This window comes from Schistocerca nitens, unplaced genomic scaffold (assembly GCF_023898315.1).
Source record: "Schistocerca nitens isolate TAMUIC-IGC-003100 unplaced genomic scaffold, iqSchNite1.1 HiC_scaffold_519, whole genome shotgun sequence".
NCBI classification, from domain to species: Eukaryota; Metazoa; Arthropoda; class Insecta; order Orthoptera; family Acrididae; genus Schistocerca; species Schistocerca nitens.
Genome location: NW_026046052.1, coordinates 716,178 through 787,656, shown reverse-complemented (window position 1 = coordinate 787,656; position 71,479 = coordinate 716,178). Strand labels below are relative to the sequence as shown.

Below are 71,479 nucleotides of genomic sequence, written 5' to 3'. Positions count from 1 at the left end.
CTCTCCACCTAAGACTATAACATGCCTTCGACATTCGCAGTGTACAACACCTTAGGTTAGGGTTGGCGTCGCTTGGGTTAGGTTAGGTTACGTTAGGTGGACGTGGGTTAGGTTAAGGGTTAAAGTTAGGTTAGGCGTCAAAGTTAGGTTAAGCGTTCGGACGTGAGGCGTCAGGTGGCCGCACCTACCTTACGGCCGGACATCTTAGGTTAGGCTAAGGGCGCCGAGGTCACGTTACGTTCACCTTCGGGCGCCACACGTAGCTGTCACAGGTAGGTAGTAGTTCGGTCGGTCGGTCGTCGGCAAGCCGCAAAAAACTACAGACGACGTCGACAACAAGACCGAGCAGGAGGCAGATATATACCGAGCGCCAAAGAGACCGACCACACACACACACACACACACACACACACAAAACAACAAACACCACCCACCGGCCAAAGGGGCACCAAAAAAACCCACAAAGCCGAGCACCACACGTCGCGACCAGAGGCAACCCGCAACCGCAACGGCGCTTTCCGCACCGGGCCGGATGCACGTACGACAACACCGCTACCCGTACACAAGGCCTCCCATTGCACACAGCCGCTCTGTGTTCAACATCATCAATGGCGCGCCCGCGGCTCGTCGCGGTCGCAGCCATGACGCCGCCGCCACTTTTGCACCAACACATTCACGCACCGCAAAACAGCTCGCCGACCCACCGACACAGCACAGCCGACAAACAAAAACAACCGCGGCGGCGGCAACAAAACAAAACAAACACCTCGCACCAAGCGTCCGACAGAAAACAAACGGACAGGCACACAGGCCTCTGCTAACGACCACGACACAGCGGCACGCTGCCCCTTTCCCGCCACTCTCGATTCACAGCGCACGCGACCCCGTCGTCGACGACGACACGCGACGGGCTCGCTTCCCGCAACCTACACCTTTCCGCCACTACGCACGGCTCCACCCGACGCCCGTCGCAACGGCACTACTGCACGCACTATCACCCCCGCCGCCGCCGCCGCCGCCGCCGCCTCCTCCTCTCTCCCCCTTCCCGTACACAACAACACAGCCAAAAACACACTCACGACCCAAACATAACAACATGGCACGTGCATCGGCGCACACCCCCAACCAGTCACCGTCGACACAACCACACGCAAGGCACGGAAAAACCGGCGTCCTTCCACGTTGCCATCAAAGCAGCACAAACAACCACACAGGAGGAACCACCAACAACTGCCGGCCGGCCGGCAACCACCAAACGCACATTCCCGCTCGCCACCACACACCTCTCGGCAGCCGTTTCGCAAAGACATGACATGACATGACGCGACATCATCGCATCACGGGCGACGCACGCACACCGACCCACTTTCCCGCCCGTCTCTCTCTCTCTTTTTCTTCCGACGCCTTCGGCCGAGCACACACGTACGTGGCACAACGCCCAACACAGTCACACACAGTCGACAGGCGCACGCCCAGGCACGCAACGACGCAGCGCAGCAAAGGCGCCCGCGACACATACCTCCTCTCCCGTCTCGCCGCCGACCGCCAGCCAGCCACTCGCAATGTGCACTGGCCAACCGGACACACGTCCACCGCGCCGCCTCCGACCACCCGCCAGGGGGCGCTCACGTCCGCGACAACAGCGCGGCCCGCCGCCGGGCGGGCCCAGCCCGGCCCAGGCGGCGCGCGCTGCTCTGCACTCGGCGCGCCGCGCCACACATCCTGCTGCAGACCGGGCTCGTCTCTCTGTACGCGTCTGCGTCTGCCCGCATCTCATCTTCCTGCGCATCAACACAAACGAGGCCACGTGAGCAAACCCCCGTCACAACGCCACATCACGCACTGCCTTGTCGACCGCCTAAATAAATGCACTCACCCACCAGCCATCCGCTTCGTCCTCTTCTTGCTTACTCGTTGTTCGTCGTTGTTGCTGCTGCACCAGCACCAGCACCAGCACCGGCGGCGGCGGCGGCGGCGGCGGCGGCGGCGGCGGCGGCGGCGGCGGCGGCGGCGGCGGCGGCGGCAGCGGCAGCGGCAGCGCACACAGCCCCCAGCCGGCCGCATCCGAGGGGGCCCCGCCGCCAGCGTCGCCTCCTTGGGCACAGGTGCGGTGCTGTGGCCGCCCATCCAACCGCATTTGCTGGCCGTCCCAGCCGCCAGGCAGGCGTTCCCACTGCCGCGCACCGCCTCTGCTGCAGAAGACGAACAAACGAAACGTACAAACATACACGCACCCGAAGCGTGGCCACACACGGACGGGACCGACAGGCTCCAAGGCGACCAAACGATGGAAAAACAAACACAAAAACAAAAGACACGCGAGCGAGCGAGCAAGCACGCAGTCGCCTCGCCTCTGTCCTCCCGCCCCCGCCCTTCTCCCCACCACATGCCCACAAACACCACCGCCTGCCCGCATCTCCACATTCGCCCCCTCCATTTGTTCCCTTGCGTTCGTTCCTTCCTTCCTTCCATGTGTCTGCGTGCGCGGCGCCTCTCCAACATCCGCCGTCCGTCCGTCCCGTTTTCGCCGTACCACACGCCACCGTCGGCGCCGCCTCGCCTCCTCCCAGTCCACCACCGCCGCCGCCCCTGTCCGCCCCGCACACCACCATACACCGCTGCTTGTCCCGGCCGTTGCCACCAAAGGCGCCAGCCGCAAACCGCGCCAAACGCCGCAGCGCGCGTGCGTCCTTCCTTCTTGCTTGCTTCTCCGTGCCGACGCTGCCTCTATTCCCGCACCCATTCGGCCGACAAGCACTGGCGTCGACGACACAGCCGTTGGGCTCCGGCACTGCGCGTACCGGAGTTACACGCGCACCCCCCCTCGCGAACGCACGACTCATTCTCTTTGTTGTTTCTCCTCTTTCTTACGTCTTCGTTTCTTGTTTGTTTGTTTGTTTGTTTTTTTTTTTTTCCTCCCACCGCCGCATGTGACACAATGGCCTCCCTCCCCCTTTCGTTCGTTGTCGCCGCTTTGTTTCTCTTTCTCATTGGTGCACGTCCGACGCGCTCCATTTCCACCACACCACGGCCATCGGCCTCCTCAACGGGCAGGCGCAGTGTGCCATTCTCCGGCGCACAAGCACACCGCGCGGCTCGCTCTCCTCGCCCCCACGCCACGCCACGCCACGCAGCACAAATGATGCTGTCTCGCAACACGACACACGGTGCGCACACCCCCGACCACGCGGCTCTTAAAAGGCATGGCACCGGCGACATGCGCCGCCCCGGCCCGCATCCGTCGTCTCACGTTCACTGCCGGCCGCGTCTGAGGCTACAACCGCACCACAACAACGGTCCCCTCCCGGCAACACATTTGTTGCACAAACACAACCGCCGAGCGCAGCGCGAGCCACCCACACGCGCCCTCCCCGTCTTTAAAAGCCTCCGCGTCTCCTTTCTCCTTTCGCGCCCCTCCCATCTCCCGAATATGCCAGCAGCGGTGCCACTACCGCGAAACGGACACGCCTTCCGGGCCACATGCAAGGGCACGCCCACCACCAACTACTGCCATATTCGCGGACGCAGTTAGGCAACACGCAACGCACTCTCCACCTACTTTCTCTCTCTCGTCCATTCTCTTTAAAACACACGAACCAACCAACCACGGCTAACACACTTTTTCGCGACACCTTTGACTGCGTTATCTTGACCGTGACGGCAGCTATCGACCTTCCAATTCCCCACTAAACACACACACACCCCTACATACACACCCTTCGCTACACCGGACAACAACAGCGTACACAACAGGAGGGCACACGAAACGGCAGGCAAGGGCAACGCATTCTCATAGATTCCTCCTCCGAGCCATGTCGGCGAACGTTTCATCCGGGAAGGCAATGCAATTCAGCCGTCACCACGGCCGACACCTGCAGCCGCGCCGTAAACGCCTTTCAGTGCGGCTGCAATGCACGGGAACGTTCCGTTGCTATAGACAGCGCCTCTCCGTTTTTCCCTGCTTCGTTTTCCGGTGATTGCTTCTCCATTTTGTTTGTTTTATTACTTTCCGTTCCCCTCCTCCACCATTGTTTCCGTCCCCAACAGTTTTGCTCATTCCACACGTTCTGCCCAGACACGACACTCGACCGATCAAAGGTCAGCCTTTCGTCACCGTTCGCGGCGCCGACGGTGCCACAGTGCGACTGGTGTGAACACCGACACGTTGCCATGACGCCGGTGTACCGCGCCGATATTGACAGTTACTCAGAGCCGCCGGATCGGATCACATCACCGACACACCTGCCATTTCACACCGGGGGACACAGACCAACGAAACGCGTGTACGCCCATAACAACAAACAACGACCGTCGTCGTCTAGCCTCACGCTTACTGTACTCAACCGAACACACGTGCACCGTGAATGACGTGCGTGCGCACAACAGTCCAATCAATCATCAGTCAAACTGCAGAAACGGCTATCATCAAATCAAGGGCCAAATAGGTACACCACCGTGCGTGTCGCCTACCCCACCCGCCCGTACATTTCTTGGCGACTTCGTAATGGATGATAGTACGACACGTCCATTTAAAACGTCACCAACACACACACACCAACGCGCCGTACAGCAAAGGGAATAGTCGACGGCAACACAACATTTCACCCTCGCCATCATGTATGATGTGACAACAGACGGCCGTAACGGTGACATCCAACAATCAATCAATCGCGAGGACTTTCAATTGCAGTCACGTGACTAACCGGGCAGACGGAGACAAAGACATGAATCAGCGCCACAGACAGCACCAACACCTCCTATCGATCTATCTGTGTGTCGACAAACAACCACGCCAAGACTCGTGCACGCATTCCACGTCACACCGGCGGCAACCAAACCCTCGCGGCCGTACCCCAGTAACCACAACCACAACCACATTCGAGACCACACCACCACGGCACAGCAGCACCACCAGCTGCCTCGCAACCAACCAAACCGGGTAGCTATGCCGCCCCTCTCACTCACTCACTCACTCACACACACACAAACAATTCCGCTCTTCCCGCAAAGGCAATTTGGTGGCCCTGAAAAGGGCCGTTTTGCCGCTCTCGCAACGGAGGGAGCTTCCTTCCTTCCTTCCTTCCTTCCTTCCTTCCTTCCTTCCTTCCAAGAGCCGAAGTAACAACCTCCTCCTTACTTGGAGCTCGTGTACTTGGTCACCGCCTTCGTGCCCTCGCTCACGGCGTGCTTGGCCAGCTCGCCAGGCAGCAAGAGCCGCACAGCCGTCTGGATCTCGCGGGACGTGATGGTCGAGCGCTTGTTGTAGTGCGCCAGGCGAGACGCCTCGGCCGCAATGCGCTCGAAAATGTCGTTCACGAAGCTGTTCATGATGCTCATCGCCTTCGACGAGATGCCCGTGTCGGGGTGCACCTGCTTCAGCACCTTGTAGATGTAGATGGCATAGCTCTCCTTCCTCTTGCGCTTCTTCTTCTTGTCGCCCTTCGAAATGTTCTTCTGCGCCTTGCCGGCCTTCTTGGCGGCCTTCCCGCTAGTCTTGGGCGGCATCTCGAACGTACAACAACAGGCAGCAAGCGCTCCGCTCTAGTCAGCGTCTCCCCACACAGTGGCACCCGCCGCTACCACCACCACCACCACCACCGCAAACTTGACTGGACTTTCGTCCTTAAGTATTGAAGGATCGCTTTGGGCCTGCCTTCAGAATGAATATTAGGTACGAGATGGCGTTTTTATGTGATATGACGTTAGAAGTAGAAAGATGGAGTGATCAAAATTATCAGCAGAGACCCAACTGAGTTGATACCGTCAGTTGGGACGATACCGGCGCTGAAGTATCAGCGTCGGATGAGGGTAAGGGATGTCTCCAACAGCACGACAAAGAACTGTAAGGTGATCGTGAGGTGAGTTTTCGAGAAAGGTAAGGGTGTTCATGGCACGAAGTCGAATTTGTTGTATGAGCGGCGGAATGTGGAGAAGGCGGCGGATGTCGTGGTTGGAGACATAACGTGGAGCGTTTAGAATGATCCTGAGTGATTTACTTTGTACCACCTGGGCCTGGAGAACGTGGGTGTCAGCTGCTAGGCCCCACAGTTCACAGCCATATAGCAGGAGTGACAGGACGCAGGACGTCCAGATGAGCAGCTTGGATTGTGTCGAAAGGCCGGGGCCCTTCAATAACGGGAAGAGTCTGTGTATCATCCCGTATGCCTTATGACACACTCCTTCAACATGGGGTTTCCATGTGAGGCGGGTGTCAAAGGTCAGGCCAAGATATGTAACAGTGTTGGACCATGGAATGTGTCGTCCCTCCAGTTCCACTAGGCGGGCTGGCGGAGTCCGTTTGTGTGTGAAAAGAATGGCCTGTGTCTTGTCTGCATTGATTTTTATCTTCCATTTGTTGCTCCATTGTGTGATCTGTTCAAGGTGGCGTGTGAGGTTGAGAGCTATAAACTGTAGGTTTCGGTGTGAGGTGAAGACAGCAGTGTCATCCGCATACAGGGCCAGATGGTTGGAGACACGGGATGGGATGTCATTAGTGTATATGGCGTACAAAAGCGGTGAGAGGAGAGACCCCTGGGGCACACCAGCTTCCACAGCCCGGATTGAACTTTGGCTTCGGCCTTGTATAACATAAAATGAACGCCCTGTTAAGAAGCGTCGGAGCATTTGTATGATGTGGAGAGGGCAGCCATAATCGGCAAGCTTATATAGTAAACCCTCGTGCCATACCCGGTCAAAGGCCTTTTCAATGTCCAGTAAAATCATGCCAGTACTTTGACGCTCCAGCTGCGCCCTGCGGATAGTGTCGTGGAGGCGGATCAGCTGGTGGACCGTGCCATGACCAGCCCGAAACCCAAACTGTTGGGGAATGATGATGGAATGGGCGTCGAGGAAGGATTGAAGGTGGGAAAGGATAATACGTTCTAGAATCTTGCCGAGGAAGTTGAGGAGGGAAATGGGACGGTAGTTCTGTGGGAAGAGTGGATCCTTCCGGGGTTTCGGGAGGGCGATGACACGGGCCAGCTTCCAAACCGGAGGGAAGTAATTGTAGGAAAGGCAGCTGTTGTAGAGGTTGACCAGGTAGGTAAGGGCAGCTGGAGAGAGGTGGTGAAGAAGGGCCGGCCGGATACCGTCAGGACCTGGGGCCTTACGGGATGGGATGCTGCTGATGTACTTCGCCACCACTGGCAGAGTGACCGGTGGAAAGGTAGTGTCGGTACGACGGCGAAGGAGCTGACGGACCCGACGGTGGACACGGGTCTCGTGGGCGTCAGCCTCGTCGTCGTCAACTTCATTGAGGCAAAATTGCCGCTCAAGGCTGTGTGCGAGGGCCTCTGCCTTGTCCTGAGGCGAGTATACCAGGCCTTGGGGACCATGGAGTGGCTGAGAAGGAGGGGGAGTGGTTGTGGTCTCCTTGACTATACGCCACAGACGTTCAGGACGGTCAGCGGCCTCGCGAAGGCGTTGGTTCCATGTCTGATCATGGACCTCTTGTAGACGTACACGTAGCTCTTGAGCTAAGGACTGCCAGATTCGCTTGTCGATTGGATCTCGGAAGCGTTGCCACCGGCGACGAAATCGACGTTTGGTGCGAATTAGTTCCTGGACGTCTGGTGGAAGATCCAGGCGACGAGGTGGCTGGAGGACTCGTCGGGAAGAGGTGCGGTAGCATTCGGTGAGGATTTTTGCAAATCGGTCTGCCGACGGATCGATGTGGCTGCGGCGAGTAATGGGTGGCAGTTCAAGGACGTGTATGTCTACAAGTTGTTGGTAGCGCTCCCAGTCTGTGTTGGTCACATAAGCTGGACGGAGCTGGTCCTGAGGGCGGGCGTCTAGGAATTCCAGGATCACCGGGTTGTGGTCGGAATCAAGTTCCGAGACCACAGAAATCCGGTGGACCCATGGGATATTCCGAGCCAAGAATATATCTAGGATGTCTGGACGGTAAAGACCTGTTTTGTGAAAGTGCGTGGGAGCGTCTGGAGGAACGACACGGATGTTAGCATTGAGTTCCAGATAATGGAACAGCCGACGTCCATTTGCGTTGGTGGAACGGCATCCCCACGTCCCATGCTTGGAGTTGAAATCCCCTCCCACCAGGACCTTAGGGCCCAGGTGGAGGAGGATATCCAAGTCAGCCGGGAGTATTGTGCGAGCGGGGGAGTTGTAAGCTGCGGCAAGAGTCAAAGGTTGTCCGTAAATCTGTATATCTATGGCTGTGGCCTCCAGGTGGTCTAGGCGCGGTAATTGTCGAAGTCGGTGCGTAAGGCACTGTTTGACTAGGACAAGAGTACCGCCATGCGGTCGATCCGCACGGTCGGATCGGTGTACATAATAGTTGGGAATGGTAAATTGTTGGTGTGGCTTTAAGTGTGTTTCGGAAATAAGGGCTATGTCGATCCCCCTATCATCGAGAAAGCCCTCGAGAGAATGTCGTTGGCGAAGAACACCATCGGCGTTCCAACTTACTATACGGAAAGGGCGACTTTGATTAGGGTCCATCGGAGAAGTAAGAAATGAAGCCTGACAGAATTATCATTAATTTACTGAATGGATCAGAAGCTGAATTGAGTTGTTGGATTGTGGAACGGAATGTGGAAATGATTTTCTGGATGTTGAACTGCTGCAACAAGGCAGCAAGATCAGCAAGATGGTTTGAAAAGGGAAAGGATGAGGTAGGGGGCGGGGGTGTAGAAGGCTCTGTGGATGGGTTTGTTGTTCCCCATGCAGAGCGGGAAGCTGTATCCGGGCGTGCAGCTGGACGACGCGGAGGCAAGGGCCCCGGGCCGGCAGCAGAGGAAGTAGGTGAAGGAGGAGCACGACGTGCTCGCAGGCGTGGAAAATTGGTAGTGTCAGATGGTGGAGCAGCTGGCGTGGAAGGCGCCGAGGCTGCCGGAGTGGAAGAACTACGAGAGTTCGCCAGTGCTTTTTGATAGGCAGAGCATTTACGATAATTGGCTGGGTGAGCCTGACCGCAATTACAGCATTTTGGCGGTTCATTAGGCTTTTTTTGGCATAGTCGGGTGAGATGGTCACCGGCACACTTGACGCAACGCGGCAGACGGCCGCAGTTGCGGGAGCCGTGACCAAAACGCTGGCAATTAAAGCATTGTGTCAAGCCTGATTCATTTCGGTAGGATTCTACATCTACTTTCATGTGGAGTAGGAATTTCACTTTGTAGACGTCATAAACGTTCGGTGTACACTGAAGTACAGCGACGAATAGAGGCCACTTAATGTCTGTTAGTTTGCCCTGTGCGTCTGGTATTTGCTGGTGCATAACAGTGACAGACTGCACAGTGAAGCCCAGCTCCTCCAGCGCCTCCTTAACGTCGGCGGGAGGGGTGGTGGGCTCAAGGTGCCTGACGACGACCTTCAAAATTTTGAGAGGGTCGAGATCATAAGTGTGATATTGAATGGCACGAGTCTTGAGGTAATCGATCATGTATCGGTAGTCTGTTGGATTTTCAAATTCATACCGGATGCTTCCTTTTTTATATTGGCATGAAAAGGAACCCTTCAGGTGCCCCTTCAGTTCCCTGACTCGATCAAGGTAGTTGATGGTGTCGTGAACTATGATGGGTGGCACCTTGGGGGCCTTGACAGGAGTAGGAGCCGGCAGATTATCTGGAGAGTCTTGGTAATCTGGTGTGACATCAGATAAACCTTCATATCTGTTCGATGTCGGAACCGTCACCTCGTATGCGTTCGCCATGTCGACCAGACTGGAGTCGGTCGCCGCATTGGAAGCGGAGGCGTCCTGAGGCGGAGCAGGGTCCCGACGGTCAGTTGATTGTTTTTTCCTGTCAGGTGCTCTGGATTCTGTTGATTCAGAATCGGTATGCGAAGGGGGATGTGCATGCTTACGGGAAGCATGCGAGTATGGAGCATCCCGCGCCTTCGTTGTTGACTTCGTCGATTTTCGACGGGTAACAGGCGGCGCAGCGTCAGCGGAGCCGGGTGTAGGGGCGGCCAGGACGGCGTCGTTGTCACCGTTAGGTATCCCGCCGGAGCCTGGCCCCACGCTACTCGGCCCTGGGCCGGAGGAACCCAGCTCAACGCTGTCAAGCTGCGTCTGATCGGTCGCCTGATTGACATGATCTTGAGAACACTGAATCGTTGGATCTGACATCCGACGGTGTACTGATCGAGAGGATGGAAGACATGACTCTGACGAGTATGTCAGCAATTTAGCGCACGACATGATATTCTTGCCGGACGAGGGATACAAATCTCGAGAACCGGCCGAAGAAGTGGCCATCGTGGCCTTTGACTCCGCCGCGAACGACGAAATCAACGCGCGCGACGACCGACAGCAACGCTGAAAATAACCGCCCCGACTAAAAGACGACGCGGAACAACGCAGAAAAAGAACGTTCGACTAGCGCCGAAAGAAAAGAAATGCGCGGAAAACACACTACACTATCACGTAACACAGCAAGCGCTCCGCTCTAGTCAGCGTCTCCCCACACAGTGGCACCCGCCGCTACCGCAACACCGCACCTTTACCAGCTCGCCCTGTTGCGGCCGCCGACCAATGGGGCGCGCGCGCAACCGGCCGCCGCACCCGAGCCCATAAAGGGACCCCCACCCCGCCGCCGCCGGCACACGCACGCACTCCGCTGCTCGACTCGCTGCGGCTCGCACCGTTACGGTTACGTGTTTAGCGCTTACGCCACTAGCCAAACGCCATGTCCGGACGCGGAAAGGGAGGCAAAGTCAAGGGCAAGTCAAAGTCCCGCTCAAGCAGGGCTGGGCTCCAGTTCCCGGTCGGCAGAATCCACCGCCTCCTGCGCAAGGGAAACTACGCCGAGCGCGTCGGCGCCGGGGCGCCCGTCTACCTCGCCGCCGTCATGGAGTACCTCGCGGCTGAGGTGCTCGAGCTGGCCGGAAACGCGGCCCGCGACAACAAGAAGACGCGCATCATCCCGCGCCACCTGCAGCTCGCCATCCGCAACGACGAGGAGCTCAACAAGCTCTTGTCGGGCGTCACCATCGCACAGGGTGGTGTCCTGCCCAACATCCAGGCCGTCCTGCTGCCAAAGAAGACCGAGAAGAAGGCCTAAACAGGGACCGCGGCGCTGCGCTTGCGTGCTCCCTGCACGCAAACGCAAACGCGCCTTTGCCTTGCCGGCTCGCCTCACAACAATCGGCCCTTTTCAGGGCCACCACACAAACCTACGTCCAAAGCAAAGTTTCCGTCGTCCTCGCCGCACTTTACAACAACGTCCACAGCGCCGGCGCACGTCCGCCATCTTGTCCACAGCCCGTGTGGCCGAACACACACACATTTTTTCTGCACCCCTCCACGCACGCACAGTCGCGTTCCAAACAACGACAACGACATCAATACACCAATAATGTGATGTGATCATTGTTAATATGTTCATAATTAAAAGAGCGCGTAACGGCCCGACGACGGACGACACGCGGGCCGCCGCGCGCGCTCTCCAAACACACAGGCACAGGACAAACCAAACCAAACCAAACAGCTGATCCGATCGATGATCCGGCCCGCGCCACAAACAAACCACGCACACACCGGACTCAGCCGCGCCCTCCCGCATCCATCATCACACACGTCACGTCGAAACTCCAAACGGAACGCACGCACGCAAAGCAACAGAGGCGCACAACAACAACAACAACAACAACAAACACACACACACAGAGGCAGGCAGGCAACACAGACCCTTTCGCACTTTTCAATTTCCGAACAGTGTGGTGGCCCTGAAAAGGGCCGTTTTTCGTCTCTCCCACCAAGCACGGGCAACGGCACGGCCGCGGGAAGGCCACAGCACAGCACACCGGCTGCCTGCCTAACCGCCGAAACCGTACAGGGTGCGCCCCTGCCTCTTCAGGGCGTACACCACGTCCATGGCCGTCACAGTCTTGCGCTTGGCGTGCTCAGTGTACGTCACCGCGTCGCGGATCACGTTCTCCAGGAACACCTTCAGCACTCCGCGGGTCTCCTCGTAGATCAGACCAGAGATGCGCTTCACGCCGCCCCTGCGAGCCAGGCGGCGGATGGCGGGCTTCGTGATGCCCTGGATGTTGTCGCGCAACACCTTGCGGTGCCGCTTGGCGCCACCCTTGCCCAGCCCCTTTCCTCCCTTGCCGCGGCCTGTCATTCTTCCTCCTCCTCAAGCAACAAAAAAAGCACAAGCGGCAGCTCCTCACCCGGCGCTAGCGAGTCGGCTACGGTGCGCCGTGACGCTAGAGCATCTTCTTCAGGGTGTGCGGTCTTCACCCTGGTTGGTCGGAGTATTTGCAGGCTTTCCCTGCATTGCCTCCAGAGCATCTCTTTGACGAGTAGTTTTCTTGGTTCTTCTGTTTTTTTGTTGGTGTCTTCTCTTTGGCCCTATTCAGGTTTGGTTGTCTTCAGTGTGCCCGCATGTGCGGACAACGGTGCTGGCCCGTGGCGGGCCGACTGCAGTCCTCCCGGCGCGGACGGCGCAGGGAGCGCCTCACTGCGGCTGCTGCTTGGCGGCCGCTAGTGTGGCCGTCATCAATGTCTCTGCAACTCGCTGCAGTGTCTCGGCAAGGTTTGCAACCTTGTCGATTGCCGCAGACAGTGCAGAGACAGCTGCGACCAGGATGTCTTCGTTCGCTGCAGTTGCAGCGTCTCGCCTTGGCGCAGCAATCGGACGGGCGGAGGCAGTCATGTTTCCACTCTTGCCTCCGCACGATGTTGTGGCGTCTTCTTCTTTCCGCATTTTCCCCTTGGGGGGGAGAACACGCTCGGCCTCGGGTGTGCCCTCTCGGGCACGTTTACTGGCGCGGATGCGCCTTCTTCTGCTCCCCACATTGGTGGGGTGGTTGTCAGCGCCTGCGGCTGTCCTTTGGGTAGTCGCTGTTGCCTGCCGCCTCGCCGGTTTTGCGCCTGGGCGCGGACGGCCGTGGGAGCGGCCGGCAGACTTCTGTGCTGGCTTCCCGCGCTGGCGAGCAACCGCGGCTATGAACACTTCACAGCCGCGATAACTCGCCACGTGCGGGCCGCCGCAGTTTGCACACTTTGGTGTGTGCGTCCTAGGTAGCGGGCAGAGCCCACTTGCGTGGGGGCCTGCGCACTTCACGCATGCCTCGGGAAAGGCACAGTGGCGAGCCACGTGTCCCATTCCCTGGCAGCGGAAGCACTGCACGAGCCCCCTCTTCTGCTTGAGGCCTTCTGCGGTGACCGACGTGTTGGCCACCTTCTTCAGCTCGAAGAGCCGCCTGTTCTCCGGTGTGTCTGTGGCAATCACCAGCAGGGAAGGCGACTCTTTATGGCTGACGTGGGACTTGACCCGCGTCACATTCCTGACGTGGAAATCGAGGTCCGCCAGCTCTTCTTTTAGCAGGTCTGGTTCAGCCGCCAAGGGAAAGCCCTTGACGACTACCTTAAGTAGCCTCTCGGGGACGGCGGCGTGCGTGTACCAGTGCAGGCCCTGGTTCGACGCCTCCGACGTCACCTTCACGTAGTCCTGCGTGTTGCTGACTTGCAGCCGCACAAGGTTTCCATGGGCAGCCCGCAGTGTGAAGTCTGCAGTCGTCCACTGCCTTACGAGCTGCAGGAAACGCTTGTAGTCTTTGGCCACCTCAAAGACTATCGGCGGCGGCCGTCGATGAGATAGCCCGGTGGTGGGGGCCATCTCTACATCGTCATCAGAGCAGCCATCCTGTGCAGCGGTCGTGGGTGCCGTCTGCGAGGTCATTGGCTGCTCCGGCCTCTCGTCGTCTGCAAGCGCGCCGAAGCGGTTTGCAGTCGATGTGGGCGGCGGGGAAGGCGTCGCCCTGGGTCTGGCCGCCCGTCGGGACGAAACGGTCGTCCAGGTGGCGCCTGCCTCGCTGTCGTCTCGGATGGCACGTCTTCTGCCTCCCGTGGTAGAGACAGTAGGCTGCCTCTTCTTCTTAGCTGCTTTTCTGGCGCCTGGTTGAGCAGCGGACATCGGCCGTTTGCGCCGCCCGCCATCTGGTAGATGCGGTGCGCTGGCAGCCGTCCATTGCCCGTCCTTCGTGGGCAGGAAATCTGCCAGGTTGACGATGACATCATCATCTTCTCCTGACTCGAGGTCCGGGTTCGGAGGCCGAGTCGTCGTAGACGGCGGGTCAGACGGGGCCGCCGGGGGAGCACGCTCCTCCGGACGGCGGTCTGCCACGCCAACATCTCCAGTCGTCGTATGTGGGGGGCCGGATGGGGCCGTCGACCGAGCGGGCTCGGCCGAACGGCGATCCGCCACACCCATAGCTCTACTCAGCGATCCTCGGAACTCCGGGCGTGCCCACGACATCTCTGCACGCTGCCGGAGCGACGACTGGTGCGCCGTGAGCGCGCGCCGCCCCCCTATATAGACTCTGGCCCGCCCTCCCCCCACCACGCGCACCGAGGGCATATAAGCGCAGCACGGGCCCGCGCGGGCCCGTTGTCAAGGCAGCACCGGACGCTTCGCTACCGCACGCACCGCTAACCGCTATGGCCCGCACAAAGCAAACGGCCCGCAAGTCCACCGGCGGAAAGGCGCCGCGCAAACAGCTCGCCACCAAGGCGGCGAGGAAGAGCGCGCCCGCCACCGGCGGCGTCAAGAAGCCCCACCGCTACAGGCCGGGCACCGTCGCCCTGCGAGAAATCAGGCGCTACCAGAAGAGCACAGAGCTGCTCATCCGCAAGCTGCCGTTCCAGCGCCTAGTGCGCGAGATCGCCCAGGACTTCAAGACCGACCTGCGCTTCCAGAGCTCCGCAGTCATGGCCCTGCAGGAGGCCAGCGAGGCCTACCTCGTCGGCCTCTTCGAAGACACCAACCTGTGCGCAATCCACGCCAAGCGCGTCACCATCATGCCCAAGGACATCCAGCTCGCGCGCCGCATCCGCGGCGAGCGCGCCTAAACCGCTTAGCCGCGGCACGGCACCGCACGCGCGCAACACAAAAAAAACGGCCCTTTTCAGGGCCACTAACATCTCTCCGTCGCGAGCAAAACTTTTGTCGGTCTTGCCGCCCAGCCTCTCTCTCTAGCCCCGTTAAAACAACCACCACAATTCCCCACCCTCCCTCCCGTACACAGCCGCTCTCGCCAACAATCACAATCGACGTCATCCCACCCCACCCCTTCAAATACACACAAACAAACAGCCGGACGACGTCACCACGGGTGGCTGGCCGCCGCCGTCTCCGAGGCGCCACCGCGCCTTCCCAATTCCCGCCGGCCACTTCCACGTCTCAACGTCCCCGTCCCCCTTTCACACAGAGAGGACACACACATAACAAACAAGACGCGCCATCCGCAAAGCAAGCAAACAAACAGAGTCTCCAGAAACATGAGAAACCAACCGTCGGCCGCCGCACAAAATACAAAACACAAAACAAAACGGCCACAACCGCTCCGCTACCGCGCGCCGCCGCCTACCGCCACCGGCCCCACAATCCAACCACCACGGCACGCACACAGTACCCACAAGGGTCATACAGAAACGCCACACAAACACCAACCAACCCCACACACACACACACACACACACACACACACCCCGGCGCATGCACGCACGGCCACCCAAACAAGACAACACAACGCGCCAAGCACGACAATCAACGCCTTCCCGACGTCCTCTGATGGCCCTGAGAAGGGCCGTTTTGGGCCGCGCGCAGCCGTGCCATCGCGCGCCACTAGACGACGCGGGGGAGGGGGGTGGGGGACGACGGGGTCAAGCGCCAGCCCTTCCCTTCCTTCCCCTTTCCTTTCTTTACTTTAACTTCACTTCTTCTTCTTGGGCGAAGCCTTCGCCTTAGACGGCGTCGTCGCCTTCTTCGGGCGCGGCGCCTTCGGCTTCTTCGTCGGAACCTTCGCGGCCTTCTTCGCCTTCGACGGCGACTTGGCCTTGGCCGGCTTGGCCGCAGCCGCCTTCTTCGCACCCGCGGGAGCCGCCGACGCCGCAGACGCCTTCTTGGCGGCGCCCGCCTTCCGACCGGTCGCCGCCTTCACGCCACCAGCCTTCTTTGCGCCGGCCGCACGGGCGCCCTTCTTCTCCTTGCTGGCCGGAGCGGCGCGCTTCTTCTTCGCACCGCCGGCACGGGCCTTGCCGCCCTCGGCCGCCCCGCCGCCGGCGCCGGCAAGCTTGAAAGAGCCGGACGCGCCCTTCCCCTTCGTCTGCACCAGCTCGCCAGCCACGACGGCCGACTTGAGGTACTTCTTGATAAAGGGCGCCAGCTTCTCCGCGTCCAGCTTGTAGTGCGCGGCAATGTACTTCTTGATCGCCTGCAGCGACGAGCCGCCGCGCTCCTTCAGACTCTTGATGGCGGCCGTCACCATCTCAGAGGTGCGCGGGTGCGCAGGCTTGGCGCGCGGCTTCTTCGCAGACGCCGCAGACTTGGCCTTCTTCGTCGTGCCGGTGGCGGCGGGTGCCGCAGCAGTCTCGTTCGTAGCCGCCTGATCTGCCATTATTTCGACGACGCGCGTACACACACGAGAGCGAGAGCGAGAGCGGCAGGCGGCAAGCACGGCGGCAGAGAATAGCCGCCGCGCCGCCAGGCCCAGCCAGTGTCGCGGGCGGGCGCGGACGGCCGAGAGAGCGGCCGCCACTCTGCGCGCCGCCGCGCCGCGCCTCCCGCGCTTGCTACCGCCCAACGTCCGACAGCCTGTGCGGACCAGCCCCAAACCTGCGCCGCAACCACCCGCGCCGTTCAAACCACCGAGGATGGGGCTACACACGGCCACACCACAGTCGCCAACCAGTCGCCACGGCAGCGCCGCAAACCACGGCCAAACTGCAGCTACCGCGCGCTACAGCCTGGCTCGGCCCGCCGAGAATCGCCGCCCCCGCCCACATGCCGCCCCCACAGCCCCAGCCGACGACCCGCCACAATGGCCAAACCTTCGGCAAAAGTGCCACACCGTCGCCGCGCCAGCCCGGCCAGCGCGGCCGCCGCCACAGCCACACAAGCGGAGGCGTGCGGCGATGCCGGCCGTGCAAACGCACCTCCGCCGCCCCATCGCCCTCCCACCGTTTCCCGATCGGCCCGCAGCCGTCGGGCCACCTCGCCCGCCAACATTCGCGCCCCTTTCTCACAAAATTGCCCGCCGCAAACAAAACGGGCGCCGCCTGCGCAACATCGGCACCGGCCAACCGAGCGCCGCCGCCCCTCGCCGCTTACGCGAGGGGGGCTGACCGCCGTCCGCAACTACAGACACACCGAATCTGCCTCCAAGCACACACGACAGCCGACCTCCTACATTTATACGCCGCAAGCCACCCAACGGTGTGTGGCGGAGGGCACTTTTTACGTTACGTGCCACTGTCGTCATTGCCTCCCTTTGCCGTTCCAGTCGCGTATGGTTCGCGGGAACAACGACTGTCTGAAAGCCTCCGTGCGCGCTCGAATCTCTCTACTTTTACTACATTCGGGATCTCCTCGGGAGGTATATACGTACGGGGAAGCAATATATTCGATACCTCATCCGGAAACGCACCCTCTCGAAAACCTGGCGAGCAAGCTACACCGCGATGCAGAGAGCGCCTCCCTTGCAGAGTCTGCCACTTAACTATCACGGTTACCACATAACCCTGTGACGAAACGTTGGACCTTTCTCTATCTCCTCCGTCAACCCGACCTGCTACGCATCCCACACTGGTGGGCAACACTCACGTATGGGTCGGTCGAACGCGTGTTTTTGTAAGCCACCTCCTTTGTTGATGGACTACATTTTTGCTAAGCATTCTCCCAGTGCATCTCAACCTGGTACCCGCCTTACCAACAATTACTTTTATCTGATCATCATTCCACTTCCAAATCATTCCGCACGCATACTCCCAGATACATATTTTACAGACGTCACAGCTACCAGTGTTTGTCCCGCTATCATATAATCAATCATACAATAAACGATCCTTCTTTCTGTATATTCGCAATACATCACATTTGTCTATGTTAAGGGGACAGTTGCCACTCCCTGCACCGGGTGCCTATCCGCTGCCGATCGTCCTGCAACCTCTCTGTATACTACATACAGCACATCATCCGCGAAACGACGCATGGAACGTCCGGCACTATCTACTAGCTCATTTATATGATATGAATTGTGAAAAGCAATGGTCCCATAACACTCCCCCGTGGCACGCCAGGGGTTACTTTAACGTCTGTAGACGTCTGTCTCTCCATTGATAACAACATGCTGTGTTCCGTCTGCTAACATCTCGTCAATCCAGCCACACAGTTGGTCTGATATTCTGTAGACTCTTACGTCGTTTATCAGGCGACGGTGCGGAGCTGTATCGAACGCCTTCCGGACGTCAACGACAATGGCATCCACCTGGGAGCCTGTATCTCATATTTTCTGGGTCTCATGCGCAAATAAAGCGAGCTGGGGGTCTCACACACGATCGCTGTTTCCGGAATCCAACATGGATTCCTACATAGTAGACTCTGGAGTTTCCACAAACGACATGATACTCGAGCAAACAACATGTTCTACAACACATCGACGTCAGAGATATGGGTCTATGGTTTTTGCGCATCTGCTCGACGACTGGGACTACCTGTGCTCTTTTCCAATCATTTGGAACCCTCCCTTCCTCTCCAGAGACTTGCGGTACACGGCTGTTAGAAGGGGGGCAGGTTGTTTCGCGTACCCTGTGTAGGAATCGCGAATTGGTAATCCCGTCGGGTCCGGCGGACTTTCCCATTCCTCCTTGGACACTTATTTCGATGTCAGCCGGTTTCTCGTTCGTGCGAGCATTTAGAGACGGAACTGCAGTGCGGTCCGTCCTCTGTGAAACAGCTTTGGAAACAGGTGTTTAGGTATTTCACAGCTTTACGCGTGTCATCCTCTGTTTCAATGCCATCACCATGCCGGAGTGTCTGGATATGCTGTTTCGAGCCACTTACTGATTCAACGCAAGACCGGAACGTCCTAGCATTTTCTGTCAACGTCGGTACATAGGGTTTGTTCTACTTTCGAATTCACTGAACGCTTCACGCATAGCCCTCCTTACGCTCACACTTTGGACATCGTTTAGCTTCTGTTTGTCTCGGAGGTTTTGGCTGCGTTTAAACTTTGGGTGAAGCTCTCTTTGCTTTCGCAACAGTTTCCTAACGTTGTTGTTGTAGTATACCACGGTGGGTTTTTTTTCCCATCCCTCACAGTTCGACACTCGGCACGTACCTGTCTAAAAACGCATTTTTACCATTGCCTTGCACTTTCTCCATGAACACTCAACATTGTCAGTGTCGGAACAGGCATTTGCCTTTTCATCTGTCGGGTCGTCTGCAAATCTGCCTTCTATTACTCTTGCTAGCCAAAACAGATAGATACACCGTCCTCCCTGCAACGGCCTTATGATCACTGCGTCCCTGTTCTGCACATACAGAGTCGAAACACGTTCGGGTCTGTTTGTCATCCGTAGGTCCACGATGTTATCTCCACGAGTCGGTTCTCTGTTCATTTTGCTCGAGGTGATTTTCGGACAGTGCACTCAGTATAATGTCACTCGATGCTCTCTGTCCCCCTACCACCCGTCCTGAACATCATCTGAGTGTCCCAGTCTATATCGGGTAAATTGAAATCTCCACCTAAGACCCTAACATGCTGAGGAAAATGTATGTGAAATGTGTTTCCAAAATCCGTCTCTCCGTTGTTCTGCCACTAATGCTGCTGCGTCGGGAGGTCGGTCAAAGGAGCCAATTATTATTAAACCTAGCTCGGTTGTTGGGTGTAACCTCCACCCACAATATTTCACAGGAACCATCCACCTCTACTTCACTACAGGATCAAAACTACTACTCAAACAGCGACGAACACACCACCACCGGTTGCATGCAATCGAGCCTTTCTAAAACACCGTCTGTACCTTTGTGACAATTTCGGCAGAATTTATCCCTGGCGTCAGCCAGCTTTCTGTACCTTATCACGATTGCAGAGCTTCGGTGCTTTCTCTGTCAGCGCTTGCGGTTCCGGTACTGTACCAACGCAGCTTCGACAGTTGACAATTAACAAACGATACCGATTGCTGCTTGGTCCCCGCACCCGTTGAGGCTGCTGTTGCCCCCTTTCTGTACTTGCCCAAGGCCATCTAACCTAACAAAACCGCCCAGCCCACGCCACACAACCCCTGCTACCCGTGTAGCCGCTTGTTGCGTGTAGTGCTCTCCACCTAAGACTATAACATGCCTTCGACATTCGCAGTGTACAACACCTTAGGTTAGGGTTGGCGTCGCTTGGGTTAGGTTAGGTTACGTTAGGTGGACGTGGGTTAGGTTAAGGGTTAAAGTTAGGTTAGGCGTCAAAGTTAGGTTAAGCGTTCGGACGTGAGGCGTCAGGTGGCCGCACCTACCTTACGGCCGGACATCTTAGGTTAGGCTAAGGGCGCCGAGGTCACGTTACGTTCACCTTCGGGCGCCACACGTAGCTGTCACAGGTAGGTAGTAGTTCGGTCGGTCGGTCGTCGGCAAGCCGCAAAAAACTACAGACGACGTCGACAACAAGACCGAGCAGGAGGCAGATATATACCGAGCGCCAAAGAGACCGACCACACACACACACACACACACACACACACAAAACAACAAACACCACCCACCGGCCAAAGGGGCACCAAAAAAACCCACAAAGCCGAGCACCACACGTCGCGACCAGAGGCAACCCGCAACCGCAACGGCGCTTTCCGCACCGGGCCGGATGCACGTACGACAACACCGCTACCCGTACACAAGGCCTCCCATTGCACACAGCCGCTCTGTGTTCAACATCATCAATGGCGCGCCCGCGGCTCGTCGCGGTCGCAGCCATGACGCCGCCGCCACTTTTGCACCAACACATTCACGCACCGCAAAACAGCTCGCCGACCCACCGACACAGCACAGCCGACAAACAAAAACAACCGCGGCGGCGGCAACAAAACAAAACAAACACCTCGCACCAAGCGTCCGACAGAAAACAAACGGACAGGCACACAGGCCTCTGCTAACGACCACGACACAGCGGCACGCTGCCCCTTTCCCGCCACTCTCGATTCACAGCGCACGCGACCCCGTCGTCGACGACGACACGCGACGGGCTCGCTTCCCGCAACCTACACCTTTCCGCCACTACGCACGGCTCCACCCGACGCCCGTCGCAACGGCACTACTGCACGCACTATCACCCCCGCCGCCGCCGCCGCCGCCGCCGCCTCCTCCTCTCTCCCCCTTCCCGTACACAACAACACAGCCAAAAACACACTCACGACCCAAACATAACAACATGGCACGTGCATCGGCGCACACCCCCAACCAGTCACCGTCGACACAACCACACGCAAGGCACGGAAAAACCGGCGTCCTTCCACGTTGCCATCAAAGCAGCACAAACAACCACACAGGAGGAACCACCAACAACTGCCGGCCGGCCGGCAACCACCAAACGCACATTCCCGCTCGCCACCACACACCTCTCGGCAGCCGTTTCGCAAAGACATGACATGACATGACGCGACATCATCGCATCACGGGCGACGCACGCACACCGACCCACTTTCCCGCCCGTCTCTCTCTCTCTTTTTCTTCCGACGCCTTCGGCCGAGCACACACGTACGTGGCACAACGCCCAACACAGTCACACACAGTCGACAGGCGCACGCCCAGGCACGCAACGACGCAGCGCAGCAAAGGCGCCCGCGACACATACCTCCTCTCCCGTCTCGCCGCCGACCGCCAGCCAGCCACTCGCAATGTGCACTGGCCAACCGGACACACGTCCACCGCGCCGCCTCCGACCACCCGCCAGGGGGCGCTCACGTCCGCGACAACAGCGCGGCCCGCCGCCGGGCGGGCCCAGCCCGGCCCAGGCGGCGCGCGCTGCTCTGCACTCGGCGCGCCGCGCCACACATCCTGCTGCAGACCGGGCTCGTCTCTCTGTACGCGTCTGCGTCTGCCCGCATCTCATCTTCCTGCGCATCAACACAAACGAGGCCACGTGAGCAAACCCCCGTCACAACGCCACATCACGCACTGCCTTGTCGACCGCCTAAATAAATGCACTCACCCACCAGCCATCCGCTTCGTCCTCTTCTTGCTTACTCGTTGTTCGTCGTTGTTGCTGCTGCACCAGCACCAGCACCAGCACCGGCGGCGGCGGCGGCGGCGGCGGCGGCGGCGGCGGCGGCGGCGGCGGCGGCGGCGGCGGCGGCGGCAGCGGCAGCGGCAGCGCACACAGCCCCCAGCCGGCCGCATCCGAGGGGGCCCCGCCGCCAGCGTCGCCTCCTTGGGCACAGGTGCGGTGCTGTGGCCGCCCATCCAACCGCATTTGCTGGCCGTCCCAGCCGCCAGGCAGGCGTTCCCACTGCCGCGCACCGCCTCTGCTGCAGAAGACGAACAAACGAAACGTACAAACATACACGCACCCGAAGCGTGGCCACACACGGACGGGACCGACAGGCTCCAAGGCGACCAAACGATGGAAAAACAAACACAAAAACAAAAGACACGCGAGCGAGCGAGCAAGCACGCAGTCGCCTCGCCTCTGTCCTCCCGCCCCCGCCCTTCTCCCCACCACATGCCCACAAACACCACCGCCTGCCCGCATCTCCACATTCGCCCCCTCCATTTGTTCCCTTGCGTTCGTTCCTTCCTTCCTTCCATGTGTCTGCGTGCGCGGCGCCTCTCCAACATCCGCCGTCCGTCCGTCCCGTTTTCGCCGTACCACACGCCACCGTCGGCGCCGCCTCGCCTCCTCCCAGTCCACCACCGCCGCCGCCCCTGTCCGCCCCGCACACCACCATACACCGCTGCTTGTCCCGGCCGTTGCCACCAAAGGCGCCAGCCGCAAACCGCGCCAAACGCCGCAGCGCGCGTGCGTCCTTCCTTCTTGCTTGCTTCTCCGTGCCGACGCTGCCTCTATTCCCGCACCCATTCGGCCGACAAGCACTGGCGTCGACGACACAGCCGTTGGGCTCCGGCACTGCGCGTACCGGAGTTACACGCGCACCCCCCCTCGCGAACGCACGACTCATTCTCTTTGTTGTTTCTCCTCTTTCTTACGTCTTCGTTTCTTGTTTGTTTGTTTGTTTGTTTTTTTTTTTTTCCTCCCACCGCCGCATGTGACACAATGGCCTCCCTCCCCCTTTCGTTCGTTGTCGCCGCTTTGTTTCTCTTTCTCATTGGTGCACGTCCGACGCGCTCCATTTCCACCACACCACGGCCATCGGCCTCCTCAACGGGCAGGCGCAGTGTGCCATTCTCCGGCGCACAAGCACACCGCGCGGCTCGCTCTCCTCGCCCCCACGCCACGCCACGCCACGCAGCACAAATGATGCTGTCTCGCAACACGACACACGGTGCGCACACCCCCGACCACGCGGCTCTTAAAAGGCATGGCACCGGCGACATGCGCCGCCCCGGCCCGCATCCGTCGTCTCACGTTCACTGCCGGCCGCGTCTGAGGCTACAACCGCACCACAACAACGGTCCCCTCCCGGCAACACATTTGTTGCACAAACACAACCGCCGAGCGCAGCGCGAGCCACCCACACGCGCCCTCCCCGTCTTTAAAAGCCTCCGCGTCTCCTTTCTCCTTTCGCGCCCCTCCCATCTCCCGAATATGCCAGCAGCGGTGCCACTACCGCGAAACGGACACGCCTTCCGGGCCACATGCAAGGGCACGCCCACCACCAACTACTGCCATATTCGCGGACGCAGTTAGGCAACACGCAACGCACTCTCCACCTACTTTCTCTCTCTCGTCCATTCTCTTTAAAACACACGAACCAACCAACCACGGCTAACACACTTTTTCGCGACACCTTTGACTGCGTTATCTTGACCGTGACGGCAGCTATCGACCTTCCAATTCCCCACTAAACACACACACACCCCTACATACACACCCTTCGCTACACCGGACAACAACAGCGTACACAACAGGAGGGCACACGAAACGGCAGGCAAGGGCAACGCATTCTCATAGATTCCTCCTCCGAGCCATGTCGGCGAACGTTTCATCCGGGAAGGCAATGCAATTCAGCCGTCACCACGGCCGACACCTGCAGCCGCGCCGTAAACGCCTTTCAGTGCGGCTGCAATGCACGGGAACGTTCCGTTGCTATAGACAGCGCCTCTCCGTTTTTCCCTGCTTCGTTTTCCGGTGATTGCTTCTCCATTTTGTTTGTTTTATTACTTTCCGTTCCCCTCCTCCACCATTGTTTCCGTCCCCAACAGTTTTGCTCATTCCACACGTTCTGCCCAGACACGACACTCGACCGATCAAAGGTCAGCCTTTCGTCACCGTTCGCGGCGCCGACGGTGCCACAGTGCGACTGGTGTGAACACCGACACGTTGCCATGACGCCGGTGTACCGCGCCGATATTGACAGTTACTCAGAGCCGCCGGATCGGATCACATCACCGACACACCTGCCATTTCACACCGGGGGACACAGACCAACGAAACGCGTGTACGCCCATAACAACAAACAACGACCGTCGTCGTCTAGCCTCACGCTTACTGTACTCAACCGAACACACGTGCACCGTGAATGACGTGCGTGCGCACAACAGTCCAATCAATCATCAGTCAAACTGCAGAAACGGCTATCATCAAATCAAGGGCCAAATAGGTACACCACCGTGCGTGTCGCCTACCCCACCCGCCCGTACATTTCTTGGCGACTTCGTAATGGATGATAGTACGACACGTCCATTTAAAACGTCACCAACACACACACACCAACGCGCCGTACAGCAAAGGGAATAGTCGACGGCAACACAACATTTCACCCTCGCCATCATGTATGATGTGACAACAGACGGCCGTAACGGTGACATCCAACAATCAATCAATCGCGAGGACTTTCAATTGCAGTCACGTGACTAACCGGGCAGACGGAGACAAAGACATGAATCAGCGCCACAGACAGCACCAACACCTCCTATCGATCTATCTGTGTGTCGACAAACAACCACGCCAAGACTCGTGCACGCATTCCACGTCACACCGGCGGCAACCAAACCCTCGCGGCCGTACCCCAGTAACCACAACCACAACCACATTCGAGACCACACCACCACGGCACAGCAGCACCACCAGCTGCCTCGCAACCAACCAAACCGGGTAGCTATGCCGCCCCTCTCACTCACTCACTCACTCACACACACACAAACAATTCCGCTCTTCCCGCAAAGGCAATTTGGTGGCCCTGAAAAGGGCCGTTTTGCCGCTCTCGCAACGGAGGGAGCTTCCTTCCTTCCTTCCTTCCTTCCTTCCTTCCTTCCTTCCTTCCAAGAGCCGAAGTAACAACCTCCTCCTTACTTGGAGCTCGTGTACTTGGTCACCGCCTTCGTGCCCTCGCTCACGGCGTGCTTGGCCAGCTCGCCAGGCAGCAAGAGCCGCACAGCCGTCTGGATCTCGCGGGACGTGATGGTCGAGCGCTTGTTGTAGTGCGCCAGGCGAGACGCCTCGGCCGCAATGCGCTCGAAAATGTCGTTCACGAAGCTGTTCATGATGCTCATCGCCTTCGACGAGATGCCCGTGTCGGGGTGCACCTGCTTCAGCACCTTGTAGATGTAGATGGCATAGCTCTCCTTCCTCTTGCGCTTCTTCTTCTTGTCGCCCTTCGAAATGTTCTTCTGCGCCTTGCCGGCCTTCTTGGCGGCCTTCCCGCTAGTCTTGGGCGGCATCTCGAACGTACAACAACAGGCAGCAAGCGCTCCGCTCTAGTCAGCGTCTCCCCACACAGTGGCACCCGCCGCTACCGCAACACCGCACCTTTACCAGCTCGCCCTGTTGCGGCCGCCGACCAATGGGGCGCGCGCGCAACCGGCCGCCGCACCCGAGCCCATAAAGGGACCCCCACCCCGCCGCCGCCGGCACACGCACGCACTCCGCTGCTCGACTCGCTGCGGCTCGCACCGTTACGGTTACGTGTTTAGCGCTTACGCCACTAGCCAAACGCCATGTCCGGACGCGGAAAGGGAGGCAAAGTCAAGGGCAAGTCAAAGTCCCGCTCAAGCAGGGCTGGGCTCCAGTTCCCGGTCGGCAGAATCCACCGCCTCCTGCGCAAGGGAAACTACGCCGAGCGCGTCGGCGCCGGGGCGCCCGTCTACCTCGCCGCCGTCATGGAGTACCTCGCGGCTGAGGTGCTCGAGCTGGCCGGAAACGCGGCCCGCGACAACAAGAAGACGCGCATCATCCCGCGCCACCTGCAGCTCGCCATCCGCAACGACGAGGAGCTCAACAAGCTCTTGTCGGGCGTCACCATCGCACAGGGTGGTGTCCTGCCCAACATCCAGGCCGTCCTGCTGCCAAAGAAGACCGAGAAGAAGGCCTAAACAGGGACCGCGGCGCTGCGCTTGCGTGCTCCCTGCACGCAAACGCAAACGCGCCTTTGCCTTGCCGGCTCGCCTCACAACAATCGGCCCTTTTCAGGGCCACCACACAAACCTACGTCCAAAGCAAAGTTTCCGTCGTCCTCGCCGCACTTTACAACAACGTCCACAGCGCCGGCGCACGTCCGCCATCTTGTCCACAGCCCGTGTGGCCGAACACACACACATTTTTTCTGCACCCCTCCACGCACGCACAGTCGCGTTCCAAACAACGACAACGACATCAATACACCAATAATGTGATGTGATCATTGTTAATATGTTCATAATTAAAAGAGCGCGTAACGGCCCGACGACGGACGACACGCGGGCCGCCGCGCGCGCTCTCCAAACACACAGGCACAGGACAAACCAAACCAAACCAAACAGCTGATCCGATCGATGATCCGGCCCGCGCCACAAACAAACCACGCACACACCGGACTCAGCCGCGCCCTCCCGCATCCATCATCACACACGTCACGTCGAAACTCCAAACGGAACGCACGCACGCAAAGCAACAGAGGCGCACAACAACAACAACAACAACAACAAACACACACACACAGAGGCAGGCAGGCAACACAGACCCTTTCGCACTTTTCAATTTCCGAACAGTGTGGTGGCCCTGAAAAGGGCCGTTTTTCGTCTCTCCCACCAAGCACGGGCAACGGCACGGCCGCGGGAAGGCCACAGCACAGCACACCGGCTGCCTGCCTAACCGCCGAAACCGTACAGGGTGCGCCCCTGCCTCTTCAGGGCGTACACCACGTCCATGGCCGTCACAGTCTTGCGCTTGGCGTGCTCAGTGTACGTCACCGCGTCGCGGATCACGTTCTCCAGGAACACCTTCAGCACTCCGCGGGTCTCCTCGTAGATCAGACCAGAGATGCGCTTCACGCCGCCCCTGCGAGCCAGGCGGCGGATGGCGGGCTTCGTGATGCCCTGGATGTTGTCGCGCAACACCTTGCGGTGCCGCTTGGCGCCACCCTTGCCCAGCCCCTTTCCTCCCTTGCCGCGGCCTGTCATTCTTCCTCCTCCTCAAGCAACAAAAAAAAGCACAAGCGGCAGCTCCTCACCCGGCGCTAGCGAGTCGGCTACGGTGCGCCGTGAGCGCGCGCCGCCCCCCCTATATAGACTCTGGCCCGCCCTCCCCCCACCACGCGCACCGAGGGCATATAAGCGCAGCACGGGCCCGCGCGGGCCCGTGTTGTGTTCGAAACGAGAAGACACGAAAAAGAAGAGAAGAATTACCAACATATCGTCAAAGAGATGAATGGAGGCAGTGCAGGGACATCCTGCAGGGACTCTACCAACCAGGGTGAAGACCGCACACCCTGAAGAAGATGGTTCTAGTCGAGCGCGGGCCCGTTGTCAAGGCAGCACCGGACGCTTCGCTACCGCACGCACCGCTAACCGCTATGGCCCGCACAAAGCAAACGGCCCGCAAGTCCACCGGCGGAAAGGCGCCGCGCAAACAGCTCGCCACCAAGGCGGCGAGGAAGAGCGCGCCCGCCACCGGCGGCGTCAAGAAGCCCCACCGCTACAGGCCGGGCACCGTCGCCCTGCGAGAAATCAGGCGCTACCAGAAGAGCACAGAGCTGCTCATCCGCAAGCTGCCGTTCCAGCGCCTAGTGCGCGAGATCGCCCAGGACTTCAAGACCGACCTGCGCTTCCAGAGCTCCGCAGTCATGGCCCTGCAGGAGGCCAGCGAGGCCTACCTCGTCGGCCTCTTCGAAGACACCAACCTGTGCGCAATCCACGCCAAGCGCGTCACCATCATGCCCAAGGACATCCAGCTCGCGCGCCGCATCCGCGGCGAGCGCGCCTAAACCGCTTAGCCGCGGCACGGCACCGCACGCGCGCAACACAAAAAAAACGGCCCTTTTCAGGGCCACTAACATCTCTCCGTCGCGAGCAAAACTTTTGTCGGTCTTGCCGCCCAGCCTCTCTCTCTAGCCCCGTTAAAACAACCACCACAATTCCCCACCCTCCCTCCCGTACACAGCCGCTCTCGCCAACAATCACAATCGACGTCATCCCACCCCACCCCTTCAAATACACACAAACAAACAGCCGGACGACGTCACCACGGGTGGCTGGCCGCCGCCGTCTCCGAGGCGCCACCGCGCCTTCCCAATTCCCGCCGGCCACTTCCACGTCTCAACGTCCCCGTCCCCCTTTCACACAGAGAGGACACACACATAACAAACAAGACGCGCCATCCGCAAAGCAAGCAAACAAACAGAGTCTCCAGAAACATGAGAAACCAACCGTCGGCCGCCGCACAAAATACAAAACACAAAACAAAACGGCCACAACCGCTCCGCTACCGCGCGCCGCCGCCTACCGCCACCGGCCCCACAATCCAACCACCACGGCACGCACACAGTACCCACAAGGGTCATACAGAAACGCCACACAAACACCAACCAACCACACACACACACACACACACACACACACACCCCGGCGCATGCACGCACGGCCACCCAAACAAGACAACACAACGCGCCAAGCACGACAATCAACGCCTTCCCGACGTCCTCTGATGGCCCTGAGAAGGGCCGTTTTGGGCCGCGCGCAGCCGTGCCATCGCGCGCCACTAGACGACGCGGGGGAGGGGGGTGGGGGACGACGGGGTCAAGCGCCAGCCCTTCCCTTCCTTCCCCTTTCCTTTCTTTACTTTAACTTCACTTCTTCTTCTTGGGCGAAGCCTTCGCCTTAGACGGCGTCGTCGCCTTCTTCGGGCGCGGCGCCTTCGGCTTCTTCGTCGGAACCTTCGCGGCCTTCTTCGCCTTCGACGGCGACTTGGCCTTGGCCGGCTTGGCCGCAGCCGCCTTCTTCGCACCCGCGGGAGCCGCCGACGCCGCAGACGCCTTCTTGGCGGCGCCCGCCTTCCGACCGGTCGCCGCCTTCACGCCACCAGCCTTCTTTGCGCCGGCCGCACGGGCGCCCTTCTTCTCCTTGCTGGCCGGAGCGGCGCGCTTCTTCTTCGCACCGCCGGCACGGGCCTTGCCGCCCTCGGCCGCCCCGCCGCCGGCGCCGGCAAGCTTGAAAGAGCCGGACGCGCCCTTCCCCTTCGTCTGCACCAGCTCGCCAGCCACGACGGCCGACTTGAGGTACTTCTTGATAAAGGGCGCCAGCTTCTCCGCGTCCAGCTTGTAGTGCGCGGCAATGTACTTCTTGATCGCCTGCAGCGACGAGCCGCCGCGCTCCTTCAGACTCTTGATGGCGGCCGTCACCATCTCAGAGGTGCGCGGGTGCGCAGGCTTGGCGCGCGGCTTCTTCGCAGACGCCGCAGACTTGGCCTTCTTCGTCGTGCCGGTGGCGGCGGGTGCCGCAGCAGTCTCGTTCGTAGCCGCCTGATCTGCCATTATTTCGACGACGCGCGTACACACACGAGAGCGAGAGCGAGAGCGGCAGGCGGCAAGCACGGCGGCAGAGAATAGCCGCCGCGCCGCCAGGCCCAGCCAGTGTCGCGGGCGGGCGCGGACGGCCGAGAGAGCGGCCGCCACTCTGCGCGCCGCCGCGCCGCGCCTCCCGCGCTTGCTACCGCCCAACGTCCGACAGCCTGTGCGGACCAGCCCCAAACCTGCGCCGCAACCACCCGCGCCGTTCAAACCACCGAGGATGGGGCTACACACGGCCACACCACAGTCGCCAACCAGTCGCCACGGCAGCGCCGCAAACCACGGCCAAACTGCAGCTACCGCGCGCTACAGCCTGGCTCGGCCCGCCGAGAATCGCCGCCCCCGCCCACATGCCGCCCCCACAGCCCCAGCCGACGACCCGCCACAATGGCCAAACCTTCGGCAAAAGTGCCACACCGTCGCCGCGCCAGCCCGGCCAGCGCGGCCGCCGCCACAGCCACACAAGCGGAGGCGTGCGGCGATGCCGGCCGTGCAAACGCACCTCCGCCGCCCCATCGCCCTCCCACCGTTTCCCGATCGGCCCGCAGCCGTCGGGCCACCTCGCCCGCCAACATTCGCGCCCCTTTCTCACAAAATTGCCCGCCGCAAACAAAACGGGCGCCGCCTGCGCAACATCGGCACCGGCCAACCGAGCGCCGCCGCCCCTCGCCGCTTACGCGAGGGGGGCTGACCGCCGTCCGCAACTACAGACACACCGAATCTGCCTCCAAGCACACACGACAGCCGACCTCCTACATTTATACGCCGCAAGCCACCCAACGGTGTGTGGCGGAGGGCACTTTTTACGTTACGTGCCACTGTCGTCATTGCCTCCCTTTGCCGTTCCAGTCGCGTATGGTTCGCGGGAACAACGACTGTCTGAAAGCCTCCGTGCGCGCTCGAATCTCTCTACTTTTACTACATTCGGGATCTCCTCGGGAGGTATATACGTACGGGGAAGCAATATATTCGATACCTCATCCGGAAACGCACCCTCTCGAAAACCTGGCGAGCAAGCTACACCGCGATGCAGAGAGCGCCTCCCTTGCAGAGTCTGCCACTTAACTATCACGGTTACCACATAACCCTGTGACGAAACGTTGGACCTTTCTCTATCTCCTCCGTCAACCCGACCTGCTACGCATCCCACACTGGTGGGCAACACTCACGTATGGGTCGGTCGAACGCGTGTTTTTGTAAGCCACCTCCTTTGTTGATGGACTACATTTTTGCTAAGCATTCTCCCAGTGCATCTCAACCTGGTACCCGCCTTACCAACAATTACTTTTATCTGATCATCATTCCACTTCCAAATCATTCCGCACGCATACTCCCAGATACATATTTTACAGACGTCACAGCTACCAGTGTTTGTCCCGCTATCATATAATCAATCATACAATAAACGATCCTTCTTTCTGTATATTCGCAATACATCACATTTGTCTATGTTAAGGGGACAGTTGCCACTCCCTGCACCGGGTGCCTATCCGCTGCCGATCGTCCTGCAACCTCTCTGTATACTACATACAGCACATCATCCGCGAAACGACGCATGGAACGTCCGGCACTATCTACTAGCTCATTTATATGATATGAATTGTGAAAAGCAATGGTCCCATAACACTCCCCCGTGGCACGCCAGGGGTTACTTTAACGTCTGTAGACGTCTGTCTCTCCATTGATAACAACATGCTGTGTTCCGTCTGCTAACATCTCGTCAATCCAGCCACACAGTTGGTCTGATATTCTGTAGACTCTTACGTCGTTTATCAGGCGACGGTGCGGAGCTGTATCGAACGCCTTCCGGACGTCAACGACAATGGCATCCACCTGGGAGCCTGTATCTCATATTTTCTGGGTCTCATGCGCAAATAAAGCGAGCTGGGGGTCTCACACACGATCGCTGTTTCCGGAATCCAACATGGATTCCTACATAGTAGACTCTGGAGTTTCCACAAACGACATGATACTCGAGCAAACAACATGTTCTACAACACATCGACGTCAGAGATATGGGTCTATGGTTTTTGCGCATCTGCTCGACGACTGGGACTACCTGTGCTCTTTTCCAATCATTTGGAACCCTCCCTTCCTCTCCAGAGACTTGCGGTACACGGCTGTTAGAAGGGGGGCAGGTTGTTTCGCGTACCCTGTGTAGGAATCGCGAATTGGTAATCCCGTCGGGTCCGGCGGACTTTCCCATTCCTCCTTGGACACTTATTTCGATGTCAGCCGGTTTCTCGTTCGTGCGAGCATTTAGAGACGGAACTGCAGTGCGGTCCGTCCTCTGTGAAACAGCTTTGGAAACAGGTGTTTAGGTATTTCACAGCTTTACGCGTGTCATCCTCTGTTTCAATGCCATCACCATGCCGGAGTGTCTGGATATGCTGTTTCGAGCCACTTACTGATTCAACGCAAGACCGGAACGTCCTAGCATTTTCTGTCAACGTCGGTACATAGGGTTTGTTCTACTTTCGAATTCACTGAACGCTTCACGCATAGCCCTCCTTACGCTCACACTTTGGACATCGTTTAGCTTCTGTTTGTCTCGGAGGTTTTGGCTGCGTTTAAACTTTGGGTGAAGCTCTCTTTGCTTTCGCAACAGTTTCCTAACGTTGTTGTTGTAGTATACCACGGTGGGTTTTTTTTCCCATCCCTCACAGTTCGACACTCGGCACGTACCTGTCTAAAAACGCATTTTTACCATTGCCTTGCACTTTCTCCATGAACACTCAACATTGTCAGTGTCGGAACAGGCATTTGCCTTTTCATCTGTCGGGTCGTCTGCAAATCTGCCTTCTATTACTCTTGCTAGCCAAAACAGATAGATACACCGTCCTCCCTGCAACGGCCTTATGATCACTGCGTCCCTGTTCTGCACATACAGAGTCGAAACACGTTCGGGTCTGTTTGTCATCCGTAGGTCCACGATGTTATCTCCACGAGTCGGTTCTCTGTTCATTTTGCTCGAGGTGATTTTCGGACAGTGCACTCAGTATAATGTCACTCGATGCTCTCTGTCCCCCTACCACCCGTCCTGAACATCATCTGAGTGTCCCAGTCTATATCGGGTAAATTGAAATCTCCACCTAAGACCCTAACATGCTGAGGAAAATGTATGTGAAATGTGTTTCCAAAATCCGTCTCTCCGTTGTTCTGCCACTAATGCTGCTGCGTCGGGAGGTCGGTCAAAGGAGCCAATTATTATTAAACCTAGCTCGGTTGTTGGGTGTAACCTCCACCCACAATATTTCACAGGAACCATCCACCTCTACTTCACTACAGGATCAAAACTACTACTCAAACAGCGACGAACACACCACCACCGGTTGCATGCAATCGAGCCTTTCTAAAACACCGTCTGTACCTTTGTGACAATTTCGGCAGAATTTATCCCTGGCGTCAGCCAGCTTTCTGTACCTTATCACGATTGCAGAGCTTCGGTGCTTTCTCTGTCAGCGCTTGCGGTTCCGGTACTGTACCAACGCAGCTTCGACAGTTGACAATTAACAAACGATACCGATTGCTGCTTGGTCCCCGCACCCGTTGAGGCTGCTGTTGCCCCCTTTCTGTACTTGCCCAAGGCCATCTAACCTAACAAAACCGCCCAGCCCACGCCACACAACCCCTGCTACCCGTGTAGCCGCTTGTTGCGTGTAGTGCTCTCCACCTAAGACTATAACATGCCTTCGACATTCGCAGTGTACAACACCTTAGGTTAGGGTTGGCGTCGCTTGGGTTAGGTTAGGTTACGTTAGGTGGACGTGGGTTAGGTTAAGGGTTAAAGTTAGGTTAGGCGTCAAAGTTAGGTTAAGCGTTCGGACGTGAGGCGTCAGGTGGCCGCACCTACCTTACGGCCGGACATCTTAGGTTAGGCTAAGGGCGCCGAGGTCACGTTACGTTCACCTTCGGGCGCCACACGTAGCTGTCACAGGTAGGTAGTAGTTCGGTCGGTCGGTCGTCGGCAAGCCGCAAAAAACTACAGACGACGTCGACAACAAGACCGAGCAGGAGGCAGATATATACCGAGCGCCAAAGAGACCGACCACACACACACACACACACACACACACACAAAACAACAAACACCACCCACCGGCCAAAGGGGCACCAAAAAAACCCACAAAGCCGAGCACCACACGTCGCGACCAGAGGCAACCCGCAACCGCAACGGCGCTTTCCGCACCGGGCCGGATGCACGTACGACAACACCGCTACCCGTACACAAGGCCTCCCATTGCACACAGCCGCTCTGTGTTCAACATCATCAATGGCGCGCCCGCGGCTCGTCGCGGTCGCAGCCATGACGCCGCCGCCACTTTTGCACCAACACATTCACGCACCGCAAAACAGCTCGCCGACCCACCGACACAGCACAGACAAACAAAAACAACCGCGGCGGCGGCAACAAAACAAAACAAACACCTCGCACCAAGCGTCCGACAGAAAACAAACGGACAGGCACACAGGCCTCTGCTAACGACCACGACACAGCGGCACGCTGCCCCTTTCCCGCCACTCTCGATTCACAGCGCACGCGACCCCGTCGTCGACGACGACACGCGACGGGCTCGCTTCCCGCAACCTACACCTTTCCGCCACTACGCACGGCTCCACCCGACGCCCGTCGCAACGGCACTACTGCACGCACTATCACCCCCGCCGCCGCCGCCGCCGCCGCCGCCTCCTCCTCTCTCCCCCTTCCCGTACACAACAACACAGCCAAAAACACACTCACGACCCAAACATAACAACATGGCACGTGCATCGGCGCACACCCCCAACCAGTCACCGTCGACACAACCACACGCAAGGCACGGAAAAACCGGCGTCCTTCCACGTTGCCATCAAAGCAGCACAAACAACCACACAGGAGGAACCACCAACAACTGCCGGCCGGCCGGCAACCACCAAACGCACATTCCCGCTCGCCACCACACACCTCTCGGCAGCCGTTTCGCAAAGACATGACATGACATGACGCGACATCATCGCATCACGGGCGACGCACGCACACCGACCCACTTTCCCGCCCGTCTCTCTCTCTCTTTTTCTTCCGACGCCTTCGGCCGAGCACACACGTACGTGGCACAACGCCCAACACAGTCACACACAGTCGACAGGCGCACGCCCAGGCACGCAACGACGCAGCGCAGCAAAGGCGCCCGCGACACATACCTCCTCTCCCGTCTCGCCGCCGACCGCCAGCCAGCCACTCGCAATGTGCACTGGCCAACCGGACACACGTCCACCGCGCCGCCTCCGACCACCCGCCAGGGGGCGCTCACGTCCGCGACAACAGCGCGGCCCGCCGCCGGGCGGGCCCAGCCCGGCCCAGGCGGCGCGCGCTGCTCTGCACTCGGCGCGCCGCGCCACACATCCTGCTGCAGACCGGGCTCGTCTCTCTGTACGCGTCTGCGTCTGCCCGCATCTCATCTTCCTGCGCATCAACACAAACGAGGCCACGTGAGCAAACCCCCGTCACAACGCCACATCACGCACTGCCTTGTCGACCGCCTAAATAAATGCACTCACCCACCAGCCATCCGCTTCGTCCTCTTCTTGCTTACTCGTTGTTCGTCGTTGTTGCTGCTGCACCAGCACCAGCACCAGCACCGGCGGCGGCGGCGGCGGCGGCGGCGGCGGCGGCGGCGGCGGCGGCGGCGGCGGCAGCGGCAGCGGCAGCGCACACAGCCCCCAGCCGGCCGCATCCGAGGGGGCCCCGCCGCCAGCGTCGCCTCCTTGGGCACAGGTGCGGTGCTGTGGCCGCCCATCCAACCGCATTTGCTGGCCGTCCCAGCCGCCAGGCAGGCGTTCCCACTGCCGCGCACCGCCTCTGCTGCAGAAGACGAACAAACGAAACGTACAAACATACACGCACCCGAAGCGTGGCCACACACGGACGGGACCGACAGGCTCCAAGGCGACCAAACGATGGAAAAACAAACACAAAAACAAAAGACACGCGAGCGAGCGAGCAAGCACGCAGTCGCCTCGCCTCTGTCCTCCCGCCCCCGCCCTTCTCCCCACCACATGCCCACAAACACCACCGCCTGCCCGCATCTCCACATTCGCCCCCTCCATTTGTTCCCTTGCGTTCGTTCCTTCCTTCCTTCCATGTGTCTGCGTGCGCGGCGCCTCTCCAACATCCGCCGTCCGTCCGTCCCGTTTTCGCCGTACCACACGCCACCGTCGGCGCCGCCTCGCCTCCTCCCAGTCCACCACCGCCGCCGCCCCTGTCCGCCCCGCACACCACCATACACCGCTGCTTGTCCCGGCCGTTGCCACCAAAGGCGCCAGCCGCAAACCGCGCCAAACGCCGCAGCGCGCGTGCGTCCTTCCTTCTTGCTTGCTTCTCCGTGCCGACGCTGCCTCTATTCCCGCACCCATTCGGCCGACAAGCACTGGCGTCGACGACACAGCCGTTGGGCTCCGGCACTGCGCGTACCGGAGTTACACGCGCACCCCCCCTCGCGAACGCACGACTCATTCTCTTTGTTGTTTCTCCTCTTTCTTACGTCTTCGTTTCTTGTTTGTTTGTTTGTTTGTTTTTTTTTTTTTCCTCCCACCGCCGCATGTGACACAATGGCCTCCCTCCCCCTTTCGTTCGTTGTCGCCGCTTTGTTTCTCTTTCTCATTGGTGCACGTCCGACGCGCTCCATTTCCACCACACCACGGCCATCGGCCTCCTCAACGGGCAGGCGCAGTGTGCCATTCTCCGGCGCACAAGCACACCGCGCGGCTCGCTCTCCTCGCCCCCACGCCACGCCACGCCACGCAGCACAAATGATGCTGTCTCGCAACACGACACACGGTGCGCACACCCCCGACCACGCGGCTCTTAAAAGGCATGGCACCGGCGACATGCGCCGCCCCGGCCCGCATCCGTCGTCTCACGTTCACTGCCGGCCGCGTCTGAGGCTACAACCGCACCACAACAACGGTCCCCTCCCGGCAACACATTTGTTGCACAAACACAACCGCCGAGCGCAGCGCGAGCCACCCACACGCGCCCTCCCCGTCTTTAAAAGCCTCCGCGTCTCCTTTCTCCTTTCGCGCCCCTCCCATCTCCCGAATATGCCAGCAGCGGTGCCACTACCGCGAAACGGACACGCCTTCCGGGCCACATGCAAGGGCACGCCCACCACCAACTACTGCCATATTCGCGGACGCAGTTAGGCAACACGCAACGCACTCTCCACCTACTTTCTCTCTCTCGTCCATTCTCTTTAAAACACACGAACCAACCAACCACGGCTAACACACTTTTTCGCGACACCTTTGACTGCGTTATCTTGACCGTGACGGCAGCTATCGACCTTCCAATTCCCCACTAAACACACACACACCCCTACATACACACCCTTCGCTACACCGGACAACAACAGCGTACACAACAGGAGGGCACACGAAACGGCAGGCAAGGGCAACGCATTCTCATAGATTCCTCCTCCGAGCCATGTCGGCGAACGTTTCATCCGGGAAGGCAATGCAATTCAGCCGTCACCACGGCCGACACCTGCAGCCGCGCCGTAAACGCCTTTCAGTGCGGCTGCAATGCACGGGAACGTTCCGTTGCTATAGACAGCGCCTCTCCGTTTTTCCCTGCTTCGTTTTCCGGTGATTGCTTCTCCATTTTGTTTGTTTTATTACTTTCCGTTCCCCTCCTCCACCATTGTTTCCGTCCCCAACAGTTTTGCTCATTCCACACGTTCTGCCCAGACACGACACTCGACCGATCAAAGGTCAGCCTTTCGTCACCGTTCGCGGCGCCGACGGTGCCACAGTGCGACTGGTGTGAACACCGACACGTTGCCATGACGCCGGTGTACCGCGCCGATATTGACAGTTACTCAGAGCCGCCGGATCGGATCACATCACCGACACACCTGCCATTTCACACCGGGGGACACAGACCAACGAAACGCGTGTACGCCCATAACAACAAACAACGACCGTCGTCGTCTAGCCTCACGCTTACTGTACTCAACCGAACACACGTGCACCGTGAATGACGTGCGTGCGCACAACAGTCCAATCAATCATCAGTCAAACTGCAGAAACGGCTATCATCAAATCAAGGGCCAAATAGGTACACCACCGTGCGTGTCGCCTACCCCACCCGCCCGTACATTTCTTGGCGACTTCGTAATGGATGATAGTACGACACGTCCATTTAAAACGTCACCAACACACACACACCAACGCGCCGTACAGCAAAGGGAATAGTCGACGGCAACACAACATTTCACCCTCGCCATCATGTATGATGTGACAACAGACGGCCGTAACGGTGACATCCAACAATCAATCAATCGCGAGGACTTTCAATTGCAGTCACGTGACTAACCGGGCAGACGGAGACAAAGACATGAATCAGCGCCACAGACAGCACCAACACCTCCTATCGATCTATCTGTGTGTCGACAAACAACCACGCCAAGACTCGTGCACGCATTCCACGTCACACCGGCGGCAACCAAACCCTCGCGGCCGTACCCCAGTAACCACAACCACAACCACATTCGAGACCACACCACCACGGCACAGCAGCACCACCAGCTGCCTCGCAACCAACCAAACCGGGTAGCTATGCCGCCCCTCTCACTCACTCACTCACTCACTCACACACACACAAACAATTCCGCTCTTCCCGCAAAGGCAATTTGGTGGCCCTGAAAAGGGCCGTTTTGCCGCTCTCGCAACGGAGGGAGCTTCCTTCCTTCCTTCCTTCCTTCCTTCCTTCCTTCCAAGAGCCGAAGTAACAACCTCCTCCTTACTTGGAGCTCGTGTACTTGGTCACCGCCTTCGTGCCCTCGCTCACGGCGTGCTTGGCCAGCTCGCCAGGCAGCAAGAGCCGCACAGCCGTCTGGATCTCGCGGGACGTGATGGTCGAGCGCTTGTTGTAGTGCGCCAGGCGAGACGCCTCGGCCGCAATGCGCTCGAAAATGTCGTTCACGAAGCTGTTCATGATGCTCATCGCCTTCGACGAGATGCCCGTGTCGGGGTGCACCTGCTTCAGCACCTTGTAGATGTAGATGGCATAGCTCTCCTTCCTCTTGCGCTTCTTCTTCTTGTCGCCCTTCGAAATGTTCTTCTGCGCCTTGCCGGCCTTCTTGGCGGCCTTCCCGCTAGTCTTGGGCGGCATCTCGAACGTACAACAACAGGCAGCAAGCGCTCCGCTCTAGTCAGCGTCTCCCCACACAGTGGCACCCGCCGCTACCGCAACACCGCACCTTTACCAGCTCGCCCTGTTGCGGCCGCCGACCAATGGGGCGCGCGCGCAACCGGCCGCCGCACCCGAGCCCATAAAGGGACCCCCACCCCGCCGCCGCCGGCACACGCACGCACTCCGCTGCTCGACTCGCTGCGGCTCGCACCGTTACGGTTACGTGTTTAGCGCTTACGCCACTAGCCAAACGCCATGTCCGGACGCGGAAAGGGAGGCAAAGTCAAGGGCAAGTCAAAGTCCCGCTCAAGCAGGGCTGGGCTCCAGTTCCCGGTCGGCAGAATCCACCGCCTCCTGCGCAAGGGAAACTACGCCGAGCGCGTCGGCGCCGGGGCGCCCGTCTACCTCGCCGCCGTCATGGAGTACCTCGCGGCTGAGGTGCTCGAGCTGGCCGGAAACGCGGCCCGCGACAACAAGAAGACGCGCATCATCCCGCGCCACCTGCAGCTCGCCATCCGCAACGACGAGGAGCTCAACAAGCTCTTGTCGGGCGTCACCATCGCACAGGGTGGTGTCCTGCCCAACATCCAGGCCGTCCTGCTGCCAAAGAAGACCGAGAAGAAGGCCTAAACAGGGACCGCGGCGCTGCGCTTGCGTGCTCCCTGCACGCAAACGCAAACGCGCCTTTGCCTTGCCGGCTCGCCTCACAACAATCGGCCCTTTTCAGGGCCACCACACAAACCTACGTCCAAAGCAAAGTTTCCGTCGTCCTCGCCGCACTTTACAACAACGTCCACAGCGCCGGCGCACGTCCGCCATCTTGTCCACAGCCCGTGTGGCCGAACACACACACATTTTTTCTGCACCCCTCCACGCACGCACAGTCGCGTTCCAAACAACGACAACGACATCAATACACCAATAATGTGATGTGATCATTGTTAATATGTTCATAATTAAAAGAGCGCGTAACGGCCCGACGACGGACGACACGCGGGCCGCCGCGCGCGCTCTCCAAACACACAGGCACAGGACAAACCAAACCAAACCAAACAGCTGATCCGATCGATGATCCGGCCCGCGCCACAAACAAACCACGCACACACCGGACTCAGCCGCGCCCTCCCGCATCCATCATCACACACGTCACGTCGAAACTCCAAACGGAACGCACGCACGCAAAGCAACAGAGGCGCACAACAACAACAACAACAACAACAAACACACACACACAGAGGCAGGCAGGCAACACAGACCCTTTCGCACTTTTCAATTTCCGAACAGTGTGGTGGCCCTGAAAAGGGCCGTTTTTCGTCTCTCCCACCAAGCACGGGCAACGGCACGGCCGCGGGAAGGCCACAGCACAGCACACCGGCTGCCTGCCTAACCGCCGAAACCGTACAGGGTGCGCCCCTGCCTCTTCAGGGCGTACACCACGTCCATGGCCGTCACAGTCTTGCGCTTGGCGTGCTCAGTGTACGTCACCGCGTCGCGGATCACGTTCTCCAGGAACACCTTCAGCACTCCGCGGGTCTCCTCGTAGATCAGACCAGAGATGCGCTTCACGCCGCCCCTGCGAGCCAGGCGGCGGATGGCGGGCTTCGTGATGCCCTGGATGTTGTCGCGCAACACCTTGCGGTGCCGCTTGGCGCCACCCTTGCCCAGCCCCTTTCCTCCCTTGCCGCGGCCTGTCATTCTTCCTCCTCCTCAAGCAACAAAAAAAGCACAAGCGGCAGCTCCTCACCCGGCGCTAGCGAGTCGGCTACGGTGCGCCGTGAGCGCGCGCCGCCCCCCTATATAGACTCTGGCCCGCCCTCCCCCCACCACGCGCACCGAGGGCATATAAGCGCAGCACGGGCCCGCGCGGGCCCGTTGTCAAGGCAGCACCGGACGCTTCGCTACCGCACGCACCGCTAACCGCTATGGCCCGCACAAAGCAAACGGCCCGCAAGTCCACCGGCGGAAAGGCGCCGCGCAAACAGCTCGCCACCAAGGCGGCGAGGAAGAGCGCGCCCGCCACCGGCGGCGTCAAGAAGCCCCACCGCTACAGGCCGGGCACCGTCGCCCTGCGAGAAATCAGGCGCTACCAGAAGAGCACAGAGCTGCTCATCCGCAAGCTGCCGTTCCAGCGCCTAGTGCGCGAGATCGCCCAGGACTTCAAGACCGACCTGCGCTTCCAGAGCTCCGCAGTCATGGCCCTGCAGGAGGCCAGCGAGGCCTACCTCGTCGGCCTCTTCGAAGACACCAACCTGTGCGCAATCCACGCCAAGCGCGTCACCATCATGCCCAAGGACATCCAGCTCGCGCGCCGCATCCGCGGCGAGCGCGCCTAAACCGCTTAGCCGCGGCACGGCACCGCACGCGCGCAACACAAAAAAAACGGCCCTTTTCAGGGCCACTAACATCTCTCCGTCGCGAGCAAAACTTTTGTCGGTCTTGCCGCCCAGCCTCTCTCTCTAGCCCCGTTAAAACAACCACCACAATTCCCCACCCTCCCTCCCGTACACAGCCGCTCTCGCCAACAATCACAATCGACGTCATCCCACCCCACCCCTTCAAATACACACAAACAAACAGCCGGACGACGTCACCACGGGTGGCTGGCCGCCGCCGTCTCCGAGGCGCCACCGCGCCTTCCCAATTCCCGCCGGCCACTTCCACGTCTCAACGTCCCCGTCCCCCTTTCACACAGAGAGGACACACACATAACAAACAAGACGCGCCATCCGCAAAGCAAGCAAACAAACAGAGTCTCCAGAAACATGAGAAACCAACCGTCGGCCGCCGCACAAAATACAAAACACAAAACAAAACGGCCACAACCGCTCCGCTACCGCGCGCCGCCGCCTACCGCCACCGGCCCCACAATCCAACCACCACGGCACGCACACAGTACCCACAAGGGTCATACAGAAACGCCACACAAACACCAACCAACCCCACACACACACACACACACACACACACACACCCCGGCGCATGCACGCACGGCCACCCAAACAAGACAACACAACGCGCCAAGCACGACAATCAACGCCTTCCCGACGTCCTCTGATGGCCCTGAGAAGGGCCGTTTTGGGCCGCGCGCAGCCGTGCCATCGCGCGCCACTAGACGACGCGGGGGAGGGGGGTGGGGGACGACGGGGTCAAGCGCCAGCCCTTCCCTTCCTTCCCCTTTCCTTTCTTTACTTTAACTTCACTTCTTCTTCTTGGGCGAAGCCTTCGCCTTAGACGGCGTCGTCGCCTTCTTCGGGCGCGGCGCCTTCGGCTTCTTCGTCGGAACCTTCGCGGCCTTCTTCGCCTTCGACGGCGACTTGGCCTTGGCCGGCTTGGCCGCAGCCGCCTTCTTCGCACCCGCGGGAGCCGCCGACGCCGCAGACGCCTTCTTGGCGGCGCCCGCCTTCCGACCGGTCGCCGCCTTCACGCCACCAGCCTTCTTTGCGCCGGCCGCACGGGCGCCCTTCTTCTCCTTGCTGGCCGGAGCGGCGCGCTTCTTCTTCGCACCGCCGGCACGGGCCTTGCCGCCCTCGGCCGCCCCGCCGCCGGCGCCGGCAAGCTTGAAAGAGCCGGACGCGCCCTTCCCCTTCGTCTGCACCAGCTCGCCAGCCACGACGGCCGACTTGAGGTACTTCTTGATAAAGGGCGCCAGCTTCTCCGCGTCCAGCTTGTAGTGCGCGGCAATGTACTTCTTGATCGCCTGCAGCGACGAGCCGCCGCGCTCCTTCAGACTCTTGATGGCGGCCGTCACCATCTCAGAGGTGCGCGGGTGCGCAGGCTTGGCGCGCGGCTTCTTCGCAGACGCCGCAGACTTGGCCTTCTTCGTCGTGCCGGTGGCGGCGGGTGCCGCAGCAGTCTCGTTCGTAGCCGCCTGATCTGCCATTATTTCGACGACGCGCGTACACACACGAGAGCGAGAGCGAGAGCGGCAGGCGGCAAGCACGGCGGCAGAGAATAGCCGCCGCGCCGCCAGGCCCAGCCAGTGTCGCGGGCGGGCGCGGACGGCCGAGAGAGCGGCCGCCACTCTGCGCGCCGCCGCGCCGCGCCTCCCGCGCTTGCTACCGCCCAACGTCCGACAGCCTGTGCGGACCAGCCCCAAACCTGCGCCGCAACCACCCGCGCCGTTCAAACCACCGAGGATGGGGCTACACACGGCCACACCACAGTCGCCAACCAGTCGCCACGGCAGCGCCGCAAACCACGGCCAAACTGCAGCTACCGCGCGCTACAGCCTGGCTCGGCCCGCCGAGAATCGCCGCCCCCGCCCACATGCCGCCCCCACAGCCCCAGCCGACGACCCGCCACAATGGCCAAACCTTCGGCAAAAGTGCCACACCGTCGCCGCGCCAGCCCGGCCAGCGCGGCCGCCGCCACAGCCACACAAGCGGAGGCGTGCGGCGATGCCGGCCGTGCAAACGCACCTCCGCCGCCCCATCGCCCTCCCACCGTTTCCCGATCGGCCCGCAGCCGTCGGGCCACCTCGCCCGCCAACATTCGCGCCCCTTTCTCACAAAATTGCCCGCCGCAAACAAAACGGGCGCCGCCTGCGCAACATCGGCACCGGCCAACCGAGCGCCGCCGCCCCTCGCCGCTTACGCGAGGGGGGCTGACCGCCGTCCGCAACTACAGACACACCGAATCTGCCTCCAAGCACACACGACAGCCGACCTCCTACATTTATACGCCGCAAGCCACCCAACGGTGTGTGGCGGAGGGCACTTTTTACGTTACGTGCCACTGTCGTCATTGCCTCCCTTTGCCGTTCCAGTCGCGTATGGTTCGCGGGAACAACGACTGTCTGAAAGCCTCCGTGCGCGCTCGAATCTCTCTACTTTTACTACATTCGGGATCTCCTCGGGAGGTATATACGTACGGGGAAGCAATATATTCGATACCTCATCCGGAAACGCACCCTCTCGAAAACCTGGCGAGCAAGCTACACCGCGATGCAGAGAGCGCCTCCCTTGCAGAGTCTGCCACTTAACTATCACGGTTACCACATAACCCTGTGACGAAACGTTGGACCTTTCTCTATCTCCTCCGTCAACCCGACCTGCTACGCATCCCACACTGGTGGGCAACACTCACGTATGGGTCGGTCGAACGCGTGTTTTTGTAAGCCACCTCCTTTGTTGATGGACTACATTTTTGCTAAGCATTCTCCCAGTGCATCTCAACCTGGTACCCGCCTTACCAACAATTACTTTTATCTGATCATCATTCCACTTCCAAATCATTCCGCACGCATACTCCCAGATACATATTTTACAGACGTCACAGCTACCAGTGTTTGTCCCGCTATCATATAATCAATCATACAATAAACGATCCTTCTTTCTGTATATTCGCAATACATCACATTTGTCTATGTTAAGGGGACAGTTGCCACTCCCTGCACCGGGTGCCTATCCGCTGCCGATCGTCCTGCAACCTCTCTGTATACTACATACAGCACATCATCCGCGAAACGACGCATGGAACGTCCGGCACTATCTACTAGCTCATTTATATGATATGAATTGTGAAAAGCAATGGTCCCATAACACTCCCCCGTGGCACGCCAGGGGTTACTTTAACGTCTGTAGACGTCTGTCTCTCCATTGATAACAACATGCTGTGTTCCGTCTGCTAACATCTCGTCAATCCAGCCACACAGTTGGTCTGATATTCTGTAGACTCTTACGTCGTTTATCAGGCGACGGTGCGGAGCTGTATCGAACGCCTTCCGGACGTCAACGACAATGGCATCCACCTGGGAGCCTGTATCTCATATTTTCTGGGTCTCATGCGCAAATAAAGCGAGCTGGGGGTCTCACACACGATCGCTGTTTCCGGAATCCAACATGGATTCCTACATAGTAGACTCTGGAGTTTCCACAAACGACATGATACTCGAGCAAACAACATGTTCTACAACACATCGACGTCAGAGATATGGGTCTATGGTTTTTGCGCATCTGCTCGACGACTGGGACTACCTGTGCTCTTTTCCAATCATTTGGAACCCTCCCTTCCTCTCCAGAGACTTGCGGTACACGGCTGTTAGAAGGGGGGCAGGTTGTTTCGCGTACCCTGTGTAGGAATCGCGAATTGGTAATCCCGTCGGGTCCGGCGGACTTTCCCATTCCTCCTTGGACACTTATTTCGATGTCAGCCGGTTTCTCGTTCGTGCGAGCATTTAGAGACGGAACTGCAGTGCGGTCCGTCCTCTGTGAAACAGCTTTGGAAACAGGTGTTTAGGTATTTCACAGCTTTACGCGTGTCATCCTCTGTTTCAATGCCATCACCATGCCGGAGTGTCTGGATATGCTGTTTCGAGCCACTTACTGATTCAACGCAAGACCGGAACGTCCTAGCATTTTCTGTCAACGTCGGTACATAGGGTTTGTTCTACTTTCGAATTCACTGAACGCTTCACGCATAGCCCTCCTTACGCTCACACTTTGGACATCGTTTAGCTTCTGTTTGTCTCGGAGGTTTTGGCTGCGTTTAAACTTTGGGTGAAGCTCTCTTTGCTTTCGCAACAGTTTCCTAACGTTGTTGTTGTAGTATACCACGGTGGGTTTTTTTTCCCATCCCTCACAGTTCGACACTCGGCACGTACCTGTCTAAAAACGCATTTTTACCATTGCCTTGCACTTTCTCCATGAACACTCAACATTGTCAGTGTCGGAACAGGCATTTGCCTTTTCATCTGTCGGGTCGTCTGCAAATCTGCCTTCTATTACTCTTGCTAGCCAAAACAGATAGATACACCGTCCTCCCTGCAACGGCCTTATGATCACTGCGTCCCTGTTCTGCACATACAGAGTCGAAACACGTTCGGGTCTGTTTGTCATCCGTAGGTCCACGATGTTATCTCCACGAGTCGGTTCTCTGTTCATTTTGCTCGAGGTGATTTTCGGACAGTGCACTCAGTATAATGTCACTCGATGCTCTCTGTCCCCCTACCACCCGTCCTGAACATCATCTGAGTGTCCCAGTCTATATCGGGTAAATTGAAATCTCCACCTAAGACCCTAACATGCTGAGGAAAATGTATGTGAAATGTGTTTCCAAAATCCGTCTCTCCGTTGTTCTGCCACTAATGCTGCTGCGTCGGGAGGTCGGTCAAAGGAGCCAATTATTATTAAACCTAGCTCGGTTGTTGGGTGTAACCTCCACCCACAATATTTCACAGGAACCATCCACCTCTACTTCACTACAGGATCAAAACTACTACTCAAACAGCGACGAACACACCACCACCGGTTGCATGCAATCGAGCCTTTCTAAAACACCGTCTGTACCTTTGTGACAATTTCGGCAGAATTTATCCCTGGCGTCAGCCAGCTTTCTGTACCTTATCACGATTGCAGAGCTTCGGTGCTTTCTCTGTCAGCGCTTGCGGTTCCGGTACTGTACCAACGCAGCTTCGACAGTTGACAATTAACAAACGATACCGATTGCTGCTTGGTCCCCGCACCCGTTGAGGCTGCTGTTGCCCCCTTTCTGTACTTGCCCAAGGCCATCTAACCTAACAAAACCGCCCAGCCCACGCCACACAACCCCTGCTACCCGTGTAGCCGCTTGTTGCGTGTAGTGCTCTCCACCTAAGACTATAACATGCCTTCGACATTCGCAGTGTACAACACCTTAGGTTAGGGTTGGCGTCGCTTGGGTTAGGTTAGGTTACGTTAGGTGGACGTGGGTTAGGTTAAGGGTTAAAGTTAGGTTAGGCGTCAAAGTTAGGTTAAGCGTTCGGACGTGAGGCGTCAGGTGGCCGCACCTACCTTACGGCCGGACATCTTAGGTTAGGCTAAGGGCGCCGAGGTCACGTTACGTTCACCTTCGGGCGCCACACGTAGCTGTCACAGGTAGGTAGTAGTTCGGTCGGTCGGTCGTCGGCAAGCCGCAAAAAACTACAGACGACGTCGACAACAAGACCGAGCAGGAGGCAGATATATACCGAGCGCCAAAGAGACCGACCACACACACACACACACACACACACACAAAACAACAAACACCACCCACCGGCCAAAGGGGCACCAAAAAAACCCACAAAGCCGAGCACCACACGTCGCGACCAGAGGCAACCCGCAACCGCAACGGCGCTTTCCGCACCGGGCCGGATGCACGTACGACAACACCGCTACCCGTACACAAGGCCTCCCATTGCACACAGCCGCTCTGTGTTCAACATCATCAATGGCGCGCCCGCGGCTCGTCGCGGTCGCAGCCATGACGCCGCCGCCACTTTTGCACCAACACATTCACGCACCGCAAAACAGCTCGCCGACCCACCGACACAGCACAGCCGACAAACAAAAACAACCGCGGCGGCGGCAACAAAACAAAACAAACACCTCGCACCAAGCGTCCGACAGAAAACAAACGGACAGGCACACAGGCCTCTGCTAACGACCACGACACAGCGGCACGCTGCCCCTTTCCCGCCACTCTCGATTCACAGCGCACGCGACCCCGTCGTCGACGACGACACGCGACGGGCTCGCTTCCCGCAACCTACACCTTTCCGCCACTACGCACGGCTCCACCCGACGCCCGTCGCAACGGCACTACTGCACGCACTATCACCCCCGCCGCCGCCGCCGCCGCCGCCGCCTCCTCCTCTCTCCCCCTTCCCGTACACAACAACACAGCCAAAAACACACTCACGACCCAAACATAACAACATGGCACGTGCATCGGCGCACACCCCCAACCAGTCACCGTCGACACAACCACACGCAAGGCACGGAAAAACCGGCGTCCTTCCACGTTGCCATCAAAGCAGCACAAACAACCACACAGGAGGAACCACCAACAACTGCCGGCCGGCCGGCAACCACCAAACGCACATTCCCGCTCGCCACCACACACCTCTCGGCAGCCGTTTCGCAAAGACATGACATGACATGACGCGACATCATCGCATCACGGGCGACGCACGCACACCGACCCACTTTCCCGCCCGTCTCTCTCTCTCTTTTTCTTCCGACGCCTTCGGCCGAGCACACACGTACGTGGCACAACGCCCAACACAGTCACACACAGTCGACAGGCGCACGCCCAGGCACGCAACGACGCAGCGCAGCAAAGGCGCCCGCGACACATACCTCCTCTCCCGTCTCGCCGCCGACCGCCAGCCAGCCACTCGCAATGTGCACTGGCCAACCGGACACACGTCCACCGCGCCGCCTCCGACCACCCGCCAGGGGGCGCTCACGTCCGCGACAACAGCGCGGCCCGCCGCCGGGCGGGCCCAGCCCGGCCCAGGCGGCGCGCGCTGCTCTGCACTCGGCGCGCCGCGCCACACATCCTGCTGCAGACCGGGCTCGTCTCTCTGTACGCGTCTGCGTCTGCCCGCATCTCATCTTCCTGCGCATCAACACAAACGAGGCCACGTGAGCAAACCCCCGTCACAACGCCACATCACGCACTGCCTTGTCGACCGCCTAAATAAATGCACTCACCCACCAGCCATCCGCTTCGTCCTCTTCTTGCTTACTCGTTGTTCGTCGTTGTTGCTGCTGCACCAGCACCAGCACCAGCACCGGCGGCGGCGGCGGCGGCGGCGGCGGCGGCGGCGGCGGCGGCGGCGGCGGCGGCGGCGGCGGCAGCGGCAGCGGCAGCGCACACAGCCCCCAGCCGGCCGCATCCGAGGGGGCCCCGCCGCCAGCGTCGCCTCCTTGGGCACAGGTGCGGTGCTGTGGCCGCCCATCCAACCGCATTTGCTGGCCGTCCCAGCCGCCAGGCAGGCGTTCCCACTGCCGCGCACCGCCTCTGCTGCAGAAGACGAACAAACGAAACGTACAAACATACACGCACCCGAAGCGTGGCCACACACGGACGGGACCGACAGGCTCCAAGGCGACCAAACGATGGAAAAACAAACACAAAAACAAAAGACACGCGAGCGAGCGAGCAAGCACGCAGTCGCCTCGCCTCTGTCCTCCCGCCCCCGCCCTTCTCCCCACCACATGCCCACAAACACCACCGCCTGCCCGCATCTCCACATTCGCCCCCTCCATTTGTTCCCTTGCGTTCGTTCCTTCCTTCCTTCCATGTGTCTGCGTGCGCGGCGCCTCTCCAACATCCGCCGTCCGTCCGTCCCGTTTTCGCCGTACCACACGCCACCGTCGGCGCCGCCTCGCCTCCTCCCAGTCCACCACCGCCGCCGCCCCTGTCCGCCCCGCACACCACCATACACCGCTGCTTGTCCCGGCCGTTGCCACCAAAGGCGCCAGCCGCAAACCGCGCCAAACGCCGCAGCGCGCGTGCGTCCTTCCTTCTTGCTTGCTTCTCCGTGCCGACGCTGCCTCTATTCCCGCACCCATTCGGCCGACAAGCACTGGCGTCGACGACACAGCCGTTGGGCTCCGGCACTGCGCGTACCGGAGTTACACGCGCACCCCCCCTCGCGAACGCACGACTCATTCTCTTTGTTGTTTCTCCTCTTTCTTACGTCTTCGTTTCTTGTTTGTTTGTTTGTTTGTTTTTTTTTTTTTCCTCCCACCGCCGCATGTGACACAATGGCCTCCCTCCCCCTTTCGTTCGTTGTCGCCGCTTTGTTTCTCTTTCTCATTGGTGCACGTCCGACGCGCTCCATTTCCACCACACCACGGCCATCGGCCTCCTCAACGGGCAGGCGCAGTGTGCCATTCTCCGGCGCACAAGCACACCGCGCGGCTCGCTCTCCTCGCCCCCACGCCACGCCACGCCACGCAGCACAAATGATGCTGTCTCGCAACACGACACACGGTGCGCACACCCCCGACCACGCGGCTCTTAAAAGGCATGGCACCGGCGACATGCGCCGCCCCGGCCCGCATCCGTCGTCTCACGTTCACTGCCGGCCGCGTCTGAGGCTACAACCGCACCACAACAACGGTCCCCTCCCGGCAACACATTTGTTGCACAAACACAACCGCCGAGCGCAGCGCGAGCCACCCACACGCGCCCTCCCCGTCTTTAAAAGCCTCCGCGTCTCCTTTCTCCTTTCGCGCCCCTCCCATCTCCCGAATATGCCAGCAGCGGTGCCACTACCGCGAAACGGACACGCCTTCCGGGCCACATGCAAGGGCACGCCCACCACCAACTACTGCCATATTCGCGGACGCAGTTAGGCAACACGCAACGCACTCTCCACCTACTTTCTCTCTCTCGTCCATTCTCTTTAAAACACACGAACCAACCAACCACGGCTAACACACTTTTTCGCGACACCTTTGACTGCGTTATCTTGACCGTGACGGCAGCTATCGACCTTCCAATTCCCCACTAAACACACACACACCCCTACATACACACCCTTCGCTACACCGGACAACAACAGCGTACACAACAGGAGGGCACACGAAACGGCAGGCAAGGGCAACGCATTCTCATAGATTCCTCCTCCGAGCCATGTCGGCGAACGTTTCATCCGGGAAGGCAATGCAATTCAGCCGTCACCACGGCCGACACCTGCAGCCGCGCCGTAAACGCCTTTCAGTGCGGCTGCAATGCACGGGAACGTTCCGTTGCTATAGACAGCGCCTCTCCGTTTTTCCCTGCTTCGTTTTCCGGTGATTGCTTCTCCATTTTGTTTGTTTTATTACTTTCCGTTCCCCTCCTCCACCATTGTTTCCGTCCCCAACAGTTTTGCTCATTCCACACGTTCTGCCCAGACACGACACTCGACCGATCAAAGGTCAGCCTTTCGTCACCGTTCGCGGCGCCGACGGTGCCACAGTGCGACTGGTGTGAACACCGACACGTTGCCATGACGCCGGTGTACCGCGCCGATATTGACAGTTACTCAGAGCCGCCGGATCGGATCACATCACCGACACACCTGCCATTTCACACCGGGGGACACAGACCAACGAAACGCGTGTACGCCCATAACAACAAACAACGACCGTCGTCGTCTAGCCTCACGCTTACTGTACTCAACCGAACACACGTGCACCGTGAATGACGTGCGTGCGCACAACAGTCCAATCAATCATCAGTCAAACTGCAGAAACGGCTATCATCAAATCAAGGGCCAAATAGGTACACCACCGTGCGTGTCGCCTACCCCACCCGCCCGTACATTTCTTGGCGACTTCGTAATGGATGATAGTACGACACGTCCATTTAAAACGTCACCAACACACACACACCAACGCGCCGTACAGCAAAGGGAATAGTCGACGGCAACACAACATTTCACCCTCGCCATCATGTATGATGTGACAACAGACGGCCGTAACGGTGACATCCAACAATCAATCAATCGCGAGGACTTTCAATTGCAGTCACGTGACTAACCGGGCAGACGGAGACAAAGACATGAATCAGCGCCACAGACAGCACCAACACCTCCTATCGATCTATCTGTGTGTCGACAAACAACCACGCCAAGACTCGTGCACGCATTCCACGTCACACCGGCGGCAACCAAACCCTCGCGGCCGTACCCCAGTAACCACAACCACAACCACATTCGAGACCACACCACCACGGCACAGCAGCACCACCAGCTGCCTCGCAACCAACCAAACCGGGTAGCTATGCCGCCCCTCTCACTCACTCACTCACTCACTCACTCACTCACACACACACAAACAATTCCGCTCTTCCCGCAAAGGCAATTTGGTGGCCCTGAAAAGGGCCGTTTTGCCGCTCTCGCAACGGAGGGAGCTTCCTTCCTTCCTTCCTTCCTTCCTTCCTTCCTTCCTTCCAAGAGCCGAAGTAACAACCTCCTCCTTACTTGGAGCTCGTGTACTTGGTCACCGCCTTCGTGCCCTCGCTCACGGCGTGCTTGGCCAGCTCGCCAGGCAGCAAGAGCCGCACAGCCGTCTGGATCTCGCGGGACGTGATGGTCGAGCGCTTGTTGTAGTGCGCCAGGCGAGACGCCTCGGCCGCAATGCGCTCGAAAATGTCGTTCACGAAGCTGTTCATGATGCTCATCGCCTTCGACGAGATGCCCGTGTCGGGGTGCACCTGCTTCAGCACCTTGTAGATGTAGATGGCATAGCTCTCCTTCCTCTTGCGCTTCTTCTTCTTGTCGCCCTTCGAAATGTTCTTCTGCGCCTTGCCGGCCTTCTTGGCGGCCTTCCCGCTAGTCTTGGGCGGCATCTCGAACGTACAACAACAGGCAGCAAGCGCTCCGCTCTAGTCAGCGTCTCCCCACACAGTGGCACCCGCCGCTACCGCAACACCGCACCTTTACCAGCTCGCCCTGTTGCGGCCGCCGACCAATGGGGCGCGCGCGCAACCGGCCGCCGCACCCGAGCCCATAAAGGGACCCCCACCCCGCCGCCGCCGGCACACGCACGCACTCCGCTGCTCGACTCGCTGCGGCTCGCACCGTTACGGTTACGTGTTTAGCGCTTACGCCACTAGCCAAACGCCATGTCCGGACGCGGAAAGGGAGGCAAAGTCAAGGGCAAGTCAAAGTCCCGCTCAAGCAGGGCTGGGCTCCAGTTCCCGGTCGGCAGAATCCACCGCCTCCTGCGCAAGGGAAACTACGCCGAGCGCGTCGGCGCCGGGGCGCCCGTCTACCTCGCCGCCGTCATGGAGTACCTCGCGGCTGAGGTGCTCGAGCTGGCCGGAAACGCGGCCCGCGACAACAAGAAGACGCGCATCATCCCGCGCCACCTGCAGCTCGCCATCCGCAACGACGAGGAGCTCAACAAGCTCTTGTCGGGCGTCACCATCGCACAGGGTGGTGTCCTGCCCAACATCCAGGCCGTCCTGCTGCCAAAGAAGACCGAGAAGAAGGCCTAAACAGGGACCGCGGCGCTGCGCTTGCGTGCTCCCTGCACGCAAACGCAAACGCGCCTTTGCCTTGCCGGCTCGCCTCACAACAATCGGCCCTTTTCAGGGCCACCACACAAACCTACGTCCAAAGCAAAGTTTCCGTCGTCCTCGCCGCACTTTACAACAACGTCCACAGCGCCGGCGCACGTCCGCCATCTTGTCCACAGCCCGTGTGGCCGAACACACACACATTTTTTCTGCACCCCTCCACGCACGCACAGTCGCGTTCCAAACAACGACAACGACATCAATACACCAATAATGTGATGTGATCATTGTTAATATGTTCATAATTAAAAGAGCGCGTAACGGCCCGACGACGGACGACACGCGGGCCGCCGCGCGCGCTCTCCAAACACACAGGCACAGGACAAACCAAACCAAACCAAACAGCTGATCCGATCGATGATCCGGCCCGCGCCACAAACAAACCACGCACACACCGGACTCAGCCGCGCCCTCCCGCATCCATCATCACACACGTCACGTCGAAACTCCAAACGGAACGCACGCACGCAAAGCAACAGAGGCGCACAACAACAACAACAACAACAACAAACACACACACACAGAGGCAGGCAGGCAACACAGACCCTTTCGCACTTTTCAATTTCCGAACAGTGTGGTGGCCCTGAAAAGGGCCGTTTTTCGTCTCTCCCACCAAGCACGGGCAACGGCACGGCCGCGGGAAGGCCACAGCACAGCACACCGGCTGCCTGCCTAACCGCCGAAACCGTACAGGGTGCGCCCCTGCCTCTTCAGGGCGTACACCACGTCCATGGCCGTCACAGTCTTGCGCTTGGCGTGCTCAGTGTACGTCACCGCGTCGCGGATCACGTTCTCCAGGAACACCTTCAGCACTCCGCGGGTCTCCTCGTAGATCAGACCAGAGATGCGCTTCACGCCGCCCCTGCGAGCCAGGCGGCGGATGGCGGGCTTCGTGATGCCCTGGATGTTGTCGCGCAACACCTTGCGGTGCCGCTTGGCGCCACCCTTGCCCAGCCCCTTTCCTCCCTTGCCGCGGCCTGTCATTCTTCCTCCTCCTCAAGCAACAAAAAAAGCACAAGCGGCAGCTCCTCACCCGGCGCTAGCGAGTCGGCTACGTTTTTTTTTTTTTTTTTTTTTTTTTTTTTCTTTTTTTTCATCTTTCATTCCTCACCCTGAGGGAGTGAGGCGGGCACATGGAGAGCCTATTGCTCTTTGGTGCCTTATCTTAACTTAAGGTATGCTGTGGTGGCACTTTTTATTTTGAGAAGTGGGGTTTGGGTTCCCTAATCTTGTTCTGACTCTCTCGTCTCGTAAGATATCGCTTTCTGTCGCGTGGGAGGGTATTGAGATCCTGGCATTTGCCCGTGTGCTGAGGGAAACCTCCCTAAAACCTCAGCAAGGATCTGTTGAATGTTCTCTTTCTTGTGTTTTGTTGTTTTCTCTTCTTTGTTGTCTTGTTAGTGTGTGGTCGCGAATTTCGTTCTCTTTTTATGTGTCGTCTTCCTCTTCTGATTCTTCGTCTTGTAGGTGTTTTATGGTGTCCTGTTGTATGTCATCGTCAGTGAAGTTTGTTGCTGAATTTGCATCTATTGCTTTAATGCTTGTTTTGATTACTGTTGGCGGATAGGGGTATTTTGTTTTTGGGTACCTCAGTACGGTGTAATTTCTTAGAAGAATGTCTGTTGTGGCTGTTCTATTGCGTAATCTGTTGGTGCCGATTTTAGCGGTTAATTCTAGCCATCTCTTCCTTAGGGGGTACACTTGTGCGTTCCTGTATACTACTTCGTTTCGTGTCCTGGGGTTCATCTGGCCTGTTGTCCTTAGTATTTTCCTTTCTGTTGCCATTAACCTCCGAGTCACTGTTTTGTTCGCCATCCATACCGGAGCGGCATATTCCAGTACGGGGCGGACAAAAGCTTTGTAGGTGTATATCATTGTATCCCTTTTGGCTCCGTTTGTCCTGCCTCTGAGTAGGCGGAGTAGGTTGAGTCTTGTTTTAGCTTTTGTTGTGATGTCTCTTGAGTGTGCCTCCCATGACATATATTTGTCGAGTGTAATGCCCAGGTATCTTGCTGTGTCTTTCGCTTTTATAGTTTGTCCCCATAGTTGTAGCCTGCAGTCTTCTTGGTTCTGTTTGCGCGTGCGGGCTCGTTTGTGTTTGAACAGAATAAGTTGCGTCTTATTTGCGTTAGGCTTAATTTTCCATTGGCTGAGCCAGCTTTCTAAGAGGGATAGGTAGTTTTGAGTTTGTCTGTTGCTGTCTTGTGTTGTTGGTGTATGGCACCAGTACGCTGTGTCGTCAGCGTACAGTGTCAGACCCTCGTTCCACTTGTTGGGTAGTGGGATGTCTGCCGTGTACAGTGTATATAGCAGGGGAGATATGATGGCTCCTTGTGGGACTCCAGCTTTTGGCGTAAATGGGTCTGATTCTGCATCGTTGACGACGACTTTGGATGGGCGATTTTCGAGGATGTTCGACAAGAGTGTGGTGATTTTCGCTGGTACTCCCATTTTTAGGAGCTTGTAATATAGGCCCTTGTGCCACACTTTGTCGAACGCCCTTTCAATGTCTAGAAATATGGCAGCGGCGCAATCCAGGAGGTTTAGGCCTCTTGTGACGCCGCTACATAGCTGTACTATTGGGTCTATGGTGGCGTGATTCTTTCTGAATCCTGATTGGCAGTCAGGTATTAGGTGGTTTGTATCCGTAAAGGCGATTAGCCTGTTCTTGATTATTGTCTCGAAGGCTTTTCCTATTACAGGAAGTAGGGTGATGGGCCGATAAGATCTTGGGTCATTGGGTGGTTTCCCTGGTTTGGGGAGCATTACTATTTTCGCTTCTTTCCAGTGTATTGGGATGTTGCCTATTTTCAAGGTCGCATTGTATAAGGTCTTTAGACAGGTGATTATGTTTTCTCTAGGGGCCAATCGTATCTGGATTCGTTTGATGCCATCTTTTCCCGGGGTGCTGTTTTTTCCTTTTAGGATGGCTTCCTCCACTTCTGTGTCTGAAATTTCCGCCGTTAGCGCTGCTTCGGCTTCTGTCGGTGTAACGACGGTTTTTTGCAGTTTGTCTAATTCGAGGGTGATCTCCCTTTCGTGTCTTAGGTCGAATTTTGGGTCGGTTGGGAAGCTGTGTATTTCGTCTAGAACTTCTCTAAATATATTAGATTTTTGTTTGTCGTCTGTTATAATATTTCCGTCATGGTAAAGGGGTGGATCTGATTTGTGGTGGATTCCTGTTACTTTTCTAAAGGCATGCCAGTATCTATTTGTTTGCCTGTGATCTAGGTTCTTGCTTATTTCTGCCCACTTGTCTGCTCTGAACTCTTTCAGCTGCTGCCTGACCAAATTGTTTAATCTATTCCATTCTCTTTTATATTCGCACTCAGCTGTTTGTTTGAAGAGCTTGTAGATGCGTCTTTTTTCTTTAATTGTACTTAGTATTCTCTGCGGTATTCTGTCTGCGTTGGGTTTAATGACTTTGATCGGCGCGTTGTTTATTGTAGCGTTCGTGATTGCCTGTATGATGTTATTGTTATATTGTTCCAGCTCTTCAATGCTTGCGATTTCTTTAGCTGGTGGTAGGCTCTCCGTGAGTTCCTCTTCGTATTTTTGGACGTTTAGCTGTTTAATGTCGATTATGGTTTTTCTGTTTTTGTTGTTAAGTGGTGAGTGCATTAGGTGCGTTCGTGTTATTAGCGGCAGATGATCTGACCCCGTGCTGTCCCCTGCCCATGGAGGGCTGAAGTGTGTATATATAGATTTTGCGCAAATGAAGTGGTCCGGGATGGAAGTTCCCCGGTGGTTGATAAATGTTGGTTTGTTGTAGGGCTACGGTGCGCCGTGAGCGCGCGCCGCCCCCCTATATAGACTCTGGCCCGCCCTCCCCCCACCACGCGCACCGAGGGCATATAAGCGCAGCACGGGCCCGCGCGGGCCCGTTGTCAAGGCAGCACCGGACGCTTCGCTACCGCACGCACCGCTAACCGCTATGGCCCGCACAAAGCAAACGGCCCGCAAGTCCACCGGCGGAAAGGCGCCGCGCAAACAGCTCGCCACCAAGGCGGCGAGGAAGAGCGCGCCCGCCACCGGCGGCGTCAAGAAGCCCCACCGCTACAGGCCGGGCACCGTCGCCCTGCGAGAAATCAGGCGCTACCAGAAGAGCACAGAGCTGCTCATCCGCAAGCTGCCGTTCCAGCGCCTAGTGCGCGAGATCGCCCAGGACTTCAAGACCGACCTGCGCTTCCAGAGCTCCGCAGTCATGGCCCTGCAGGAGGCCAGCGAGGCCTACCTCGTCGGCCTCTTCGAAGACACCAACCTGTGCGCAATCCACGCCAAGCGCGTCACCATCATGCCCAAGGACATCCAGCTCGCGCGCCGCATCCGCGGCGAGCGCGCCTAAACCGCTTAGCCGCGGCACGGCACCGCACGCGCGCAACACAAAAAAAACGGCCCTTTTCAGGGCCACTAACATCTCTCCGTCGCGAGCAAAACTTTTGTCGGTCTTGCCGCCCAGCCTCTCTCTCTAGCCCCGTTAAAACAACCACCACAATTCCCCACCCTCCCTCCCGTACACAGCCGCTCTCGCCAACAATCACAATCGACGTCATCCCACCCCACCCCTTCAAATACACACAAACAAACAGCCGGACGACGTCACCACGGGTGGCTGGCCGCCGCCGTCTCCGAGGCGCCACCGCGCCTTCCCAATTCCCGCCGGCCACTTCCACGTCTCAACGTCCCCGTCCCCCTTTCACACAGAGAGGACACACACATAACAAACAAGACGCGCCATCCGCAAAGCAAGCAAACAAACAGAGTCTCCAGAAACATGAGAAACCAACCGTCGGCCGCCGCACAAAATACAAAACACAAAACAAAACGGCCACAACCGCTCCGCTACCGCGCGCCGCCGCCTACCGCCACCGGCCCCACAATCCAACCACCACGGCACGCACACAGTACCCACAAGGGTCATACAGAAACGCCACACAAACACCAACCAACCCCACACACACACACACACACACACACACACACCCCGGCGCATGCACGCACGGCCACCCAAACAAGACAACACAACGCGCCAAGCACGACAATCAACGCCTTCCCGACGTCCTCTGATGGCCCTGAGAAGGGCCGTTTTGGGCCGCGCGCAGCCGTGCCATCGCGCGCCACTAGACGACGCGGGGGAGGGGGGTGGGGGACGACGGGGTCAAGCGCCAGCCCTTCCCTTCCTTCCCCTTTCCTTTCTTTACTTTAACTTCACTTCTTCTTCTTGGGCGAAGCCTTCGCCTTAGACGGCGTCGTCGCCTTCTTCGGGCGCGGCGCCTTCGGCTTCTTCGTCGGAACCTTCGCGGCCTTCTTCGCCTTCGACGGCGACTTGGCCTTGGCCGGCTTGGCCGCAGCCGCCTTCTTCGCACCCGCGGGAGCCGCCGACGCCGCAGACGCCTTCTTGGCGGCGCCCGCCTTCCGACCGGTCGCCGCCTTCACGCCACCAGCCTTCTTTGCGCCGGCCGCACGGGCGCCCTTCTTCTCCTTGCTGGCCGGAGCGGCGCGCTTCTTCTTCGCACCGCCGGCACGGGCCTTGCCGCCCTCGGCCGCCCCGCCGCCGGCGCCGGCAAGCTTGAAAGAGCCGGACGCGCCCTTCCCCTTCGTCTGCACCAGCTCGCCAGCCACGACGGCCGACTTGAGGTACTTCTTGATAAAGGGCGCCAGCTTCTCCGCGTCCAGCTTGTAGTGCGCGGCAATGTACTTCTTGATCGCCTGCAGCGACGAGCCGCCGCGCTCCTTCAGACTCTTGATGGCGGCCGTCACCATCTCAGAGGTGCGCGGGTGCGCAGGCTTGGCGCGCGGCTTCTTCGCAGACGCCGCAGACTTGGCCTTCTTCGTCGTGCCGGTGGCGGCGGGTGCCGCAGCAGTCTCGTTCGTAGCCGCCTGATCTGCCATTATTTCGACGACGCGCGTACACACACGAGAGCGAGAGCGAGAGCGGCAGGCGGCAAGCACGGCGGCAGAGAATAGCCGCCGCGCCGCCAGGCCCAGCCAGTGTCGCGGGCGGGCGCGGACGGCCGAGAGAGCGGCCGCCACTCTGCGCGCCGCCGCGCCGCGCCTCCCGCGCTTGCTACCGCCCAACGTCCGACAGCCTGTGCGGACCAGCCCCAAACCTGCGCCGCAACCACCCGCGCCGTTCAAACCACCGAGGATGGGGCTACACACGGCCACACCACAGTCGCCAACCAGTCGCCACGGCAGCGCCGCAAACCACGGCCAAACTGCAGCTACCGCGCGCTACAGCCTGGCTCGGCCCGCCGAGAATCGCCGCCCCCGCCCACATGCCGCCCCCACAGCCCCAGCCGACGACCCGCCACAATGGCCAAACCTTCGGCAAAAGTGCCACACCGTCGCCGCGCCAGCCCGGCCAGCGCGGCCGCCGCCACAGCCACACAAGCGGAGGCGTGCGGCGATGCCGGCCGTGCAAACGCACCTCCGCCGCCCCATCGCCCTCCCACCGTTTCCCGATCGGCCCGCAGCCGTCGGGCCACCTCGCCCGCCAACATTCGCGCCCCTTTCTCACAAAATTGCCCGCCGCAAACAAAACGGGCGCCGCCTGCGCAACATCGGCACCGGCCAACCGAGCGCCGCCGCCCCTCGCCGCTTACGCGAGGGGGGCTGACCGCCGTCCGCAACTACAGACACACCGAATCTGCCTCCAAGCACACACGACAGCCGACCTCCTACATTTATACGCCGCAAGCCACCCAACGGTGTGTGGCGGAGGGCACTTTTTACGTTACGTGCCACTGTCGTCATTGCCTCCCTTTGCCGTTCCAGTCGCGTATGGTTCGCGGGAACAACGACTGTCTGAAAGCCTCCGTGCGCGCTCGAATCTCTCTACTTTTACTACATTCGGGATCTCCTCGGGAGGTATATACGTACGGGGAAGCAATATATTCGATACCTCATCCGGAAACGCACCCTCTCGAAAACCTGGCGAGCAAGCTACACCGCGATGCAGAGAGCGCCTCCCTTGCAGAGTCTGCCACTTAACTATCACGGTTACCACATAACCCTGTGACGAAACGTTGGACCTTTCTCTATCTCCTCCGTCAACCCGACCTGCTACGCATCCCACACTGGTGGGCAACACTCACGTATGGGTCGGTCGAACGCGTGTTTTTGTAAGCCACCTCCTTTGTTGATGGACTACATTTTTGCTAAGCATTCTCCCAGTGCATCTCAACCTGGTACCCGCCTTACCAACAATTACTTTTATCTGATCATCATTCCACTTCCAAATCATTCCGCACGCATACTCCCAGATACATATTTTACAGACGTCACAGCTACCAGTGTTTGTCCCGCTATCATATAATCAATCATACAATAAACGATCCTTCTTTCTGTATATTCGCAATACATCACATTTGTCTATGTTAAGGGGACAGTTGCCACTCCCTGCACCGGGTGCCTATCCGCTGCCGATCGTCCTGCAACCTCTCTGTATACTACATACAGCACATCATCCGCGAAACGACGCATGGAACGTCCGGCACTATCTACTAGCTCATTTATATGATATGAATTGTGAAAAGCAATGGTCCCATAACACTCCCCCGTGGCACGCCAGGGGTTACTTTAACGTCTGTAGACGTCTGTCTCTCCATTGATAACAACATGCTGTGTTCCGTCTGCTAACATCTCGTCAATCCAGCCACACAGTTGGTCTGATATTCTGTAGACTCTTACGTCGTTTATCAGGCGACGGTGCGGAGCTGTATCGAACGCCTTCCGGACGTCAACGACAATGGCATCCACCTGGGAGCCTGTATCTCATATTTTCTGGGTCTCATGCGCAAATAAAGCGAGCTGGGGGTCTCACACACGATCGCTGTTTCCGGAATCCAACATGGATTCCTACATAGTAGACTCTGGAGTTTCCACAAACGACATGATACTCGAGCAAACAACATGTTCTACAACACATCGACGTCAGAGATATGGGTCTATGGTTTTTGCGCATCTGCTCGACGACTGGGACTACCTGTGCTCTTTTCCAATCATTTGGAACCCTCCCTTCCTCTCCAGAGACTTGCGGTACACGGCTGTTAGAAGGGGGGCAGGTTGTTTCGCGTACCCTGTGTAGGAATCGCGAATTGGTAATCCCGTCGGGTCCGGCGGACTTTCCCATTCCTCCTTGGACACTTATTTCGATGTCAGCCGGTTTCTCGTTCGTGCGAGCATTTAGAGACGGAACTGCAGTGCGGTCCGTCCTCTGTGAAACAGCTTTGGAAACAGGTGTTTAGGTATTTCACAGCTTTACGCGTGTCATCCTCTGTTTCAATGCCATCACCATGCCGGAGTGTCTGGATATGCTGTTTCGAGCCACTTACTGATTCAACGCAAGACCGGAACGTCCTAGCATTTTCTGTCAACGTCGGTACATAGGGTTTGTTCTACTTTCGAATTCACTGAACGCTTCACGCATAGCCCTCCTTACGCTCACACTTTGGACATCGTTTAGCTTCTGTTTGTCTCGGAGGTTTTGGCTGCGTTTAAACTTTGGGTGAAGCTCTCTTTGCTTTCGCAACAGTTTCCTAACGTTGTTGTTGTAGTATACCACGGTGGGTTTTTTTTCCCATCCCTCACAGTTCGACACTCGGCACGTACCTGTCTAAAAACGCATTTTTACCATTGCCTTGCACTTTCTCCATGAACACTCAACATTGTCAGTGTCGGAACAGGCATTTGCCTTTTCATCTGTCGGGTCGTCTGCAAATCTGCCTTCTATTACTCTTGCTAGCCAAAACAGATAGATACACCGTCCTCCCTGCAACGGCCTTATGATCACTGCGTCCCTGTTCTGCACATACAGAGTCGAAACACGTTCGGGTCTGTTTGTCATCCGTAGGTCCACGATGTTATCTCCACGAGTCGGTTCTCTGTTCATTTTGCTCGAGGTGATTTTCGGACAGTGCACTCAGTATAATGTCACTCGATGCTCTCTGTCCCCCTACCACCCGTCCTGAACATCATCTGAGTGTCCCAGTCTATATCGGGTAAATTGAAATCTCCACCTAAGACCCTAACATGCTGAGGAAAATGTATGTGAAATGTGTTTCCAAAATCCGTCTCTCCGTTGTTCTGCCACTAATGCTGCTGCGTCGGGAGGTCGGTCAAAGGAGCCAATTATTATTAAACCTAGCTCGGTTGTTGGGTGTAACCTCCACCCACAATATTTCACAGGAACCATCCACCTCTACTTCACTACAGGATCAAAACTACTACTCAAACAGCGACGAACACACCACCACCGGTTGCATGCAATCGAGCCTTTCTAAAACACCGTCTGTACCTTTGTGACAATTTCGGCAGAATTTATCCCTGGCGTCAGCCAGCTTTCTGTACCTTATCACGATTGCAGAGCTTCGGTGCTTTCTCTGTCAGCGCTTGCGGTTCCGGTACTGTACCAACGCAGCTTCGACAGTTGACAATTAACAAACGATACCGATTGCTGCTTGGTCCCCGCACCCGTTGAGGCTGCTGTTGCCCCCTTTCTGTACTTGCCCAAGGCCATCTAACCTAACAAAACCGCCCAGCCCACGCCACACAACCCCTGCTACCCGTGTAGCCGCTTGTTGCGTGTAGTGCTCTCCACCTAAGACTATAACATGCCTTCGACATTCGCAGTGTACAACACCTTAGGTTAGGGTTGGCGTCGCTTGGGTTAGGTTAGGTTACGTTAGGTGGACGTGGGTTAGGTTAAGGGTTAAAGTTAGGTTAGGCGTCAAAGTTAGGTTAAGCGTTCGGACGTGAGGCGTCAGGTGGCCGCACCTACCTTACGGCCGGACATCTTAGGTTAGGCTAAGGGCGCCGAGGTCACGTTACGTTCACCTTCGGGCGCCACACGTAGCTGTCACAGGTAGGTAGTAGTTCGGTCGGTCGGTCGTCGGCAAGCCGCAAAAAACTACAGACGACGTCGACAACAAGACCGAGCAGGAGGCAGATATATACCGAGCGCCAAAGAGACCGACCACACACACACACACACACACACACACAAAACAACAAACACCACCCACCGGCCAAAGGGGCACCAAAAAAACCCACAAAGCCGAGCACCACACGTCGCGACCAGAGGCAACCCGCAACCGCAACGGCGCTTTCCGCACCGGGCCGGATGCACGTACGACAACACCGCTACCCGTACACAAGGCCTCCCATTGCACACAGCCGCTCTGTGTTCAACATCATCAATGGCGCGCCCGCGGCTCGTCGCGGTCGCAGCCATGACGCCGCCGCCACTTTTGCACCAACACATTCACGCACCGCAAAACAGCTCGCCGACCCACCGACACAGCACAGCCGACAAACAAAAACAACCGCGGCGGCGGCAACAAAACAAAACAAACACCTCGCACCAAGCGTCCGACAGAAAACAAACGGACAGGCACACAGGCCTCTGCTAACGACCACGACACAGCGGCACGCTGCCCCTTTCCCGCCACTCTCGATTCACAGCGCACGCGACCCCGTCGTCGACGACGACACGCGACGGGCTCGCTTCCCGCAACCTACACCTTTCCGCCACTACGCACGGCTCCACCCGACGCCCGTCGCAACGGCACTACTGCACGCACTATCACCCCCGCCGCCGCCGCCGCCGCCGCCGCCTCCTCCTCTCTCCCCCTTCCCGTACACAACAACACAGCCAAAAACACACTCACGACCCAAACATAACAACATGGCACGTGCATCGGCGCACACCCCCAACCAGTCACCGTCGACACAACCACACGCAAGGCACGGAAAAACCGGCGTCCTTCCACGTTGCCATCAAAGCAGCACAAACAACCACACAGGAGGAACCACCAACAACTGCCGGCCGGCCGGCAACCACCAAACGCACATTCCCGCTCGCCACCACACACCTCTCGGCAGCCGTTTCGCAAAGACATGACATGACATGACGCGACATCATCGCATCACGGGCGACGCACGCACACCGACCCACTTTCCCGCCCGTCTCTCTCTCTCTTTTTCTTCCGACGCCTTCGGCCGAGCACACACGTACGTGGCACAACGCCCAACACAGTCACACACAGTCGACAGGCGCACGCCCAGGCACGCAACGACGCAGCGCAGCAAAGGCGCCCGCGACACATACCTCCTCTCCCGTCTCGCCGCCGACCGCCAGCCAGCCACTCGCAATGTGCACTGGCCAACCGGACACACGTCCACCGCGCCGCCTCCGACCACCCGCCAGGGGGCGCTCACGTCCGCGACAACAGCGCGGCCCGCCGCCGGGCGGGCCCAGCCCGGCCCAGGCGGCGCGCGCTGCTCTGCACTCGGCGCGCCGCGCCACACATCCTGCTGCAGACCGGGCTCGTCTCTCTGTACGCGTCTGCGTCTGCCCGCATCTCATCTTCCTGCGCATCAACACAAACGAGGCCACGTGAGCAAACCCCCGTCACAACGCCACATCACGCACTGCCTTGTCGACCGCCTAAATAAATGCACTCACCCACCAGCCATCCGCTTCGTCCTCTTCTTGCTTACTCGTTGTTCGTCGTTGTTGCTGCTGCACCAGCACCAGCACCAGCACCGGCGGCGGCGGCGGCGGCGGCGGCGGCGGCGGCGGCGGCGGCGGCGGCGGCGGCGGCGGCGGCAGCGGCAGCGGCAGCGCACACAGCCCCCAGCCGGCCGCATCCGAGGGGGCCCCGCCGCCAGCGTCGCCTCCTTGGGCACAGGTGCGGTGCTGTGGCCGCCCATCCAACCGCATTTGCTGGCCGTCCCAGCCGCCAGGCAGGCGTTCCCACTGCCGCGCACCGCCTCTGCTGCAGAAGACGAACAAACGAAACGTACAAACATACACGCACCCGAAGCGTGGCCACACACGGACGGGACCGACAGGCTCCAAGGCGACCAAACGATGGAAAAACAAACACAAAAACAAAAGACACGCGAGCGAGCGAGCAAGCACGCAGTCGCCTCGCCTCTGTCCTCCCGCCCCCGCCCTTCTCCCCACCACATGCCCACAAACACCACCGCCTGCCCGCATCTCCACATTCGCCCCCTCCATTTGTTCCCTTGCGTTCGTTCCTTCCTTCCTTCCATGTGTCTGCGTGCGCGGCGCCTCTCCAACATCCGCCGTCCGTCCGTCCCGTTTTCGCCGTACCACACGCCACCGTCGGCGCCGCCTCGCCTCCTCCCAGTCCACCACCGCCGCCGCCCCTGTCCGCCCCGCACACCACCATACACCGCTGCTTGTCCCGGCCGTTGCCACCAAAGGCGCCAGCCGCAAACCGCGCCAAACGCCGCAGCGCGCGTGCGTCCTTCCTTCTTGCTTGCTTCTCCGTGCCGACGCTGCCTCTATTCCCGCACCCATTCGGCCGACAAGCACTGGCGTCGACGACACAGCCGTTGGGCTCCGGCACTGCGCGTACCGGAGTTACACGCGCACCCCCCCTCGCGAACGCACGACTCATTCTCTTTGTTGTTTCTCCTCTTTCTTACGTCTTCGTTTCTTGTTTGTTTGTTTGTTTGTTTTTTTTTTTTTCCTCCCACCGCCGCATGTGACACAATGGCCTCCCTCCCCCTTTCGTTCGTTGTCGCCGCTTTGTTTCTCTTTCTCATTGGTGCACGTCCGACGCGCTCCATTTCCACCACACCACGGCCATCGGCCTCCTCAACGGGCAGGCGCAGTGTGCCATTCTCCGGCGCACAAGCACACCGCGCGGCTCGCTCTCCTCGCCCCCACGCCACGCCACGCCACGCAGCACAAATGATGCTGTCTCGCAACACGACACACGGTGCGCACACCCCCGACCACGCGGCTCTTAAAAGGCATGGCACCGGCGACATGCGCCGCCCCGGCCCGCATCCGTCGTCTCACGTTCACTGCCGGCCGCGTCTGAGGCTACAACCGCACCACAACAACGGTCCCCTCCCGGCAACACATTTGTTGCACAAACACAACCGCCGAGCGCAGCGCGAGCCACCCACACGCGCCCTCCCCGTCTTTAAAAGCCTCCGCGTCTCCTTTCTCCTTTCGCGCCCCTCCCATCTCCCGAATATGCCAGCAGCGGTGCCACTACCGCGAAACGGACACGCCTTCCGGGCCACATGCAAGGGCACGCCCACCACCAACTACTGCCATATTCGCGGACGCAGTTAGGCAACACGCAACGCACTCTCCACCTACTTTCTCTCTCTCGTCCATTCTCTTTAAAACACACGAACCAACCAACCACGGCTAACACACTTTTTCGCGACACCTTTGACTGCGTTATCTTGACCGTGACGGCAGCTATCGACCTTCCAATTCCCCACTAAACACACACACACCCCTACATACACACCCTTCGCTACACCGGACAACAACAGCGTACACAACAGGAGGGCACACGAAACGGCAGGCAAGGGCAACGCATTCTCATAGATTCCTCCTCCGAGCCATGTCGGCGAACGTTTCATCCGGGAAGGCAATGCAATTCAGCCGTCACCACGGCCGACACCTGCAGCCGCGCCGTAAACGCCTTTCAGTGCGGCTGCAATGCACGGGAACGTTCCGTTGCTATAGACAGCGCCTCTCCGTTTTTCCCTGCTTCGTTTTCCGGTGATTGCTTCTCCATTTTGTTTGTTTTATTACTTTCCGTTCCCCTCCTCCACCATTGTTTCCGTCCCCAACAGTTTTGCTCATTCCACACGTTCTGCCCAGACACGACACTCGACCGATCAAAGGTCAGCCTTTCGTCACCGTTCGCGGCGCCGACGGTGCCACAGTGCGACTGGTGTGAACACCGACACGTTGCCATGACGCCGGTGTACCGCGCCGATATTGACAGTTACTCAGAGCCGCCGGATCGGATCACATCACCGACACACCTGCCATTTCACACCGGGGGACACAGACCAACGAAACGCGTGTACGCCCATAACAACAAACAACGACCGTCGTCGTCTAGCCTCACGCTTACTGTACTCAACCGAACACACGTGCACCGTGAATGACGTGCGTGCGCACAACAGTCCAATCAATCATCAGTCAAACTGCAGAAACGGCTATCATCAAATCAAGGGCCAAATAGGTACACCACCGTGCGTGTCGCCTACCCCACCCGCCCGTACATTTCTTGGCGACTTCGTAATGGATGATAGTACGACACGTCCATTTAAAACGTCACCAACACACACACACCAACGCGCCGTACAGCAAAGGGAATAGTCGACGGCAACACAACATTTCACCCTCGCCATCATGTATGATGTGACAACAGACGGCCGTAACGGTGACATCCAACAATCAATCAATCGCGAGGACTTTCAATTGCAGTCACGTGACTAACCGGGCAGACGGAGACAAAGACATGAATCAGCGCCACAGACAGCACCAACACCTCCTATCGATCTATCTGTGTGTCGACAAACAACCACGCCAAGACTCGTGCACGCATTCCACGTCACACCGGCGGCAACCAAACCCTCGCGGCCGTACCCCAGTAACCACAACCACAACCACATTCGAGACCACACCACCACGGCACAGCAGCACCACCAGCTGCCTCGCAACCAACCAAACCGGGTAGCTATGCCGCCCCTCTCACTCACTCACTCACTCACTCACTCACTCACACACACACAAACAATTCCGCTCTTCCCGCAAAGGCAATTTGGTGGCCCTGAAAAGGGCCGTTTTGCCGCTCTCGCAACGGAGGGAGCTTCCTTCCTTCCTTCCTTCCTTCCTTCCTTCCTTCCTTCCTTCCAAGAGCCGAAGTAACAACCTCCTCCTTACTTGGAGCTCGTGTACTTGGTCACCGCCTTCGTGCCCTCGCTCACGGCGTGCTTGGCCAGCTCGCCAGGCAGCAAGAGCCGCACAGCCGTCTGGATCTCGCGGGACGTGATGGTCGAGCGCTTGTTGTAGTGCGCCAGGCGAGACGCCTCGGCCGCAATGCGCTCGAAAATGTCGTTCACGAAGCTGTTCATGATGCTCATCGCCTTCGACGAGATGCCCGTGTCGGGGTGCACCTGCTTCAGCACCTTGTAGATGTAGATGGCATAGCTCTCCTTCCTCTTGCGCTTCTTCTTCTTGTCGCCCTTCGAAATGTTCTTCTGCGCCTTGCCGGCCTTCTTGGCGGCCTTCCCGCTAGTCTTGGGCGGCATCTCGAACGTACAACAACAGGCAGCAAGCGCTCCGCTCTAGTCAGCGTCTCCCCACACAGTGGCACCCGCCGCTACCGCAACACCGCACCTTTACCAGCTCGCCCTGTTGCGGCCGCCGACCAATGGGGCGCGCGCGCAACCGGCCGCCGCACCCGAGCCCATAAAGGGACCCCCACCCCGCCGCCGCCGGCACACGCACGCACTCCGCTGCTCGACTCGCTGCGGCTCGCACCGTTACGGTTACGTGTTTAGCGCTTACGCCACTAGCCAAACGCCATGTCCGGACGCGGAAAGGGAGGCAAAGTCAAGGGCAAGTCAAAGTCCCGCTCAAGCAGGGCTGGGCTCCAGTTCCCGGTCGGCAGAATCCACCGCCTCCTGCGCAAGGGAAACTACGCCGAGCGCGTCGGCGCCGGGGCGCCCGTCTACCTCGCCGCCGTCATGGAGTACCTCGCGGCTGAGGTGCTCGAGCTGGCCGGAAACGCGGCCCGCGACAACAAGAAGACGCGCATCATCCCGCGCCACCTGCAGCTCGCCATCCGCAACGACGAGGAGCTCAACAAGCTCTTGTCGGGCGTCACCATCGCACAGGGTGGTGTCCTGCCCAACATCCAGGCCGTCCTGCTGCCAAAGAAGACCGAGAAGAAGGCCTAAACAGGGACCGCGGCGCTGCGCTTGCGTGCTCCCTGCACGCAAACGCAAACGCGCCTTTGCCTTGCCGGCTCGCCTCACAACAATCGGCCCTTTTCAGGGCCACCACACAAACCTACGTCCAAAGCAAAGTTTCCGTCGTCCTCGCCGCACTTTACAACAACGTCCACAGCGCCGGCGCACGTCCGCCATCTTGTCCACAGCCCGTGTGGCCGAACACACACACATTTTTTCTGCACCCCTCCACGCACGCACAGTCGCGTTCCAAACAACGACAACGACATCAATACACCAATAATGTGATGTGATCATTGTTAATATGTTCATAATTAAAAGAGCGCGTAACGGCCCGACGACGGACGACACGCGGGCCGCCGCGCGCGCTCTCCAAACACACAGGCACAGGACAAACCAAACCAAACCAAACAGCTGATCCGATCGATGATCCGGCCCGCGCCACAAACAAACCACGCACACACCGGACTCAGCCGCGCCCTCCCGCATCCATCATCACACACGTCACGTCGAAACTCCAAACGGAACGCACGCACGCAAAGCAACAGAGGCGCACAACAACAACAACAACAACAACAAACACACACACACAGAGGCAGGCAGGCAACACAGACCCTTTCGCACTTTTCAATTTCCGAACAGTGTGGTGGCCCTGAAAAGGGCCGTTTTTCGTCTCTCCCACCAAGCACGGGCAACGGCACGGCCGCGGGAAGGCCACAGCACAGCACACCGGCTGCCTGCCTAACCGCCGAAACCGTACAGGGTGCGCCCCTGCCTCTTCAGGGCGTACACCACGTCCATGGCCGTCACAGTCTTGCGCTTGGCGTGCTCAGTGTACGTCACCGCGTCGCGGATCACGTTCTCCAGGAACACCTTCAGCACTCCGCGGGTCTCCTCGTAGATCAGACCAGAGATGCGCTTCACGCCGCCCCTGCGAGCCAGGCGGCGGATGGCGGGCTTCGTGATGCCCTGGATGTTGTCGCGCAACACCTTGCGGTGCCGCTTGGCGCCACCCTTGCCCAGCCCCTTTCCTCCCTTGCCGCGGCCTGTCATTCTTCCTCCTCCTCAAGCAACAAAAAAAGCACAAGCGGCAGCTCCTCACCCGGCGCTAGCGAGTCGGCTACGGTGCGCCGTGAGCGCGCGCCGCCCCCCTATATAGACTCTGGCCCGCCCTCCCCCCACCACGCGCACCGAGGGCATATAAGCGCAGCACGGGCCCGCGCGGGCCCGTTGTCAAGGCAGCACCGGACGCTTCGCTACCGCACGCACCGCTAACCGCTATGGCCCGCACAAAGCAAACGGCCCGCAAGTCCACCGGCGGAAAGGCGCCGCGCAAACAGCTCGCCACCAAGGCGGCGAGGAAGAGCGCGCCCGCCACCGGCGGCGTCAAGAAGCCCCACCGCTACAGGCCGGGCACCGTCGCCCTGCGAGAAATCAGGCGCTACCAGAAGAGCACAGAGCTGCTCATCCGCAAGCTGCCGTTCCAGCGCCTAGTGCGCGAGATCGCCCAGGACTTCAAGACCGACCTGCGCTTCCAGAGCTCCGCAGTCATGGCCCTGCAGGAGGCCAGCGAGGCCTACCTCGTCGGCCTCTTCGAAGACACCAACCTGTGCGCAATCCACGCCAAGCGCGTCACCATCATGCCCAAGGACATCCAGCTCGCGCGCCGCATCCGCGGCGAGCGCGCCTAAACCGCTTAGCCGCGGCACGGCACCGCACGCGCGCAACACAAAAAAAACGGCCCTTTTCAGGGCCACTAACATCTCTCCGTCGCGAGCAAAACTTTTGTCGGTCTTGCCGCCCAGCCTCTCTCTCTAGCCCCGTTAAAACAACCACCACAATTCCCCACCCTCCCTCCCGTACACAGCCGCTCTCGCCAACAATCACAATCGACGTCATCCCACCCCACCCCTTCAAATACACACAAACAAACAGCCGGACGACGTCACCACGGGTGGCTGGCCGCCGCCGTCTCCGAGGCGCCACCGCGCCTTCCCAATTCCCGCCGGCCACTTCCACGTCTCAACGTCCCCGTCCCCCTTTCACACAGAGAGGACACACACATAACAAACAAGACGCGCCATCCGCAAAGCAAGCAAACAAACAGAGTCTCCAGAAACATGAGAAACCAACCGTCGGCCGCCGCACAAAATACAAAACACAAAACAAAACGGCCACAACCGCTCCGCTACCGCGCGCCGCCGCCTACCGCCACCGGCCCCACAATCCAACCACCACGGCACGCACACAGTACCCACAAGGGTCATACAGAAACGCCACACAAACACCAACCAACCCCACACACACACACACACACACACACACACACCCCGGCGCATGCACGCACGGCCACCCAAACAAGACAACACAACGCGCCAAGCACGACAATCAACGCCTTCCCGACGTCCTCTGATGGCCCTGAGAAGGGCCGTTTTGGGCCGCGCGCAGCCGTGCCATCGCGCGCCACTAGACGACGCGGGGGAGGGGGGTGGGGGACGACGGGGTCAAGCGCCAGCCCTTCCCTTCCTTCCCCTTTCCTTTCTTTACTTTAACTTCACTTCTTCTTCTTGGGCGAAGCCTTCGCCTTAGACGGCGTCGTCGCCTTCTTCGGGCGCGGCGCCTTCGGCTTCTTCGTCGGAACCTTCGCGGCCTTCTTCGCCTTCGACGGCGACTTGGCCTTGGCCGGCTTGGCCGCAGCCGCCTTCTTCGCACCCGCGGGAGCCGCCGACGCCGCAGACGCCTTCTTGGCGGCGCCCGCCTTCCGACCGGTCGCCGCCTTCACGCCACCAGCCTTCTTTGCGCCGGCCGCACGGGCGCCCTTCTTCTCCTTGCTGGCCGGAGCGGCGCGCTTCTTCTTCGCACCGCCGGCACGGGCCTTGCCGCCCTCGGCCGCCCCGCCGCCGGCGCCGGCAAGCTTGAAAGAGCCGGACGCGCCCTTCCCCTTCGTCTGCACCAGCTCGCCAGCCACGACGGCCGACTTGAGGTACTTCTTGATAAAGGGCGCCAGCTTCTCCGCGTCCAGCTTGTAGTGCGCGGCAATGTAC

General features: G+C 58.9%; 5 protein-coding genes across 5 annotated transcripts; all 5 read left to right on the top strand.

The window, feature by feature from the left end:
• The first annotated feature begins 532 nt into the window (after positions 1–532).
• Positions 533–1,312, top strand: LOC126232532 (uncharacterized). Its single transcript, XM_049942776.1, has one exon. The coding sequence runs from the start codon at positions 533–535 to the stop codon at positions 1,310–1,312; it is 780 nt and encodes a 259-aa protein (XP_049798733.1).
• A 19,289-nt stretch (positions 1,313–20,601) lies between these two features.
• Positions 20,602–21,381, top strand: LOC126232531 (uncharacterized). The gene has a single exon (XM_049942775.1). It carries the CDS (start codon positions 20,602–20,604, stop codon positions 21,379–21,381), a length of 780 nt encoding a protein of 259 aa, XP_049798732.1.
• A 12,490-nt stretch (positions 21,382–33,871) lies between these two features.
• Positions 33,872–34,648, top strand: LOC126232530 (WAS/WASL-interacting protein family member 2-like). The gene has a single exon (XM_049942774.1). The coding sequence runs from the start codon at positions 33,872–33,874 to the stop codon at positions 34,646–34,648; it is 777 nt and encodes a 258-aa protein (XP_049798731.1).
• Positions 34,649–46,957: 12,309 nt separating this feature from the next.
• Positions 46,958–47,737, top strand: LOC126232529 (uncharacterized). Its single transcript, XM_049942773.1, has one exon. It carries the CDS (start codon positions 46,958–46,960, stop codon positions 47,735–47,737), a length of 780 nt encoding a protein of 259 aa, XP_049798730.1.
• A 15,053-nt stretch (positions 47,738–62,790) lies between these two features.
• LOC126232528 (uncharacterized) lies at positions 62,791–63,570 on the top strand. Its single transcript, XM_049942772.1, has one exon. It carries the CDS (start codon positions 62,791–62,793, stop codon positions 63,568–63,570), a length of 780 nt encoding a protein of 259 aa, XP_049798729.1.
• Positions 63,571–71,479: the final 7,909 nt, after the last annotated feature.

Excerpts from the sequence above, each read along its gene's own strand:
- LOC126232532 (XM_049942776.1), top strand. The coding sequence starts at position 533 with ATGCACGTACGACAACACCGCTACCCGTACACAAGGCCTCCCATTGCA.
- LOC126232531 (XM_049942775.1), top strand. The coding sequence starts at position 20,602 with ATGCACGTACGACAACACCGCTACCCGTACACAAGGCCTCCCATTGCA.
- LOC126232530 (XM_049942774.1), top strand. The coding sequence starts at position 33,872 with ATGCACGTACGACAACACCGCTACCCGTACACAAGGCCTCCCATTGCA.
- LOC126232529 (XM_049942773.1), top strand. The coding sequence starts at position 46,958 with ATGCACGTACGACAACACCGCTACCCGTACACAAGGCCTCCCATTGCA.
- LOC126232528 (XM_049942772.1), top strand. The coding sequence starts at position 62,791 with ATGCACGTACGACAACACCGCTACCCGTACACAAGGCCTCCCATTGCA.